This window comes from Lactuca sativa, chromosome 7 (genome assembly GCF_002870075.4).
Source record: "Lactuca sativa cultivar Salinas chromosome 7, Lsat_Salinas_v11, whole genome shotgun sequence".
Taxonomy (NCBI): domain Eukaryota; kingdom Viridiplantae; phylum Streptophyta; class Magnoliopsida; order Asterales; family Asteraceae; genus Lactuca; species Lactuca sativa.
In genome coordinates, this window is record NC_056629.2 from 87,790,728 (window position 1) to 87,862,816 (window position 72,089).

The window sequence follows — 72,089 nt, forward strand, 5'->3', positions numbered from 1 at the left end:
CAGTGCACACACCTTAGTCAGTTAGCCTGGGAATGTTTTACTCTGATAATAAGATTATGTTTTGAATTGATACTCAGAAACTATGTTATGACTGATGATATTGTTTTTATAAATATGGTTTTAGTAATGTTTTAAAAGAAATTTTTATTCATGATTTTGGGTCGTTTCAAGTTGGTATCAGATCCTTGGTTTGAGGGATTCGAACACACTTGAGAGTGTGTCTGGACTCAAACTAAGGGAGCGGTAAAAAGGTTTTCAAAGGACGAACATTTTTGAAAAGAATTTTGGTAAAAGGAGTTTTAGAAAAAGCGAACGTAATATTTAGAACGAAAATAACTTGAAAAGAGAAAAAGGGTGTAGTGCATGCAATCAGCTGAGCTCAAGTAAGTACTCCTAAATTACCCATACAAGTTTATGATCATCAGTTTTAGTTTCAGTTTTAGTTCCAATTTCAGTTTCAGTTTCAGTAGAACAGCATGCTAGTATAAGACTAAGGATCTAGGAGGATGCCTTATGTTCCTGCTTTATGTGTTTCAGCTTGATAAGAATTGCATGCTAGTATTGAGCAGACAGTAGTAGGATAGCCTGTGTAGGTTTTGCCTGATAGTATGAGCTTAGCATTGTATGCTAGTATAGTTTCTTGTTATAAGAATAGCTTTGCATGAGTATGTTTCCTTTATCCGAATGCTGCTTGCTTTGTGCTTTGTGGGACTCTAAGTGATGGGAGTTAGCCATTAGGTGAATACGTCACAACACATGTGATCAGGGTTGAATAATCTCATAGTGCTGGATTTGGCCCTACTGCGCAGCTCTCATTTGAGTCTAACCATTGTAGAGACAAGTCTTTTACTCAAAGGATTATCCGAGCCTCATTGCATGTGATGGTATTCAGGTGGTGGCTAATTGGCATTACAAGGAGGCCTTCCGCAGCTGAGGACTGGTTTGGGTGGAGTCAGAAGTTCCCTAGGGCAAGCCTAGGAAGGTAGTAGCAGAGATCAGTAGCAGTAGAGTGACTTGGTGGAGTTGAGGTAACTCTTGAGGAAAGTACGGATAGATGTGGAAGGTAGTATAGGCCCGTACTACTGAAAGCAGAGGATCCGTACTTGAATCAAGAGGGGACGAGACAAGACCAGGGAACTTTTAGAGTGTGTGAGAGACCCCTCAGCAGCGGTGTGTATATTGATAAGGAAGTGTTATATTTTCAGCGTGGTGACATTGCGCGAGTTACCAGTTAGCAGTTCAGGTACCGGGGAGGGATCTGGCTCGGGCTCTGGAGCCGGGCAACTTGATGATCAGATGAGGGATTTCATTTTCACAGAGATTATGCGCAACATCATTGATCAGACTCCAGCAATTTTTGGCTCAGTTAGAGAGGTCATCGTGGAGCTTATGGACAGTCATCTTGAGGCCTTTAGGGCTGGGATAGTTTCAGGACAGATTGGGGCTCGTCTAGATCCTGATTCTTATGGAGTTCAGGGATCCATAAGGGAGGGAGATCCCATTTCTAGTTTTGCCATCAGGGGACAGGAGTGAGTGGGGCACCCTATCTCCAAGAAAGACCTCTGCATGATTAGATAGTTGAGGAGGTTTCACGAGCGATTCGTGAGGATCTGCCCGACATGGTCATGAGGATCACTGATAGGTTGACGACGAAGCTCCAGGATCAGACAGTTGTTGTTCAGACATCGGATGGGGTCGACGAGGTAACGCAGGAGCGAGAGACGAGCAGGGAGTCGGAAAGGAAGAGGAAAACGAATGAGACTCAGGTAGCCACAGGTTCGGGAAAGAGGCCCAAGGGGTCGGATTTGAGATCGAGGGACTATCAGAGTCGCAGTCGATGCGGGAAGTGTGGTAGGGCGCACAAGGGTGTGTGCAGGCGTAGAAGTGGTGGCGATGCTGGATGTTTCAAGTGCGGCCGGATTGGCCATTTTAGCAGAGATTATATTGTTACCATCGCCCAGGAACTTGACCCGATATGTTTCCATTGCAGTCGGAGGGGCCACAAGAAGGCCCAATGTCCGAGTTTGTATATAGCAGAGCAGGTGATAGCTCCTGCCCCTGTGATTTCGAGTACCACCAGCGTTTACCGGGGCCGGGCAAGGGCGCCCACGGCTCGTAGCAGAGTATTCCGGATGATTTCAACAAGGATTCGTGGAGCACTGGATGTTGGGGGTACGTATCATTTACCTTCCTGTCAATTATTATTCATGATATTATTGTTATGTTGATGCATTGATATCAATAAGCATATGTGCTGGGGTATTATATTACCTGCTTGTGACGGAGTTTTATGCCATCTGCATACCTTGGAATTAGAATGACAAATTGGAGGTCGTCCCCTCTAGATCAGGTTACTTCAGATGCGGTGATTGTATCATGTATGTGTAAGAATCAGTAATGCCTCACTACTTTCAAAAGGTGTCATTCGGGATTGATCAGTTAAATCCTTAGTAGTGACAATTTAGAGCTTCTAGTGAGGTAGCTAGCGGACAGTAGAGAAGTGGGTTGGGGATGTGCACCCCAAATGCAGGTTCTCAGGATGTAGTCCCTAAAGCAAATACAGTTAAGGATTGAAGGGTGCTCAGTTAGATAGCAAGAATAGTTTGGATCTGGTAAAAGTTAGTTGGAGCGCCGACAGAGGTAAACATTGGCGGAAAACATATCGCCCTTTTAATGGAAGGAAGGTTGGGAATCCTTTTGACCAGTGAGAAGTAAGGAGTTAGCCGAATCTAAGTGGGGGAGAACCCTCTGAGTATACAAGGGTAAAAGCACGCAGTCCCAAAATGAGTACACGACCTCGGAGAAGAAAAGATAGTATTGCAGCGATTGATGGATTGAGGAGTTTAGAATTGGGAGTTTGAGGAACTTCCCAATAGTTAGTTCGTGTAATCAAGATGGTTAGTAGCTGGTTGGAAATCCAGGATTGGAGGACCGCCTGTAGGACTCTAGTAAGTCGGCATGAGGATCTTGAGAACGGTTAGCAAGAGATGCTTCCGTGTTTGTAGTTAGTAGCAGAGACAGCATGCAGAGCATGGTAGAGCGGCGAGAAGGCCGCAACATTTTTCTAGCAGTCAGATAGTAGTAGTAGTGATGTAAGTCTGCGGGGGTAGTCGTAGCCTACACGAGTAGTCAGACAATAGTAGTAGTGTTGTAAGTCTGCGGGGGTAGCCGTAGCATACACTAGCAGTCAGATAGTAGTAGTAGTGTTGTAAGTCTGCGGGGGTAGCCGTAGCCTACACTAGCAGTCAGACAGTAGTAGTAGTGTTGTAAGTTTGCGGGGGTAGCCGTAGCATACACTAGCAGTCAGATAGTAGTAGTAGTGTTATAAGTCTGTGAGGGTAGCCGTAGCATACACTAGCAGTCAGATAGTAGTAGTAGTGTTGTACGTCTGCGGGGGTAGCCGTAGCAGTCACTAGTAGCCAGATAGTATTAGGGAGTTGTAAGCCTGAGGGTGTAGCCACAACATTCGTCAGGATAATAGTCAGCATGAGCGCATTGTTTGGACGCGGGGGAAGCAGTAGTACCCACTAGTTCGGGTGCAGCAGTGAGGATATGGGAATCCACAGGTTAGATTTCGGATTTCCTAAATGGTTCAGTTATGGTTAAGCCAGCGATTCAACAGTTGGATCGTCTCCACAGTTATAAGATTAGGGAAGCAGTGGACCGCTTAGGTTCGTGTATGTCAAGGGCTACCATTAGTCTAGGAGCCATCATTGTTAGTCCTGGATTTGATGATGTCAGGATTCGACGTATGGACCCGGTCGATTGGATCGGGAGGTCATTAGGGTCACAGTGTCAGGATAACTAGTGGAAACTAGTTCCTGAGGAAGATTTCGTTCAGAAGTCGTGGGAACGACTAAGTAAGAAGTCCTTGTGTGTCACACCCCCAAACCAGAACGGCGGAATCGTTCGGGGGCGGAGGACGTCATATTCAGTATCATAACAGTTCATAGAAAGGAAAGTACACACCACCATAATATAAATATGTTTGAAAAGTTTACATGATTGTAGGTGTTACATGTTTGCAAAAGAAATCAAATATAAAATGGTGATACAAAATATGTTACTAACGCCAGTGCGTTAGTCTTCAGAAGTAGTTGCTACCTGGCTAGCGGTTTCCTGTGAATACAAGTTATTTCAAAGAAAAAGTGTCAACATTTAAGTTGGTGAGTTCATAAGTGGTGATTTTGAGAAGATGTATGCCATTCGAAAGTGTTTGCATGTTTTCCTGAAAAACCCTTATTTTCCTATAAAAGTATGAAATGCATATGAATGTTCGCGATGTAAATTGCAACTAATTGTACCGAGAAAATCCCTTATTTTCCTATTAGTTGTTTGTTTTGTATACAAGAAAAACCCTTATTTTCCTGACATAACTGACAGTCTTTAAGACCGAAAATCGCAAGCAAGCGACGTGCTCGAAGGTGTGGCATAGTTTTATATAATAAAACTATACGAAGATCGCATTTGTTAGATGAAGAATAGTTTTAATAGCTACTCTTTCATAAAAGCATAATACCATAATAATTGTATATCCGATGAGTTTTATAACCATACTAAACATAGTATGCCTGTAGCGACGTTCTTCAGGCGTCGTAGCGTTATGACAACTGTCACCCCAAAAGACGGACTGTAGCTAACAGTCAGGGCGCGGGATCATGACTTCCCGTATAGATCTATACACATTTGACACGTTCTCCGAACGGGAGACTCTGGTTATAGACAGGACTTGCAGCATTATTTTCTAATAAAGAAAGTAACGTTTGAAGATATACACGACTCATGGATTCTCAACTAAGTCCGTAATAAGGTAGTAGTTTGTATGCAAAGTTTAACCTCTTTCACAATGTTTGACAAAGCATAATCATAAGTTCTTTGAATGCATGAAATGACTTAGTAAAGAATGTTACCCTTGATATGATGTGTTTGTATGTAAACGTATAAATAAAACATATTTCTATTTATAAACATATTATATCCCCAGAGGGTAAAGCTGTGTTGTGAGGGGTTTTGTATCATAATAACTTCACAAGATAGTTAAAACAACAGTATGAAAAGTATATCAAAAGGTTAATGTTTCACACGAATTTAGTCATGTGTTAACTTGTATTCCTCCCCAAAAAGAGTATAAAACATTTAAAATGTATTTAAAGAGTGTTCAAAGGGAATATGAACTCACCTGATAGTTTGAAGATTGTGAGATGGAAAACCGAGCAGAGTTTCGTCTCGGGAAACTGATTTTTCTTGGGATTCTCGGGAATCTCGGGAGTAGAATCGGCCTTCGGGACTTGAGCCAAAAAGACCAGAGCTTCGGGTTTGAACGGACACGGAAAACGAGGAAATGCTGAGAGAGAGAGAAGAGAAATGAACCCTTTCTTTGGAAACCCTCGCATTCTATTTATAGGAAGGCAGGTCTGCCTCGGTACGCGGGGCGTACGCTCGTACGCGCTGCGTACGCGTACGTCATGCATGACCGAAGCCTTGACTGCCTCGGTTCGGATGGGACGGGTTCTTGGGTTCTCGGGTCGGATGGGACGGGTTGCTGGGGAGGTGGGTCGGATGGGACGCCGGGTCGGATGGGACGTCGGGTCGGACGGGTCGGACGGGTCGGCTTCCTCGGATATGGCGACGTGGACGATCCGAGGCCAATCCTCTCGGTTACGCGGGGCGTACAGGAGTACGCAGCGCGTACTTCGGAGAAGGACGCTGACTCCTCTTCGGATAATATCCGAATTTTGAATTAAATAAATAATTAATTTATTTAATAAACTTCAAAAATCCATATCTTCTTCATACGAACTCTGTTTTCGATGGTCTTTATATCCACGCGTAGGTGAGACTACGATCTACAACTTTCGTTTAGACTCCGTTGGCAAATTCCAAACTTATTTTTATTATTTATTTTATAACTAATCGTTTTTAAGGAATTTCTTTGAAAAATCATAACTTTCTCATGCGAAGTCAGATTTGGACGTTCTTTTTGTGTACGCTCACGGTTTAATGTTATCTATGACTTTCATTTAGATACCTAAGGCTAAATGTTATCGTATTAAAACTTTGCATTTTTCGTTTGATCGGTGTTGTCGGTTTTGACAAAAATCTTAGAATGGTCATAGCTTCTTCGCCATAACTCAGATTTTAGTGTTCTTTATTTACTTGGAATCTTTAAGACGATATCTACTACATAGCGTACTCCAAATCAGAGCTTTTGAATAATTCATTTATCGATGATATTCCCATTACATTCAAAAGGGGTTACAAGACTCGGTTTATAATGCCCGGGATAACGGGTTGTTACATCATCCCCCCGTTAAACGGAATTTCGTCCCGAAATTTAATACAAGACAAGAGTTTTAGGGGCTGAGGAAGAGATGCGGATACTTCTGTAGCATTTGGTCTTCCCGTTCCCATGTGAATTCGGGTCCTCTCTTAGCATTCCATCGGACTTTTACTATTGGAATGCGACTCTGCTTGGTCCTTTTAACTTCCCTATCCATGATCTCGACAGGTTCTTCCACAAAGTTAAGATTTTCGTTTAACGCGATTTCATCGAGTGGAATTACAAGTGTTTCGTCGGACAAACACTTTTTCAGGTTCGACACGTGGAATACTGGATGCACTTTGTTAAGCTCGATTGGAAGTTGGAGTTTGTAGGCTACTGGACCAACTCTCGAAATGATTTCGAAGGGTCCAATGTACCTGGGATTTAGCTTTCCACGCTTCCCAAAGCGTATCACGCCTTTCCAGGGTGAGACCTTCAGTAGCACACGGTCGCCAATCTGGAATTCCAAGGGTTTACGTCTCCTGTCGGCATAGCTCTTTTGCCTATCCCTCGAGGACTTCAGTCGTTCTCGTATTTGCACGATCTTTTCGGTAGTTTCTCTGATGATTTCTGGACCAGTAAGGGTGCTTTTAGTGACTAGACCTTTTGCCAATTGGGTGTCGCCCACTTCTGTCCAGCACAGGGGTGATCTGCACTTACGGCCGTAAAGGGCTTCGAACGGAGCGGTCTTGATACTAGTATGATAACTATTGTTATAAGAGAACTCGACCAAAGGCAAGTGAATATCCCATGCCTTGCCAAAGTCGATTACACATGCTCGCAACATGTCTTCCAAGGTTTGGATCGTCCTCTCACTCTGTCCGTCAGTTTGAGGGTGGTATGCTGTACTCATGTCCAACCTTGTTCCCATGGATTTTTGCAGTGATTGCCAAAATCTGGAAGTGAACCTGCTGTCTCTATCTGAGATGATGGACATTGGTACTCCATGAAGCCGTACGATCTCCCGGATGTAGGTTCTTGATAGTTTTTCCATCCTATCAGTTTCCTTGATAGGTAAGAAATGGGCTGACTTGGTTAATCTGTCGACGATTACCCAAATAGTATCTTGGCCACTCTGAGTTTTGGGCAGTTTGGTTATGAAGTCCATGGAAATCTGCTCCCATTTCCACTCAGGTATTTCAGGTTGTTGGAGTAGGCCTGAGGGTTTTTGGTGTTCTATTTTTATTTTGGCGCAAGTTAAACACTTGCCCACATACGTAGCGATCTCCGCTTTCATGTTTGGCCACCAGTAGAGTTGCTTGAGATCTAGATACATCTTGTCTGACCCTGGGTGTACGGAGTATGGGGTCCTGTGTGCCTCGCTCATAACTACCTCTCTGAATCCCCCAAACTTTGGTGTCCAGATCCGGTTCATGAGGTAGCGTGCTCCGTCACTCTTGATTTCTAAGTTCTTGTCCATTCCCCTAAGGGCCTCACCTGCCACGTTTTCGGGTTTCAAGGCCTCTAATTGAGCTTCCTTGACTTGCGTTGATAGGTGCGAATGGATCGACATAGCTAATGACTTCACTCTCCGGCCTGAGTACTCCTTTCGACTAAGGGCATCGGCTACGACGTTTACTTTTCCCGGATGATAGCGAATATCGCATTCGTAATCACTGAGTAGCTCGACCCATCGCCGTTGTCTCATGTTGAGCTCCTTCTGATCGAAAATGTGTTGTAAGCTCTTGTGGTCGGTAAAGATAGTGCTCTTCGTTCCATACAAGTAATGTCTCCAGATCTTCAGAGCAAACACTACTGCTCCTAGCTCAAGATCGTGGGTCGTGTAGTTAACCTCATGTGTTTTCAACTGTCTCGAGGCGTAGGCGATGACCTTACCTCGCTGCATCAGAACACATCCGAGTCCTTGGTTTGACGCATCGCAATAAACTACGAAGTCTTCTATTCCTTCGGGAAGGGATAGTATTGGTGCGGTGCACAAGGCTCGTTTGAGCGTTTGGAACGCTCTTTCTTGTTTCTCTTCCCAGTCAAAGGCCACACCTTTCTGGGTTAGGGTTGTAAGAGGCTTCGCTATTCGTGAGAAGTTCTGAATGAACCTGCGGTAGTAGCCAGCGAGACCTAGAAATTGGCGAATTTCTGTAGGAGTCTTCGGTGCTGACCAGTTCTCAATGGCCTTAATTTTGGATGGGTCCACATGGATTCCCTCTTCGCTTACCACGTGTCCTAAGAATTCGACTCTTCGGATCCAAAATTCACATTTCGAGAACTTCGCATAAAGTTTCTCTTTTCTTAATGTCCCTAGAACTTGTCGCAGATGATCGCCATGTTCTTTCTTACTTCGGGAGTAGATCAGGATGTCGTCAATGAAAACGATGACGAACTGATCCAAGTAAGGTCGGCATACTCTATTCATCAGATCCATGAAGACTGCGGGCGCATTGGTCAATCCGAATGGCATCACCACGAACTCGTAATGTCCGTAACGAGTTCGGAAGGCGGTCTTCGGCACATCCTCCTCTAGCACTCGTAACTGGTGATACCCGGACCTCAGATCAATCTTAGAAAAATAGTTCGCCCCTTGCAGTTGGTCGAATAGATCATCTATGCGTGGTAGGGGATAACGATTTTTGACCGTCAGTTTGTTGAGTTCTCTATAGTCGATGCACATCCTGAACGATCCATCTTTCTTTTTCACAAATAACACGGGTGCTCCCCAAGGTGAGAAGCTCGGTCTGATGAATCCTTTTCCCAGTAGTTCATTCAGTTGACTGGATAGCTCCTGCATCTCTGCCGGGGCTAATCGATAGGGTGCTTTGGCTACTGGGGTAGCTCCGGGAATCAGATCGATTCTGAATTCGACTTGTCTTACGGGTGGTATCCCTGGAAGGTCCTCGGGGAACACATCGGGAAAATCGCAAACGTCGGGCACATCCTTGATGTCCCGGACTTCGCGTTTCACGTCTACAACATGTGCAAGAAATGTGTGACACTCCTTTCGTAAGTGCTTCTGAGCTTGGATACTTGAGATGATTCTAAGAGTGGTACTAGGTTTGTCGCCCAAGACAAGGAAGGTTTCGCCGGTTGGCAGATTAAGGCGAACGGCCTTATCGTAACATAGAATGTCCGCACGATGTGAACTCAGCCAATCCATGCCAATGATGACATCGAAACTCTTAATCGAGACTGGCATGAGGTTGATTTGAAAGGGATTATCGTTTAGAGTTAGGGTGCAGTTTAAGTATATCTCTTTAGTGCCTTCAGTTTTCCCGTTGGCCATTTCTACTATGAACGGTTCACTTAATGATTGTGGTATTGGTTTTAGCATGCTTTTAAAGTCGTGACTCACAAAACTCCTTTCCGCTCCACTATCAAACAAAATGCATGCATACGAGTTATCGAGAAGAAACGTACCCGTAACAACAGTAGGGTCCGCAATGGCTTCATCTTGTCCCATTGCGAAAACTCGGCCTCTTCCGCCGGTATTCCTGTTGTTTGCCTTCGGGCAGTCCTTGCGGTAGTGCCCTGTGCTCCCGCACTCAAAGCAAGCGCGGCTTACTCCGGTATTAGCAGTGGGGGCGGATTGTTGGGTTGGCTCCTTGCAATAGCGGGCTGTATGACCCTTCTTATTGCACCTGGTGCATTGAAGGCCATGACAGAGACCGTGATGGTGGAAGTTGCACTGGTTACATTTCGGTAGCTTTCCATTGTATGAACTTGTGGGGGCAGAGTTGGTAGGTACAGTAATAGCGTGGGTTGCTATCACTTGTTGTTTCTTGGGGTTCTCCTGGAGGGTTTGTCCCCTCCTCTTGTTCCAAGGCCTACTCTGTCCCTGAGCCTCCCTAGGTGGATTTGCGGCTGTTGTGATGGTACTCTGTTTCGCTCCGTGATCGATGAGTCGTTGCGCCAGGCGTTTAGCGCTGTTGTAGGTGATAGGGTTGGAGGCTAGGACATGCTCTTGAATCTGGGGTGACAACCCCCAAATGTACCTTTCGACCTTCTTTGATTCTGGGTTGACCATGGTAGGGCACAAAGCAGCGAGATCGTTGAACCTAGCTGTGTAAGCGACTAGGTCAGACCCGACCATTTTCAAGTTCCAGAGTTCCTGCTCAAGCTTTTGCACTTCACCCCTTGGGCAGTATTCTTCCAGTAGTAGTACCTTTAGTTCTTCCCAACTCATGGCGTTAGCGACAGTGAGCGTCACTGAGTTCACATGGCTTTTCCACCAAGTGAGGGCTCGATCTATGAAGGTGCAAGCAGCGAACTTAACCTTGCTTGTTTCTTGGCACGAGCAGATCTCGAAGACCGTTTCGGTCTTTTCGAACCATTGCATTAGTGCAATGACTCCGCCACTGCCATTAAAAGTCTTTGGCTTCAAGTTGGAGAACTCCTTGTAAGTACACTCTCTAACATGGCCCTGGCCGGTGCCACTATTGGGATGATTCGTGCTGCTTCCTGTACCTCCATTGGCATTGGAGTTTATTTGAGAGAGGGCTGCTGCTACTGCTGCTGTGATAGCAGCCTGGACCATTGTCGGATCATAAGTTAGTGGTGGAGGTGGTGGTGGGGTTGCGTTGGTACGTGCTGATCTACGAGGAGGCATTGCTCTGTCAAAAGGAAAAATGAGATATTATGAGTTTTGGTGGTTGTGAGTTGAATGATATTGAGTTAACTGCCTTAAATAGATTAAGAATTTGGTTTGATCAACAATGGGTTTTGAGCTTGATTTAATAACGTTTGAATGGATGCACTTATGAGTTGAACGGAATACACATATTTAAAACCAGAAAAAGGGGGGTATGCCCTATATATATAAAACATATAGTTGTGTTACATCCGAGTTTAGACAAAACTTTTTGACCTTTCTAAAGGTCTCCGATTACAGAAAGTTTTAACGAAAAGAAAATTCTTATCCGAAGTCCTAATTTATAATAAAATTTGAAATCCTGGCAGGCACTACTTGCGACGTAGGTTGCGCTTGGAGCTTGACTCCGCATCTGATTGCTTCGATTCCATTAGGCGTCGATCAAAAGCGGCTTGTTGCTCCCTTAACTCGGCTAGGGCTGCAATTATCTGTGCCTGAAATGCCTCAGACTGGAGTTGAACATTATCTTGTATCTTGTCCAGCCTACGGATATCGGAAGTGTGAACCTGCACTTCCACGTTGATATCCCGGAGTCGGCTTGCTTGTACTCCGGACTGATAGGACTGATTGGCTAACTTACCCACCATTACCGGGAGTGCTCGATCAGCCGAACTGCCACCGCGGACATCGTAGAAGTCCCGACACATGCCATAGGGAGGGCGTATGCCTTGTTGTTGGCTCCAATGATGTAGGTGACTTCCCCAGACGGGAGTGGGTCCTTGGAAGTTCCTCACATGGACAGGAGGTTGAATGGGTGGTGGATCGATCACTTCAGGCTCTGAGTCAGTACCGGAGTCATCACCCAATTCTATGGGTTCCTCATCCTCTTCTGGATCATCTTCGATCCATCCTCCGTTGCCTTGGTTGGGAAAGTAGGGGTCATTGGGGTGGTGAAATCCAGCCATTTGACTGTACGAGAAATAGGGTCATAAGAATTGAATAAAGTCGGAACATGCAAAACATGTAAGTTAGTTTAAATAGCAATTACTCCTATAGCATTTAAATTATTGTTTGATTCTAATAACGGTTTGGTAAGTTTTTAAAATTTGTTGTCCACTGCAGACACCCCTCGGCACACGTTAGTCGGCTCTCGGACAAATATAGTTGATCAGGCTATATCCTTCCCAGTTCCGATTACGTGTCCCAAGGCGTACCTGTACTGTACAACTCATTAATAATACTTCTAATATGGTACGATGTGGAACTGTTATTTATTACTAAATGAATGCATGCTTACTTACAAAACTAAATAGATTTAATTTTAAAAGTATGACTCTTCTCAGAGTGTTTTTGCCCAGTTGAGTTTATAGTTGTATATAAAAAAAAATGGTTTTGATATACTTAATTCACTATAAACGAAGCTCTGATACCAATCTGTCACACCCCCAAACCAGAACGGCGGAATCGTTCGGGGGCGGAGGACGTCATATTCAGTATCATAACAGTTCATAGAAAGGAAAGTACACACCACCATAATATAAATATGTTTGAAAAGTTTACATGATTGTAGGTGTTACATGTTTGCAAAAGAAATCAAATATAAAATGGTGATACAAAATATGTTACTAACGCCAGTGCGTTAGTCTTCAGAAGTAGTTGCTACCTGGCTAGCGGTTTCCTGTGAATACAAGTTATTTCAAAGAAAAAGTGTCAACATTTAAGTTGGTGAGTTCATAAGTGGTGATTTTGAGAAGATGTATGCCATTCGAAAGTGTTTGCATGTTTTCCTGAAAAACCCTTATTTTCCTATAAAAGTATGAAATGCATATGAATGTTCGCGATGTAAATTGCAACTAATTGTACCGAGAAAATCCCTTATTTTCCTATTAGTTGTTTGTTTTGTATACAAGAAAAACCCTTATTTTCCTGACATAACTGACAGTCTTTAAGACCGAAAATCGCAAGCAAGCGACGTGCTCGAAGGTGTGGCATAGTTTTATATAATAAAACTATACGAAGATCGCATTTGTTAGATGAAGAATAGTTTTAATAGCTACTCTTTCATAAAAGCATAATACCATAATAATTGTATATCCGATGAGTTTTATAACCATACTAAACATAGTATGCCTGTAGCGACGTTCTTCAGGCGTCGTAGCGTTATGACAACTGTCACCCCAAAAGACGGACTGTAGCTAACAGTCAGGGCGCGGGATCATGACTTCCCGTATAGATCTATACACATTTGACACGTTCTCCGAACGGGAGACTCTGGTTATAGACAGGACTTGCAGCATTATTTTCTAATAAAGAAAGTAACGTTTGAAGATATACACGACTCATGGATTCTCAACTAAGTCCGTAATAAGGTAGTAGTTTGTATGCAAAGTTTAACCTCTTTCACAATGTTTGACAAAGCATAATCATAAGTTCTTTGAATGCATGAAATGACTTAGTAAAGAATGTTACCCTTGATATGATGTGTTTGTATGTAAACGTATAAATAAAACATATTTCTATTTATAAACATATTATATCCCCAGAGGGTAAAGCTGTGTTGTGAGGGGTTTTGTATCATAATAACTTCACAAGATAGTTAAAACAACAGTATGAAAAGTATATCAAAAGGTTAATGTTTCACACGAATTTAGTCATGTGTTAACTTGTATTCCTCCCCAAAAAGAGTATAAAACATTTAAAATGTATTTAAAGAGTGTTCAAAGGGAATATGAACTCACCTGATAGTTTGAAGATTGTGAGATGGAAAACCGAGCAGAGTTTCGTCTCGGGAAACTGATTTTTCTTGGGATTCTCGGGAATCTCGGGAGTAGAATCGGCCTTCGGGACTTGAGCCAAAAAGACCAGAGCTTCGGGTTTGAACGGACACGGAAAACGAGGAAATGCTGAGAGAGAGAGAAGAGAAATGAACCCTTTCTTTGGAAACCCTCGCATTCTATTTATAGGAAGGCAGGTCTGCCTCGGTACGCGGGGCGTACGCTCGTACGCGCTGCGTACGCGTACATCATGCATGACCGAAGCCTCGACTGCCTCGGTTCGGATGGGACGGGTTCTTGGGTTCTCGGGTCGGATGGGACGGGTTGCTGGGGAGGTGGGTCGGATGGGACGCCGGGTCGGATGGGACGTCGGGTCGGACGGGTCGGACGGGTCGGCTTCCTCGGATATGGCGACGTGGACGATCCGAGGCCAATCCTCTCGGTTACGCGGGGCGTACAGGAGTACGCAGCGCGTACTTCGGAGAAGGACGCTGACTCCTCTTCGGATAATATCCGAATTTTGAATTAAATAAATAATTAATTTATTTAATAAACTTCAAAAATCCATATCTTCTTCATACGAACTCCGTTTTCGATGGTCTTTATATCCACGCGTAGGTGAGACTACGATCTACAACTTTCGTTTAGACTCCGTTGGCAAATTCCAAACTTATTTTTATTATTTATTTTATAACTAATCGTTTTTAAGGAATTTCTTTGAAAAATCATAACTTTCTCATGCGAAGTCAGATTTGGACGTTCTTTTTGTGTACGCTCACGGTTTAATGTTATCTATGACTTTCATTTAGATACCTAAGGCTAAATGTTATCGTATTAAAACTTTGCATTTTTCGTTTGATCGGTGTTGTCGGTTTTGACAGAAATCTTAGAATGGTCATAGCTTCTTCGCCATAACTCAGATTTTAGTGTTCTTTATTTACTTGGAATCTTTAAGACGATATCTACTACATAGCGTACTCCAAATCAGAGCTTTTGAATAATTCATTTATCGATGATATTCCCATTACATTCAAAAGGGGTTACAAGACTCGGTTTATAATGCCCGGGATAACGGGTTATTACATTGTGCTCCACAGTTGAGTTGGAACTCGATGTTGCAGATAACTGGCGAATGATTGGAGACCAGGAAGGTCTTGAGATATTTTAGGAAGCAGCCATATAGCAATTCAGTGCTTCAGTCAGTTTAGTGTTTCAGGCAGTTCAGTATTTTGTGCAGATCAGTGTTTCAGCCAGTTCAGTGCTTCAGCCAGATCAGTGTTTCAGCTAGTTCAGTGCTTCAGCCAGTTCAATGTTTCATCCAGTTCAGTGCTTCAGTCAGTTTAGTGTTTCAGTCAGTTCAGTGTTACAGGCAGTTCAGTGTTTCGGGTAGTTGCAGTGTGATGGCCAATATTAGTATTCGTGTTGGAATGCAAGTGCTGACAGTGTAGTTGGTTGATTTGGAAATGGCAAGTCTCTCACAGTAGGATCAGTTGAATCATCTGCCAAGTATAAGTGATCCGCAAGGATAATTAGGCAGGTAGCCTTTCTTTCAGGATGGAAGGCTCGAGTTATTGGAAGTTGAGTAGTCAGATGAGAGATAAGCAGGCTGGTTCCAGCAACATCGATGCAGTATGAATGGCAGAGTGGATAGAACAGTTATAGATAGTCGGAGTATCTTCAGAAGTCGCTAGAAGCGACTAGGAGATTACGATGGGGTGTAGTGATCGGTGGGAGTCCGGTAACCCAGATATCGGCAGATTAGTTGGAACAGGGTGGTCTCAGTGCATCCGGTAGGTGGATGAGAGGCAACAGAATATTCAGTCAGATGCAGCAAGTTGACAGAGGGTGCTACGCCTCTTGCAACAGAGTTGGATAATCTCATAGGGGAGGGTTTGACCTTGTTGCGCAGCTCTCGTATGAGTCTTAACCGTTGCAGGGATGAATCTTTCACTCGAAGGATTGTCTGATCCATTCGCTGGGACGGGTGCTCAGCACTAAGTTAGGGAAATAAGAAGCATTTAGTATGTTCCAGCATTGAGAGTGGCTGGAGTGATGGACAAAAGGGTTAGAGTCACTAGGCAGGGTGTAGGAGACGGATTGCAGGTCAGTTGACCATAGCGGACTTCGAGGAAGAAGTCTAGTTTAAGTGGGGGAGAGTTGTAACATCTTGTTCTAAAATATTCGTTTATGGAATTTCAGAGGCCAAGGCCAGGGGCGTTTTAGTCCTTTATTAATTTGGAGTTATTATTCGAGAAGTTTTCGGGTCGGGTTATGTTGTTAGAAGCGTAGGATTTCTCGCCACCTTTCTGTGGATATAAAAGTTCATCAGAAACGGATCTAGAATGAAAGAGTTATGACACTTTGAAGATTTGGTGAGAATGGCCCTTATAGAGAAAAGTTTGCATGGAAGGCCCTGCTTGCATGCTTGAAACATGCGTGGGTTACGCCCACCGTAACGTGGCAGCTTGGTCGCGGATGTCCAAGGCATACGCCCGGCGTACGCTAAAAGTTATGAAACCCTAATTTCGGATTGAGCACTATATAAAGGACATTATGGTTCCAACCCTAGCCCCCATATGAGCCTCCCCAACCTCAGAAGAAACCCTAGAATGTCCCTACCTTCATTTTATGAGATCTTGACCTTGGAGAACCCATTTTGGTGGATTAAAGATTGGAAGCAAAGAGAAGAAGGTTGGCAAGGAGGAACCTTTGAAGCTAGAGCTTGTAGATCTGGGATAAGTGCTTCATTTCGGACCTTTTCAAGGTAAAAAGTCTTGAGCTTGATGAGTAACCTCTTAGATCTCCTTAGTACAAGTTTATGGACCTTTTGGTCCCAAAATCGGGACTTTATGACTTAAACTCGTTTCTAAGACCAGGGTTGCCTCCCTTAGAGTCATATGAGTCCCAGAAGCAGTAAAGTTCCAACCTTTGTGGTCCTATTAAGTCCATGCATGAGATCTAGTCTCCTTTATGGAAGTAGAAGAGTGTTTTGAGAGGTTGGGTTGGTTTGGGCCATATAAAGTCACCAAGTCGGTGACTTTATGGCTTAATGCATGGAATAAGACTTGGATTTGAGTTTGTAGCTTCTGAATCAGGGTATTAAGAACTTATTAGAAAGTTGACTTAATGAGGCTGTACGCTGGGCGTACAAGGAGGTACGCACGACATACAAGCCATCAGCCAGTACGCTCAACGTAACTAGGAGTACGCCCCGTGTACGTTGCCAGATTTGGGCCTTGAGCAGTTGGGCCTCGGTGTGGGCTGTGTTTTGGACTATAGGTCTTTGGGCCTTAGTGGGCCATCAGGAGTTAGTGTTTATGGGCCAAGTATATGTTTTGGGCTTAAGTTAAGGCTCAGTAATGGGGTTGGGCCCAATGTAGCAAACTAGGCCATTAGTGGGCCTATAGTGGGGCCATGGATGGACTTGGAAGGAATTGAGGGTTTAGGCTATATTGTGACCCATGCCATAGCAGGGGTAAAATGGTCATATTACCCATCAAAAGATTCTCCTTTTGATTTAGTGTTTGACTTGTCATGATAGCCGGAGAGCAGCCGGGACAGCAGTCGGGGATCTTTCACTCGAGTTTTCAACAGTCAGCATTTCGAGGTGAGTTTCCTTCCAGTAGGAACGGGTCTAAGGCCACAATGTCGGCCCGTCTAGCTAGTAGTAGTTTCCGGACTTCGGCCCAATGCAGTAGTTAGTATGTTTGATGCCTTCGTGGCTCAAGCCGGATTTATGTGTTATGTGTTCTGGGCTATGGCCCGATGCAGTATGTAGTTTATGTGTTCATGCTAGTGGATATGTTTATGCTATGCTATGTTCAGTCAGTTTCTGGACTTCAGTCTGATGCAGGGGGCAAGGCCCCAGTTAGTCCGGACTTCGGTCCGATGCAGGGGACAAGGTCCCATTCAGTTTTCGGACTTCGGTCCGATGCAGGGGCGAGGCCCCAGTTAGTCCGGACTTCAGTCCGATGCAGGGGACAAGATCCCAGTCAGTTTCCGGACTTTGGTCTGATGCAGGGGGCAAGGCCCTAGTTAGTCCGGACCTCGGTCCGATGTAATGGGCAAGGCCCAGTATGTGCTTTATATGTTTGTATGGTATGTGGTAGTTTGGAGGAAGCTCACTAAGCTTCGTGCTTACGGTTTTCAGTTTTTGGTTTTAGGTACTCAGTTTTCAAAAGAGGAGCTCGGAGAGGTTGCAGTGCACACACCATAGTCAGTTAGTCTGGGAATGTTTTACTCTGATAATAAGATTATGTTTTGAATTGATACTCAGAAACTATGTTATGACTTATGATACAGTTTTTATAAATATGATTTTAGTAATGTTTTAAAAGAAATTTTTAGTCGTGATTTTGGGTCGTTTCAAACATACTTCAATTACATTTACGAGCATACCTCAGTTACATTTGGTAGTGTTTGTTTTGTTAATTAGTGCTTACTTTTGTCAAACTTAGTATTAGTTAATCAGACAATGGAATGAAATGTGTTAAACTTAGTATTAGGGACGAATGTGAATTGAATGTGGTATTTGACAAAAAATGGAATGGATTAGTGCTTACTTTTTTATATGGTATTTGGGACAAATGTGAATTGAATGTGGTATTTGACAAAAAATTGGAAACTTTTAATTTTTTTTAAATAAAACGAAATCAGCTACGGAATAGCTACGGATTTCCGTAGCTATTAAGGTCTGTAGCTATTCCGTAACTATTTAGTTCCGTAGCTATTCCGTAGCAATTCGTTTCCGTAGCTATTATACCTACGAAAAATTCTGTAGCTATTATGTAACTAGTCCGTACCAATTCCGTAGGTAAAAATTTCCCACGAGCATTTATGCTACATGACATTTTCTGTAGCAAATCCGTAGGTATCGACTTATACCTACTGAATAGCTACGGATTGTGCCATAGCTGTTGCCCTATTTTTCTAGTAGTGGGTATAAGCTAAAAAATATGTTTGGATAAGAATAACTTATTGAGATACCATACGGTAAATAAGTCAAAATGACAAAATCTATAAGTAGATTATAAGCCATGTTTTAAAAAATGCTTAAGAAAGGTGATAGGCTTAGGGCGTGTTTGGCAAAACTAGCTGTTAGCTGAAAGCAGTTAGCGGTTAGTGGGTAGCTGGTAGCGGGAAGTTGTAGCTTTTATTTGTTATATGAGTGTTTGACATAAGTAACTGGAAGCTTTTGAAATATATAAAATTATATAAAAGGACAACTGATTAAAAATAAATAAATATATAAATATATTTTTAAGGTTAATTATGTAAATTGATTCAAAAGCTCAGTAGCATTTTTTTAAACGCTATATAAAATTACATAAAAGTTAAACGCTCGTATTACCAAATGAAGTTTTTTATTTAAATTAGAACCTTTTATCAAAAGCTAAAGCTAAAAGCACCCAAACGCTTAAAAAGCTCCAACCCAAACATGCTCAGCCCATAAATACCATAAATAGCATAAATAGTATCTATATTCTCATGGGCATTTGGATGGTGGCGTTGATTCTGGAAGTCGCCACTCTGAAGCCACATATATGTTTCATTCCTACGTATACGATATTCCACTATCCTCAAACTGGTTTGCCAACAGAAAAAACAATTTATATACTTCCAATCGTTCTCTAGTGAGAAGCAAATATTAAATAAAAAAAATGAAGATTACTACCGCTACGTTTGTAAGCAAAATCCTAGAACGCTTAACGTCATTCCACCATATGCTGAGATGTTTGTGCCACTGGTCTCGAGCCATACTATCTTCTTTTCTTCGGGCTCTTCTCCTTCGACTGGACCCTTTTTGGCGGCAACTCTGTTACTTTGTTTCCCTATTCATGTTAGGGTACTTCGTTTTGTCCATTTTGGAGCCACGGAATCCTATGAATCGCCCAAAAAGCTATGATCTTCTTTTCACCGCTGTCTCAGCAGTGACTGTATCTAGCATGGCCACAGTTGAGATGGAGGTTTTCTCGAATACCCAACTCTTTTCCTTGGCAATTCTCATGCTATTGGGAGGAGAAGTTTTCACCTCAATGCTTGAACTTCAAATCCAGAAAGTTAAGTTGTCAGAGAAGATGAAGAACAGATCCAACACTTCAAATACCGATATACACTTAAAGTACAACTCAATGAAGTTTTTAGGGGTTATCGTGGTAAGTTACTTCGTTGCTTTTCAAATAAGTGGATTTCTTCTCGTTTCTTTGTATGTAGGCCTTGTTACATCTGCAAAAGAAGTGCTCGTAAAAAAGAATCTTAATATACAAGTATTCTCAATTGTTACAACCATCTCTACTTTCTCCAACTGCGGATATCTTCCAACAAATGAAAGCATGATGGTTTTCAAGAAAAACTTAGGCCTGCTTGTGATTCTAATCCCACTAAGTCTTCTTGGAAACACATTGTACCCTGTGTTCCTCAGACTTTTACTATTGTTTTTCGGGAAAATAAATAGTAGAGAGGAACTGAAGTATGTTTTAGATAATGAAGCCGAGTTGGGGTATTACCATTTGTTATCAGGGGTGCATTGCTGGTATCTTGCTCTAACATCTATTGGGTTCATAGTGATTCAGTTTGTGCTTTTAATCTCTATTGGCTGGAAATCTCAAGCCATGGATGGATTGAATCCTTCCGAAAAAGTAATAGGCTCTTTGTTTCAAGTTGTGAATACCAGGCACGCAGGCGAATCGGTGTTTGATCTTTCCCTCATCTCTCCAGCAATCATTGTTCTAATTATCACGATGATGTAAGTATTATATCTCCCCTCTCAACATTTGCTATAATATACTTTACGTGCTTAGTTACCTTCATTTACATAGGTAACTTTAATGTTACATGATGACAAATTAGATTTACTATTCCAATCGAACACAGAATTTCAATTCTACACGATTAGAATTGCTAGTGATCCATATGCAATAATAATACATACAGGGTCAACAAAACATGATTTAAGTTGTGAACGTAAATACATGTGGGACGGATTTTAAACGTGAAATGATACTCAATATTGATTACAACGTATTTATTGTAAGGTTTGTTTTTTTTTAATCAGTTTAGACAAAAGGTCCCACCATATGCGCTTGGCAGGTAGGCAACGGTGTGGTCCGAATGAATTGAATGTTAGACACCGCACTTAGAACCACATATATTTCATACAACGCTTTTCACCACTCTCTATTGGATGTTCGAACTTAAGTTATGCTGCTGGCATATCAGATCTTATCTCAAATACGTACTTTATATACATATATTCTACACTAATGCTTAATAAAGTATATTTAGCAATACCTTTTCTTCGGAACGTACAAATCCTTTCTAATGAATATTTGTTACTTTTTGTCAACTAGCTAGATATGGATTTTTATGGGTAGAATATAAGGACATATTTTAGAATGTTATATGCTTTAATTTCACTAGTCACTACAACTATTTCATAATTTTTTTATCTAACGTTCATATAATTTTAGTATTTCGTTACACCAAGTATATCCTGATACGGAAACACCAAATTTCTATCAGACAACACATGAAGAGATAGAACATGTAACAACTATACAACTACAAAGTATTTTATTTAAATTTTGAACAGCAAGCACGTACGTATATTACGACTATGGGTGTGCTAGCTAGGGAAAAATAAAAGATTGCAAGATCATCCTCAAACGGTTTAAACACCACGTTATATCCAAGAAAAAACCTTCCCAAAATTTGATCTAAAGTTCACCAAAAAATACAACTACAAACTATATATTATAAAGCTTACACAAGTAGAAGAATTTCTAAAGAACATAAAAGAATACTAGTCTTACTTAGAGCATTGATTGGTGTTCTCTATAGGATGTTCTTTATTTGGCCATTACGATTCCCTCAGGTTGTCAACTTCGACATGTCACATGGTTTCTATAACTCATTTGTGTTTTCATCTCTCGGCTTCGATGTATCGCTTTGCAAGACAGCAAGGTGATGGTACCCCACCCTTTCGTTGTGAGCTATCACAAAATATATATAAGTGCTATTGTTGTTTTAATATATATATATATATATATATATATATATATATATATATATATATATATATATATATATATATATATATATATATATATATATATATATATATATATATATATAGTAGGTGCGACACCTATGTATTAAATGAGTTTATTTAAAAAAAATTAAATATGAAATTTTAACATTTTGAGAGTTTGAATTTATAAAAAAATGAGAAAAAAATTTAAATTATTAAAATTAATGAGACCTTAATACATTGAATACATTACATATATAAATTCTTTCTAATAAATACATTATATATTACCTTACATATTAAATGTGGAATTTTAATTTAATAAAATGAAAATTACAAAAAAATTTGAAGTGGAAAATAAAAAATTCAAAAATCTAAAAAATGTTATGTGTCCAAATAAAAGAGAACAGGACATCTGCCAAAAGAAAAAAACTTTCATTTATTAAAGAGGATATATATATATATATATATATATATATATATATATATATATATATATATATATATATATATATATATATATATATATATATATATATATGTTCAGGTTCATTTGAGAGCATTCTAATTTTGTGAGAATGTGAGACCAAATCTAAAAACAATTTTAAAATGCAAAATAAATGGAAAAATCCAAAAATTCTTTTTTTTAAATATTATTTTCGGAACATGAATTAACTAAAAAAAATTAAAAAAAATTAAAAAAATTAAAAAAAAATCCGTTTTTTTTAAATACGTAAAATATTCTAATAGAATATTACACTGACATATTCTAAAAAATAATTTTAAAATGCAGAATAAATGAAAAAATCTAAAAATTCTTTTTTTAAATATTATTTTCGGAACTTGAATTTACTAAAAAAATAAAAAAATAAAAATAAATAAAAATAAATTCCATTTTTTTTGAAAAATAAATGAAATATTCTAATAGAATATTACACTGTACATAATATAAAAAATAATTTTAAAATGCAAAATAAATGGAAAAATACAAAAATTCGATTTTTAAATATTATTTTCGGAACTTGAATTAACTAAAAAAAAAAATACGTCTCATGGTCTTACAAAATTAGGCCCTCACTCACACACACACACACACACACACACACACACACACACACACACACATATATATATATATATATATATATATATATATATATATATATATATATATATATATATATAAGAGGTATGCTCTAATGTTATAAATTCAAAAGACTTCAATGTGTAAAATAAAAATTACCAAACTTCATATTGTGTACTTATAAGTCTACTAGGTGTGAGACCCATGTATTACATGGGTTCAATTAAAAAAAATAAATATAAAATTTTAATAATTTGAAAAGTTTGAATTTATAAGAAAAATGAGAAAAATTTTAATTATTAAAATTAATGAGACTTTAATGTATTGAATACATTACATATATAAACTCTTTCTAATAAATACTTTACATATATATTACCTTACACATTAAATGTGGAATTTTAATTTAATAAAATAAAAAATACAATAAAATGACAAGTGGAAAATAGAAATTTTAAAAATTTTAGAAAATGTCATGTGTCCAAATGAATAAGAAGAGGACATGTGGCAAAAAAACCTTCATTTATTATAGTAGATGAGGAAGGTTGGTTTGATTTTTTGGACCAAATCGTGGTTAAAAGGAATGAAACTGTAGTATTTTTTACTATATATATGCGAATCTATACCCAATCCATAAAATTATAAAAGGCAACATAATAAAAAATATATTTTGTTAATAATAATATCTAATTAAGTCATTATTTAGTTACTATGAATTAATAAATTTATACACTAAATTAAACGATGTGTATAAAGCTTTGTTATTATCATGAATTATATATATCAAAAAACATACATTTACTAGAAGTTGAAGTAGAAAAATTGTAATATGTATAATGGTTGATAATACTTTATAAATCTATGTATTTGTTATTTCAAACTTATAATATGTTATTTTCTTCATATTAAAAATAAATGATAAAATGTGTCTAGTAATTACGATGTTTTAATAACATTCATTTTTGAGAGTTAATAAATTAACATTTAAAAGTATAATAAAAATAATTATTTATCTTGGATGATATTACTCTAAAAGCCTCTTTTAAGTGAATATAGATTTAACAGCTACACAAACAAAATAAAATAATATGAATGGTTTTTGTAGTGATTAATTTAATATACCGATAAATATCCGATAATAAAATAAACGGATAATGGTCCAAATAAGAAAACCAACCTATGTTAAATTATTCTTATGAAAATATTTTCTTTTAAATTTATTGCAAATGAAGTATATCAAAAGACAACCCTGCTAAAAAATCAATACATAAATTGAAAGAAACCAATTCCATACCATAATGTAAAGTAAAACAAAAAAGGTATAATATACGTAAATATGCAAAGTTCTGAATAATATAAGATGTGATTTAACGATAATATTATTGTAAAGTTTCAAGTTTTTTTGAAATATGACGGGATATGTCATTTATAAGACATGACTTAAGACGTTAATTTTGTATATAATTAATAATTTTTATATTTTTTCTACTAATATTTCTTTTTATATAAATATATGACTTAAGTTGGTATTTTGTTAAACCTTAACGGTTAATATAAGCCTTGAAGTCATGATGCATCGTAACACCAGCTTTTTAATACCATGATAATATGATTAGTACATGTCCATGTGAAAATTGTTCTTTTTTATATTTATAAATAACCATTTAACATAACTAAAACGTGGGTTAATCGCATAAATTATTGTTTTAATATAATAACGGTTGAACTTTTTGATTATTACTTTAACCACTATAAAATACATAACTTAAAAATTGTTTAATGACATTTTTGTTAACTATTATTCCATCCGTCTCAAAATTATAATTCATCTTTCCTTTTTGGTTTGTCCCAAAATAATAGTCTATTTCTAAATATAAATAATATTTTTTATTAAAATACCTTTTTTTATTACTTAACCAAATAAGTATTTAATTGAACATTAAATGTAAAGTGAGAACAAAACTGTCATTTTATTATATAAAATTAATGGTAATTAATGTTTTTTTTTAATTTGTGTGTTTTTTGTCTGGACAATAATATTAGGACGGATGGAGTATAATTTTCAAAAATTCTAATAAAATTATTAAACAACTATAACAATAAAAAAAATTGATTAATTGCACTAAAACAATTTTAGTATTAAAAACTCGAAGTACAACTTATCTAACATCATACTATTATAACTCAAAAAACTATTCTAGCTTATCATACTTAATTGATACTTATAAAACTTGTTATTTGTGTATACTTTAAACATTATGTTTTAATCTATCGAAAAAATAATTTGGTTTGTAAAACTAATCAGAGTGGTTAGGCAAAAATATAAACAAACATTAATGTTTAGGAAGTTGATTTGGTTAATTATTTCTAACTTAGTACTTTTAGTTTAAAATTTGAAATAATATGAACGAATTTTCTCGTAATAATTTCGTGTTCTAATATATAAACAATAATACAATTTATTAAGTAGTTGTAAAAATAAAGCAACGAACACAAAGTCGAATTAATAGTTGTCTTATGAAAAAATTTTAGGCTTATTATCAATGAATTATTATTTTAACATTTCAATTATTATTTTAACATTTCTACTAGAAAAACGCACATTAGTACAAAGCAAAAATCTTTCTTAACCAACTTTTTTTTACTAACTTTTTGTTGCACAACATAATTCTAAATCATTAATCGGTCATATATCTGCTCATGCACCGTCTCTCACGTGCAAACACACACACATATATATATATATATATATATATATATATATATATATATATATATATATATATATATATATATATATATATATATATATATATATATATATATATACTAAGTGTAAGACTCATATATTATGTGAGTTAATTAAAAAAATAAATATAAAGGTTTAAGTATTTAAGAACTTTGAATTAATAACGAAAATAAGAAAAATAATAAATTATTAATATTGATTTTTTTATCTTTTAAATTTAAATAAATAAACAAAATAAACAAATGAGTTTTAATTTGGTTATTTTGAAATAAGAAGGTAATCCATTAATGAAATTGATATTCATTTATTACTATATTAGGTGTAAAACCCGTGTATTACGTGGGTTGATTAAAAAAATATATTAAAATGTAAATAATAAGTATTTTTGAAAATAAAATTTTGAAATAAGGAATGAAGAACATATTAATTGCAATTTATTATAATATTTATTACATTTGACATATGAGTATAAGATTATATGGCTTTTTAATTTTAAAAATTGAATAAAACCATAAATTGACATGTGGATATTATTTATTTAAAAAATATCAGAAAATGACAAGTGTCAAAACTCATTAGAGATTGACATGTAGCAAAAAAAAACTTTCATTTATTAGAGAGGATTTATTGTAATTATTATATTAAAGTATTATGTGAAATTTGTTAACATAGAAAAACATATAAAATGACAAGTGGAGAAGAAATTAATTCAAAATAACCACAAAATGACATTTGACAAATTTAAAGAGAGTGTTACATGTGGCAAAAAAGACATTCATTTATTAGAGTGTGTGTGTGTGTATATATATATATATATATATATATACACACACACACACACACACTCTAATAAATGAAAGTTTTTTTTGCCCCATATCACACTCCCATTCAATTTGTCAAATGTCATTTTATGGTTATTTTGAATTAATTTATGTGAAATTAAAAATCCTCCTAGATTTTATTCTTACTATCCTCCTACGCACATTAAATGGTGACAAGTGGACTAAAATATTATCAGTTTCATTAAATGTGTCATTAAATATGACACATGTCAACATTTGATAGACTAGGAAGATAAGTAGGAATAAAATATAGAAGGATATTTAATTTCTCTTAATTTATTTTCCACATGTCGTTTTATGGGTTTTCCTATTTTAATAAATTTCATATAATATTTTAGTGTAATAATTACAATAAATGTAGTAATAAATAAGTATCAGTTTCATTAATTGACTTACTTTCTTATTTCAAAATTCCTAAATTAAAGCTCATTTTCTTCATTTATTTAAATTTAATAGATAAAAAAATCAATTTTAATACTTCATTATTTTTGTTATTCTCTTATAAATCCAAAGTTCTTAAATATTTAGACATTTATATTTTTTATAATTCACTCATGTAATACATGGGTCTTACACATAGTGTATATGTGTGTGTGTGTGTGTGTATATATATATATATATATATATATATATATATATATATATATATATATATATCATGATATGTTGTGAACCTCAAAATGAGTGGACTATTTAATTTTTTATGTGACGAATGTAAACAAAGATTTGTACCTATATATAGGAAAACATATGGATATGTGAATGCTAATGGGCCATGGTCATCCATAATTCGTTGATAGATGGAAATAGCCAAAAAAAAGGTAGCTATACAACTACTTTTAGAATCTTCAATGTTGAGGAGTGTGCATGCATACTTTTCATGCACTTTAGCACATTCAAAAGTTTCCTAAAGATACATACCAGCACATTTTCAGCTCCAGCAACACATTGTCAACTCCAGCAGCGCATTCTCCGGCTGTCAGAGCGTATTCAACAACAAAGCATCACATGTATATGACCCCAACACATTTACTAGTTAACATGGTCGTATTCAAAAAGATGGAGCTCATTATGATTAAGGTGGATTGCATTCAGCTACGACAACACATTGGTGTGTTAGATCGTATTTGGATATTAAAAAGGATTTTGATACTTCCAACACATTCTCTAAATGTCATAGGTTTTTCTGCAAATGTCCAGAAAGTTTGAGGAGTTAATATATTTCCATTAAGAGGGCATTATGTGACCAAGGGAGCACCTTCTCTAACCAAGAGCATATTTGCTCGTAATGAGTATATTTGTTCAATGAAAGCACATTTATCCTCTAAGAGCACCTTTACTCATCAATAGCAACTTTCCTTTTCTTACCAATATCACATTTACTCTATAAGAGTAGCTTTTCCCACCAAGAGCACATTTGCTCACCAATAACACATTTTTATCAAGACTTCACACCACAATAATATCCTACTTAAAGGCTTGAACAACTTAGTCATTATCGGTCATTCAAATCTTCAATATTCCTCTCTCTCTCTCTCTCTCTAACCATTTCTATTAAACACTTGGAAGTGAAGTTGAAGTCATGAAAAACTTCAACTTCTCTATGATAAAAACCTTGGTGCATTTATATATTGAGTTCTCTATACTAACGACTTTCTTCGGCTTAGTAAATCCTACTTTCATCATCTTAAGCTCTTTAGACAACTATATATTATGCTCATTGATCTTCTACATGTCATAACTAACAATAAACATGTTTTTACCTTTAAGCTACATGTCATAACTTCTTTGACGTTTGATTCATTCCATATAAACTTGGGTTTTTAGAACTGTTGCACAACAATGTTTGGCGAACTTATAGATTTAGTCACTCAAATATTTTTTATGCTCAATTGGTCCTTAACGTTAGGAAATATCAGGTAATTAAGGGTTTGAGGGGAATTGTATCCAGTTTATAGGTGACATGTTGATGTGGCTTCACATATGTGCGTTTGTTTTTGGTACTGTAGAGCAACAATGTTCGGCGAATTTACACATTTAGTCACTCAAGTAACGGGTTGTTCCTGTATCAGGTCATATAATGGTGTAATTGATAGGTAATTAAACTTCTTTTTTAATGGTCTATTAGACACAAAATATACTTGAGTGACTAAATATGTAAATTCATCAAACTTTGTTGTGCTATAGTGCTAAAAACGCGATAAACTTTCCTTCTTCTTGTACACTTGATTTTTCAACTATGAGAAAACTCTTTATATGTGCCCTGTAGAGTTGATCTTTCCGGTCATCATGGAGAAAAGCTTTATTCATATTTAGTCAAAGATCTTTATAGGCTACTATATTCATGTTTGATCTAGTTGCAGTCATCTTTTCAACTAAGGAATCAACATCTCCCTTCTATTGGAATCCCTTGGCCACCAATCTAGCCTTGCATGTCTTCATGTCATCTATCCCATCTTTAACTCAAAATATTTGTGTTATGTAGTGTGCTAAATTCGTCTTCATATCCTTTTCTCACTTTATGGAGTCTTTCTTGCTCCTTCACTCTAGATCTGACTCATGTATACAGTTCTCACACAACAAGTGATTAGCTGATAGAGAGTACATAAATAGAGTATGTCGTTCTCTTATGGATCTCTAGATAATGGGAGGTCCAGTCTTTACATCATCTACAACTTTTGCCTCTACACTACTTTCACATATGATCCTAGTATTTGTAGGTTTATTGAAGCTCCCATTCCTTGCATGAAACAAAGCTTAAACATTACAAAAAATGATAGTAAACTCAAGTTGTATTTTAACAAGACTTTATTATTTAGGAGATAATAGGGCATCCCCATGATCTTCATAATATCAACTATAAACAATAAAAAAAATCATTAAACCTACAAGCTACTTAAAAGACCTTTGAACACACTAGGCCAAAAACGAAGAATAGGGCATAAGAGTAGCCTGTAAAAAAAGTCAAATATTCCTTTACATAACTCCATATGGTAAAGGTATCCAAAGCTAAAATTGCATGCTTTCCAAGCATATATGATACATGAGTTTTATACTTCTAAATTGTTGAAGGTAATACGTTGATGCTAGACTAGAAATAGGTGTTGAACCCCAAAAGAAGTTTTTTGTTGGCTAGTTCCTTTGTCACGATTGAGATTAAAATTCTCCATGGGCTGGTTTTAGGTCAGTTTCATTATACTTTACGGTTTTCTCCTTATGGGTTTCATCATAATATATATATATATATATATATATATATATATATATATATATATATATATATATATATATATATCTTGAATTTGTGTAGGTAAGCAATCAACAGTATCAATGTTGATGAAAAGATAGACTCTCAAGTATACGAGTTAGTGCAAGTAACAAAGTCATAAGACCAGATAGCAACAAGGATTCGTAGAATATGTGGTGGAGATCTAAGATGCTTAGGCAATCTATATAAAATCTGTTAATTCCTTTTAGATTTTTGAATTTCATAAGAAGAAGTCCAACTCCCACCAAAACCCATAGATTAGGCGGTAGCGAACCTGTGTGACACACTGGTTGCACTTTCATTAATAATAAGTAAAATGAAAACCGTCAATTCCAATGCAAAACATGAGGTGTTATATTTTGGATTTCATGAAAAGAAGACCAACTCCCACCAACCTGTAGAATAGGTGGAGGTATCCTAATAAACATAAACGAACATGTTTAAAAAAATTAAAGAGCTCTCATTACCTTTAATAACTTTGGACTTCACACAAGGAAGTCTAACTCTCATCATCTTATAGAATAATATAAGGAACCTACGCAAGACATGTCAAAAACCCAAATGAACAATAGCTAAGATATAAACATGGACATTTTAGATCTATTACATTGATTAACATAAATTTATTTTTTTAAGCTTAAAAAATTATGTATATTGTAAAATCTGGGCACAAAAATAAGCTTTTTGATCCATTTATCGATCAAAAGACGAGCACTAAACAATCTCTCTCTCTCTCTCTTTTTCTTGTGTTCGTCCGTTAACATTGTCGATCACTCTGCTCTTGTGAACCACGATAAATATTTTGTTCTTGTTTTTCATTTGCATTTTTACTCTTAGTGTGAAATTGTTTGAATCGTTTATGTAAGTGCTTAAATCCTAACTATGGGTATTTCTTTGTTAAGCTTTACGTAATTGATCACTTTGCCCGTATGAACCACAATAAATATTGAGTTCTTATTTTTCATTTGCATTTATACTCTTGGTGTGAAACCGTTGAAACGTTTATATAAGTGTTTAAACCCTAGGGTATTTCTTTATTAAGGTTTTTGTAATTATGGCTTAGTCCTTGTCGTCCTTGTGTAAGGAATTAGGCTTATTTTCTTGAAATTATATGTGGCTTGCTTTCTTAATAGCAATGTATAATATAAAATGAAATTCTAGTGTATCATTTAGTAACAAAGATTGTGTTTATTTTGTCCCAGGTACCTTCCAGCATATACATATTTCTTACCAAGAGAAGATAAACACAATTTACCCATAACTGCCGTTAATCACATTAAGGAACATAAGAAGAGTTCAATTGGCTTCTTGCTACTCTCACCACTTCCGATTTTAGTAATTATTATTATGCTTATCTGCATTACAGAAAGCGATAATATGCAGAAAGACCCTTTGAATTTCAGTGTACTGAACATCATTTTCGAAGTCATTAGGTTAGCTTTCCTTCGGCTAAACTTTTCAATATACGGACTAACTTATAGCTGGTTCTTCCATCAAATCAATAAATATGTTCTTCGTTTTTAACTTATATGTTATCAATTTTTAATAAGTTATTATTTTTTATGCATAGTGCTTATGGAAATGTGGGGTTCTCATTGGGCTATAGTTGCAAAAGACAACTTCAACCTCGTGGAGACTGCATAGATTCATGGTACGGGTTTTCTGGAAGATGGAGTAATATTAGCAAACTAATTCTTATTTTGGCAATGATTTTTGGAAGACTTAGAAAGTTTTACAAAAGAGGAGGTAAAGTATGGAAGCTATCTCAACGTTAGTATTAATAAAGTTTGTTGAAATCCGTTGTGGATGGAACTAGTGTATTTTCTGTTTTAATGTTTTGTTATGTCATAAGTCCGTTGAAATGTAGTTCTACACCTGAGTATTTCCACCCATTAATGTGAAAAGAAAAGTAAATGTATTTTTCAAGTGTCACTTTACACTAGCTACGACGGAAAGCACATACACTAAAGGTGAACTCTAAAGGTGGAAAAGTTGTAGCTAACGTTATAGCTGTGACGTTTTTCACTACAGATTTCCTGGTTATGGTTCCTTTGCAGCAACATCACTGTTGTTGTAAACTATCGTTGCAATAATTTATAGTGACCTTTGTCTCAAGTAGATATTTTAAGGGAAAATGACTCTAGAGCTAACTATTTAGTTTGTTTTCATTTGGTTGGTTTTCTATTTTTTATATAAAATATACCATCGAACATGTTGTTTGTGCTCACCATAACCCTTTTGACCGACTTTTGACCGTTTATCACCTGTGATAGCCAGTCAAAGGGTTATGGTGAACATAAACAACAAGTTTGACGGTATATTGGATACAAAAATAAAAAATAAAAAATTGACCAAATAAGAACAAACTCAACAGTTTGTTACCCTCCTAAGTCATTTTCCATTTACTCGTTTAGACATTTACATAAAATCTCACTTCATCTCTTGCTCTTATTAATGGCTTTATGAGAATCATTCTTACTTCTCTTCAAAACATAACTCACGAAAGGACATTATTCATACATGTACAACTTTATAATGGACTTGAATATTTATTAGGGAAATCTTGATTTAGCAAGTGTGTTTCATGACTACATTTACATTTCTAATCAAATGATTTATCGTATCATGGATTTTGGACAAGTCTACAAATGAATAGAATCACAAGTGCTGTGATTTTTTAGTTTTACTTGGTTTTAAGATCGAATTCATGTGATAAGATACAACATTAACATGTACAAGATCATGCAGCTTTTGCAAACACATCACTATAATATACATTTAGGTAAACGTTTATGCTGATAAATATACCTCTTATACACAGTCATATCCTTTTATAGAGAGTTGTTGACAGCTAACCACAGTAAACATAACAAAAACCATGTTTATGAAGTTACCCCTCCAAAACGCTCTTCATGTATGTTATGGTCTAAGAAGGTTGCAGTCTTTGATACTTTTGCAGCTTTAATTCCATTTAAGTTTTTGGGGAAAATGACTAAGGAGGGTAACCAACTATTGAGTTTGTTCTTATTTGGTCCCTTTTTTATACTCAATATACCATCGAACTTATTGTTTGTTCTCACCATCATCCTTTGACCAGATATCACATGTGATAGACGGTCAAAAGTCAGTCAAAAGGGTTATGGTGAACACAAACAACAAGTTTGATGATATATTGGGTAAAAAAAATAAGCCAAATGAGAAAAAATTCAACTGTAAGTTACCATCGAGAGTCATTTTCCCATATTATAATTAAGAGAATCAAAAATTACCTTTATTGGATACATTTTGTCACATAATGTAATTCAAAAATTAAATAAGTAATTACTTTTAAGCTTAATGAAGTGAGGCACATCGGAGACCTCGCCAAGGCGCGCTAGAAGCGTTGCACAGAGGCGGTTAGCATTTGACTTTTTTATTTAATCTCCCTGATCATATTTTTTTTATAAAAAATATTCCATGTTTTGAGCAAATATAGCCGCTTTTTGATATAAAATTCAAATTTATAACATCTTTTCCAACCATTATAAATAATCACTTAAGTCTTGTTTTTAAGTATTAAGTCATGTTTCTCTATATTAAGTCGTAATTTAAATTATTAAGTCGAGTTTCTAGGTATTTTAAGTTTTAGTTTATTATAATTTTTTTATATAATATTAAATTTTTTGTTTTAAAAAATATAATTTATTTAATATAAAATGTTTGTGTTTTAAAAATATATATAAATTATTTAAATTAGAAAAAGAAAATTAAAAACAATTTAAGGAGTGCTAAGGGTGCTACCATTCCATATGAAATACTAAGGAAAAAATATTAGCAAGGTGATAGAAAAAAAATACATATATATCAGCAAAAAAAATGATGTCGTGGTGTGCTAGGAATGCTACCACTCACTTGATAACCTTATGCACGACATTTCTTCATACTTGATACTTTAGAAATTAATTATATTAACGATAGTTAATGATATTGTATGGTACTTTAGAAAAATAAAATTTTCACAAAGTACGTGGAAAATAATTATAAAACAAGAAAACCATTAGAAATTTGAGAATCCATAAATAATATATGAAATACTAAAATTTATAACAAAATATACAGAGAATCTAGATCAAAATAAGAAGGAAACTTTTGTTAGAAATGTAAGAAATTTTTTATATACATAATTTTATGTATAACCAAAAAAAATGAATCATTATATGAATCAAAAGTATGATGATTCACAAGAAAAAAAAAATTATCAACAAACAAAATCCTTCATTATTCATTTTTTAGAAAATCGAGCACAAAATAATTTTTATGACAATTTTAGCGAACATCAATAAAATAATCGCAAAACTTAATCATCACCATGTTTTCTTCAAAAAAAAATTTGTGAATTATATTTCTTTATTCGTTAAATGATTCATTATTTTTTCTAGCCAAAAAAATATAGAAAAATAAAAAACATCTTGCCTTCCTACCAAAAAATTTCTTATTAGCAAATCTATTTCCAATATATAAAATAAGAGACTAAATACAAAAATGCCATTAAGGATGGCTTTGCAAACAATTCATATATCAAGGGGATAAAAGATAAATACCTGGAAAATTTCCAGGTATTTATCTTTTATCCCCTTGATATATGAATTGTTTGCAAAGCCATCCATAATGGCATTTTTGTGTTTATAGGGGTTGTATGGTACACTACGCGTACATGCTGGTATGTTAGGCGTACTTGGACTCGCTTGAGTATGTTGGGCTCACACCGGTACGTTGGGCGTACGTGGCTTGTACCAAACTCTAATATTTAGGGTTTGTGCACTACTTAAACACTCTTATAGCCTAAAACCTTTCCTCTTATCAGCCTCCACCCCTCATATCGCCCCCCTTGAAAACCCTAACACATTTTAAAGCATATTTGAGTTTTTTAGTGAGTTATGTGCATTTTTATTTGTGAATGAAGATCATCAAAGAATTGGTTTTGCTCTCAAGTCCTTGGATCCAACATTCTCTCTCCATTGTGCAAATTTTGGAGGTATAAAGCTCCAACTTTGATGCATGTCTTTCTAGATCTTGGTTAAGCTTAGATTTTAACCATTTTTGTGCCAAAACCTAGATCTTTGTGAGTAAGAAATCCTTCAAAGATTTTAAGTTGTCCTGTCAGATGTTTTAGGGTATTTTATGTCATAAAAATGCAAGCTTGGATCTCGGTTTGCTTCCATAAAAGAGTTATGAAGTGGTGAATGGTTTAATGAAATTGATTTTTTATTTTGGGCTTCTTGTAGCCATGCATTGGCATAAAGGTTGCAACTTTATAGCCTTTGGCAATTATTAAGCTCAGATCTGAAGTTTGGACGTTAGGTCTTAAGGAGCTCTTTGGGCGATATTATAGCATAGCGCATTTCCTCATGATTAGGGTGATGTGGTTGTTCCATCGGTTTTCTTTATGGAGGGATCTCTTATTCAATATATTCTTGAAAGGTGGATTGACAAGTGCGACGAGGAAATGGAGATTCCAGAAAATTTTACAAATAAGTAAGCGACGGCTTGGCTTACGTGCTCAGCTCTAGCAAGAAGAAGCTATAAAGTCAAGCCTATTGAATGGTGGCAGAATTAAGGCCTTAATAGAAGATCTTGAACCTCGGTGCACATGATGGGCGTAGTTTGGGGTATGTTGTGCGTACTACACCTCGACCCCATCCCTCTTTCCGTATGAGGTGCTTCTATGCAGGGCGTATGGATTAATTTCAACATTTAGGTTGTTTTTTGGGCTTTGGACCATTAGTAGTTGGGCTTTTAGGTTCGACCAAATGGGAAGGGATAAATGGTGTTTTTTCCCTTAATTAGGATACTGTAATATTTGGATTGTTTATTATGGAGTAGAACCCTGATAACTAATTATGGTTATTTTTAGAATAAGATTAGCGTGAGGAGCCGTGTTAGCAACAGCTCAAGTGTGCAGTTTTGTTATCTTCTTTTGGAGGTGAGTCTTCTTACCACACTAGTGAGTCGAAGGCACCAAATTTGGCTCACTGATTTATATATGTTGGATGTATCTGAATATGTTTGATATGATTGAATGACACATATATACATATATATATATATATATATGTATATATATATATATGTGTGTGTGTGTGTGTATATATATATATATATATATATATATATATATATATATATATATATATATATATATATATAGCCAATCTAGGCTCGGAATCATTATGGATTCGAGGGTTGATACGGACTCGACACAACTACATGTTGTCATATGTGTTGATACAGACCCAGGGCTTGATACAGACCGGACACAGCTACATGTTGTCATTTTGGGTTGATACGGACCTGACACTACCACGTGTTATTATATGTATATGTTTATTGTATGTGGTATTTTAGGAAAACTCACTAAGCTTTGTGGTTACAGTTATGGTTATGGTTTTAGGTACTTTCGGTATAAAATCGAAGGGCCCAGCATGATTGCAGGGCATCCACCCATGTTCCATATTTTTTTATGATTTGGTTTTGTACTCTAATGATTAATCTTATTTTACATACTTTGTTTGGAATTCTTATAAATACTTGATGGTTTTTTATTATTGTTGGTTTTTGAAATGTGAATTATTTGGGATTTACGCTTCAAGGAAGTTGAAGCCTCATGAGGTTAACTATCTGGTACATGATTTGGAGTTGGGGGTCGTGGTTTTCGCCCTCAAGATTTGGTGGCATTATGTTTATGGGGTCTGTTGTACTATTTACACGGATCTTAAGAGTCTGAGGTATTTGATGGATCAGTTGAATCTGTATATGAGGCAACATCGATGGTTGGATGTGGTGAAGGATTATGTTTGTGTGATCCTTTATCACCCGTGGAAGGCAATTGTGGTGGCTAACGCTCTCAGTCACAAGGCGACCATGGATCTGATCAGAGACATATGTTTGAGTATGAATGTGATTAATCCATTGTTGGAGCAGATTAGTGAGGCTCAGGTTGAGCCTATGAAGGAAGGGCACCAAAAAAGCGAGTGTATTGTAGTTCAGGTAGCTTCCTTCGATTATGATAGTTATGGATTGTTTACTTTACCTCGACAAGTTTGGGTTCCGTATTGGGGCGGAGTCCATCAGATTATGATGGAAGAGGACAAAGATGTATATGAATATTCATCTTGATTATTAGTGGCCATGCATGAAGTGGGATGTAGATGAGGAGCAATGCTTGACTTTCAGGAAAGTCAAGCTCGAGCATCAGCCACCTCACGGCAAGATGCAGTTGTTGGAGATTACCGTATGGAAATGGAAAGATATTACTATGGATTTTATCATGAAGCTAACCCGAACTACGTGTGGAGTATATTCGATTTGGGTCATTATGGATCATTTGACCAAGGGAAAGCATTTCATCCCGATCCAGAAGAGTATTTCTGCAGAGAAGTTGGCAGAGATATATAATAGGGAGGTTGGGGCATGTTATGGGGTCCCTATATCGATGGTTTCTGACTGATATGTCCGGTTTACTTCTAGGTTCTGGAAGAGGCTCCATGACGAGTTGGGCACTCATCTCCATTTCAGTACAACATCCATCCATAGACCGATGGTCAGGGCGAGCCGATAATTCAAACCCTATAGGATATGTTGCGAGCGTGTGTATTGGATTTCAGTGGGAGTTGGGATACGTATATTTCGTTAGCATAATTTTCATATAACAACAGTTACCACGTCATCATTGATTGACCTCCTTTCTATATTCTCTACAGGAGGAAGTGTAGGACCCCAATTTGTTGGGGTGAGGTTGGTCAGTGGGTTATGGGGAGTACTGAAGTGGTACTCAAGACCACTAAACTGATTCAGCAGGTTCAGAGTAGGCTCTAGACCGCTTAGAGTCAGTAGAAGAGTTATGCCGACAGGCGCCGGTCAGACTTAGAGTTCTAGGTGAGAGATATGGTTCTCCCGAAGGTGTCACCTTGGAAAGGTGTCATCCGGTTCAGGAAGTAGGGCAAGCTAGGCCCCAAGTATATTGGTCATTTTTGGGTTTTAGCTCAGGTGGTTTGGGTTGCTTATCGTTTAGATCTCTCGGAGGAGCTCAGTCAGATTCATAGCACATTCCATGTCTCTCAACAGTGGAAGTGCTTAGTGAATGATGCCACAGTTGTCCCGTTAAAGGATATTTAGTTGGACGATCGCCTGAATTATATTGAGAGGCCGGTGGTGATTTTGTATCGAAAGACGAAAAACTTGAGGAAGAAATTAGTCGAGTTGGTGAAGGTGCAATGACAGCATCGGAAGGGTTTGGAGTGGACTTGGGATCCCAAAGATGAGATGAGGGAGCATTATCCGGAGTTATTTGGGGTCGCAGACTTCAAGGAATAAGTTTGATTTAAGTGGGGGATAATTGTAACACTTGGAGTTTTGGTATGTTCCTTAATGCCCTTTTATTTTGAAAATGTTGCATTTTGGTCCTTGGAGTAGTACGCGGGACGTACCACATAGTACGCTTAGTGTACTAGCTAAAAAGCTAGTACACGGGGCATAACACATGGTACGCTTAATGTACTAAGGAGAAGTGGTCGGGATTGTGAGGCCTCGTACGCTGGGCGTACAAGGGTTACGCTTAGCGTACTCAGTGTTTATGAAACCCTAATTTTAGGGTCTTGTATCCTATTTAAAGACCTTAAGTCCCTAGGGTTAGCCTCTTTACTATCCCCCAAACCTACTAAAACCCTAAATCGACCCTTAATCCTTCTTTGTGGTGTTCTTGAGCTCATGAGAAGAGTTTGGTGGGTATTTTTATCTTTGTAAAGGAAGTAAATAAGATTGAAGATGCTTTGCTTGGTGAGGAGTTCATAGATCCAGAATCATCACCCTTTCTGCAAGACTTTAGATGTATCAAGTTCCTAGCTTTTTTTTTTCAGATGCTTAGACCTCTTTATGACTTGATTTGTTATGCTTTTGGTTCCTCTTTGGGTTGGTTGTTGAGTTAAGACATTTGAAGGACTTATTCTTCAGATATGAGCTTATTAGGAGTTCCTTAAGCTTAAAGGTGCCAACTTTATAGATTATTGGGTCTCATGCATGCATTAAGTCATCTATTAAGTCCTTTTAAGTCTTAAGAGTTTCATTTAACCATGCATGAATGTAAAGTTAGCAACTTTACATGATAATCAATCTCAAGGAAGTCAGATCTATGTTTTGGAGCAATGTCTTAACGGATTAAGGGTTAAAATTGAGTTCTGGCTGAATGGGTGAGTACGATGGGTGTACAAACAGGTATGCTAAGGGTAAAACCTCCAAAAGCGAGTATATTGCATGTACGTGCTAGGTATGCCCTACGTACTTAGTTTGATTGGCTTTTCATTTTGGGCTTCGAATTTGGGCCATTATTTTAGACTTGGATGCTTCTAGCCTTATTGGGCCATCTGAGTGCAAGTGTTTTGGACTAGGATTATTGATGGGCCTTGGTGTAAGGCCCATGTAAAGGTTTGGTCCCAATTTAAAAGATTGGGACATGTATCGGCCTTAGATGATTATTTGGTTTTGGGGCTTTAGATTATAGATTTAGGCCTTAGTCTTGACCAAACTATGTAATGGGTAAAATGGTATTTTTACCCTGTGTGAGGACTGATGGTTATAGATTCGAATCCAATTGTTAATTGGATGTTATTGTTGGATTAGTGTCTAAGGCTGTAACTATATTTGGTAAGTACTTGACCCGGTTATGCATGGTCCTTTTGGGTTGCCTTCACCATAGCAACTTGACAGGATGATTTGTTAAGAGAGTAGAGATATTATTGTTAATATATTATGAGAATAATATATTAAAGGAATAATAATGTTATTTGATTAATATAAGTCATATATTAATTAAGAATTAATTTGGTGACTTAAAGAGGTTAATTGAATAAAGGGGCATAAACTGTCAAATGTGTGATAGTTGTGTTTTGGGCTATGTATCCTTATGGATATAAGGGTGGATGGATTTTAGGGTTAGGAGACCATAAAATCGTCCAAGCCTAGTATCTAGGAGGATCTTGGATTGCTTAGGGCTTAAGTTATTCAATTAGGGTTAAAGGTGAAACCCTAGTAGCTCATAGTATAAATAGATCCCTTGGGTGAGGGAAATCGGCACTCATGCAAGGCAAGGAACCCTAGAGCCGATTTCTCACCCTCCTCCCTCTTTCTCAAGATCATTCTCTTACTAGTTGGTGTTTGTAAGCCATTAGAGGAGTGACAATTGTAACTCTAAGCTCCAAGAAGAAGAAGTATCAAGGAAGTAATCCAAGGTATTCTTCTAGATCCTAATTCATATGACTAGATTCAATTGTTTACATTAGATCTAGTATTGTAAGTCTTGGATACAATGCATGTTCAATTAGAGAAACCTAGATCCAAGCATTAGGGTTTGTATGTGCACATAGGAAAGTTCTTATGGCTCAAACCCATCATTGGTATCAGAGCTTTGATTGATTTCTATTGAATTGATGCATTGGTTGATTGCTTGTTGCTTGAAAAGTTCGATTTTTGTGATTCTGCCTGATGAACTCGGCGAGTTCCACTGTGGAATCGGCGAGTAGCTCCAACTCAGCGAGTCCATAGTGGGAACTCGGCGAGTTCAAGCGTCAGAAGGAGGTAGTTTCGGGATTTCTTGCTATTTTTCTTGAGGATACTTGCCTTAACTGTTTTGGGTCATTAAAATCCGATTTTAATCAAATATATGAGTATATTCTTGACCAAACAAAAATAATTACCAATTAGTTGAATAATAATTTCCATATTATAATAATTGATTATTTGAATTGAATTGGTGGATTGTCTTGCAAGTAATTTTGAATAAGATCAAATTGAGATAATCTAATTAGTTGATTTATATCATTTGCTATTTGATCCTTATGTTTTGAAAAGTTTAAAACTTGTCCTCAAGTTTTGAAATTTAAGTTTTGTGATTAAAAGTTTAATTTGAATAATTTAAATTTCAAACCCTAGAATTTTACAAGTTTAAAATTCAACACTATACTAATATATTATTACAAGCTTAATATATATATATATATATATATATATATATATATATATATATATATATATATATATGTAAGATTAAAAATGCTAGTCTTATCGTTAGTAGGCCTCATTCACGAAGTCGGTCTATAAGGTGAGTATAAGGTTGCTGCCTATAAAATGGTGCTTAATGGGTGTACACTCACACCCACCGCTTGCTTGACTGGTGGAGGGTCATTAGCCGAACGGGTAGGATAGGGCAAACCTCTTCTCATTAATAAGTATAATGAATCTATATAAAGTAACTAAACGTGTTTCATAAAAATTCCCAATCTTAGTTACTTTAGGAAAAGTGAATTGATGCAATCCCATGAAATTACACTTTGCACCCTTGCTGAGAAGTTAGTGGAGCGTGTGTGGTTAACCGGCACACTAATTGGTTCTAAGCAAAGGTGGAAAAGGGTGATTCATTGTTTGTCATAGTTCGATGGAGCGTGTGTGGTTTACCGGCACATCGAATAGGTGATTGTAACAATGAAGGCACCATGTAGATTTGCATGGTTATTCACACCCGCTTTGTGATCCTCGGTATCCCAGTCACAAACTAGAGGGGCATATCGAGATTTAAACATGCCATTGAAAGGTTCAATGAATCTGAAAGAAAACTAGGAATTCTCAATACATTTAAAACTTAAGGTTGTGTTTTTCATGGTGAAGAATTAGTGAATCGTCATTCACTTACCTCCAAATTATTTGCATGTTGGATCACGACATCCCTATTCTAATGTGTAAATAATTCTGTTGGGTCCTAGCTCTAAATTTTCATTTTGGGTGTTAGTTAGGGACTTAATTCTAATCAACTTTGTTCCTTTCAATTTGTAGATGTCTAACGCAAACAACGCTGCTGCTAGCTCATTCACGCTAATGAGCCTTTGTTAAAAAGTGACTTTCGATGGATCGAACTTTAGCGAATGGATAAGATACATTCGCACGATCGCGCGTTACAAGGACAAGGAGTATGTTCTCGATGAGAAGCTCGAGAAGATCAATCCAGTAACTGCTACTCCCGAAGAAATGGTTGTCTTTGAGACACATGAACGTGATGCAACGAAATTCCATTGCATCATGATAGCCACAATGAACTCCGAATTCCAAAAGTCCTATGAGGACATGTATCCTTATGAGATGCATCTAGACTTGATGGAGAGATATCATCAAAGCACGAGGCAAGAGCACTATGAGATCATAACGAATATGATCACTACTAAAATGGGAAGTGGGGAGTCTCTAACCGTGCACTTGCAAAAGATGTAAAGGTATGTCGATCGTCTTCGCAAGTTGAATGTCAACTTTGGGGAAGATTTGGCTATCGACATTGTTCTTCAATCCTTGCCCTCATGCTACAACCAATTTAGGATGACCTATCACATGAAAAAGGAAGAGGTCATCCTAAGTAAACTCCAAGGGCTCCTAAGGACTAGTGAGAGCAACCTAAAGGACAAGTCTGTTGCACCAACTCCAAATCCATCCGCTACTTTTGTTTTGGCTATTAAGCAGGGAAGGGGCAAGAAGAGGAAGGCTTCTTCGAAGAACCACTTCAAGGGAAAGTCCCAAGATGGTTCCTCTTCTAGTGGGACCAAGGTTGATCCTGCTAAGCCCAACCCAAACCCAAAGGAGTCAGGGTGCCATCATTGCCACAAAATAGGGCATTGGATGAGAAGCTTCCCAGAATATCTGCAAGCTATCAAGGATAAGAAGATCAAGCCATATTTCGCAGGTATTTACACAATTAAATCTAATGATTCATCTCATGCTATTTCTTGGGTTCTTGATACAGGGTGTGGTTACCACATTTGTTCTGATTTGCAGGGACTAGGAAGAAATAGGGATGTGGAGCTTGGAAGAATAAATCTAATCATGGGGGATAGAAGATCGTCGCATGTTACCAATATTGGAGTGTATTCTTTAGTGCTTAGAAATGGATTGAATTTGGATTTAAATAATTTTTGCTACTCACCAGATATGGCAAGAAACATCATTTCATTTCACGGTTTGTTTAGACAAGGATTTAGATATTCGCTTAATAATGAGAGTGGTTCTATTTATGCTTATCTAAATGGTGTTTTATACTTTGAAGCAATGCCTTGTAATGGAATTTATGAAACTTTTATGATTGTAGATAACCTAGGAAATGATGTGTTGTGTATGGATTCTTCCAATAGTATGGATAAAGCATCCTTGTGGCATTGCCGTCTTAGACATGTCAACAAGAAGCGCATAGCCCAACTCCAAAAGGATGGAGTGTTAGAGTCATTCGACCTTAGGGAAGATGACACATGCGAATCTTGTTTACTTGGAAAGATGACCAAGTCACCCTTCACTGGAACTTGTGAAAGGGGTGAGGGTTTATTGGATCTCATACACACCGACATGTGTGGGCCCTTTAGATCCACCACAAAGGATGGGAAGCGCTTCTACATGACTTTCACCGGTGATTATAATAGATATGGGTATATCTACTTAATCAAGCACAAGTCAGAAACGTTTGAAAAGTTCAAAGAGTTCAAGCATGAAGTGGAGAATCAATTGGGCAGGAAAATCAAGATGCTTCGATCCGATCGAGGAGGAGAGTACCTAAGTCTTGAATTCCACGACTATCTCAAGGAATGCGGAATAGTTTCGCAATTGACGCCACCTAGGACACCGCAGTTGAATGGTGTGGCAGAAAGGCGTAATCGAACCCTGTTAGATATGGTTCGTTCTATGATGAGTCGTGCTTCACTACCTATCTCATTCTGGGGGTATGCCTTAGAGACTGCTGCCCATATCCTTAACCAAGTCCCTACAAAGAAGGTTGCCAAAACACCTCACGAGATGTGGATAGGGAAAGCTCCCTCGTTGGCACATATCAAGGTTTGGGGCTGTGAAGTTTTCGTAAGACGAGAAACTCACGACAAGCTCGAACCTCGTAGTGAGCGGTGTATTTTTATCGGCTAGCCACATAAATCCTTTAGATATCTCTTCTATAGACCGAGTGAAAATGTTGTCTTCGTTGCGAGGAGAGAGGTTTTCCGAGAGCGAGAACTCATAAGCCAAGGAGACAGTGGGAGGCAAATCGATCTTGAAGAGATTTAAGAATCGAGCGATGAAGGAACCTCTAACGTTGGCACTCAACCCGAGGAGGAAACTCCGGTTGAACCGATCGATGAGTCCTTACCTCTTAGACGTTCCGAAAGAGTTAGAGTTCAATACCAGTTTTATGGTTTTCATATTACTACCGAAGGGGATACGTATATTAGTGATGGTACACTAATAAATCTTGATGAAACTAATAGCTATAAGGAAGCCATGGCATGCCCAGAGTTTGTAAAATGGAAATAGGTAACGGACAGCGTGATTCAGTCCATGTATGACAACCAAGTTTCGAATTTGGTTGACAATGTGCCCAGACGTAAGACGGTTGGGTGCAAATGGATCTTCAAGAAGAAGACCAACGTGGATGGGAATGTGCACACATATAAGGCACGATTGGTGGCGAAGGGCTTTACTCAAACTCCCGGAGTTGACTATGATGAGACCCTCTTACCAGTTGCTAAGATAAAATCTATTAGGGTGATGCTAGCCATTGCTGCATTTCATGATTATGAGATATGGAAGATGGATGTCAATGCCGCTTTCCTTAATGGGAAGTTGGCTGAGGATGTTTACATGGCTCAGCTAGAGGGTTTTATCGATCTGAAGCATCTTAATAGAGTGTGCAAGCTTGAGAAGTCCATTTATGGACTTAAGCAAGCATCTCACAGATGGAATCTTTTCTTCGATGAGAAAGTCAAAGAGTTTGGGTTTGTACGAAGTGAAGATGAATCATGTGTATGCGTCAAGGCCAGTGGGAGTATAGTTAGCTTCCTTGTTTTGTATTTTGATGACATACTGCTCATAGGAAACGACGTCCCAACTTTGCAGGAGGTTAAGTCCTGGCTCGGGAAGTGCTTCGCTATGAAGGACCTCGGAGAGGCTTCCTATATTTTGGGAATAAGGATAGTGAGAGAACGAAGTAAGAGACTAATAGGACTTAGTCAGAATACTTACTTGGATAAAGTACTAAAACATTTTAGTATGGAAAAATCGAAGAAGGGAGAACTACAGATAAAGAGTAATGCCAAATTGAGTAAGACTCAAAGTCCGAGTACAGAAGCCGAGATAGCTGAGATGAGCCAAGTACCTTACGCTTCCGCAGTTGGCTCAATCATGTATGCTATGACTTGTACTCGCCCTGATGTGGCCTTTGCTTTGAGCATGGTCAGTAGATATCAAGGGAACCCAGGCAAAGCTCATTGGATTGCGGTCAAGAATATACTTAAGTACCTTCAGAGGACCAAGGAATGGTTCTTAGTCCTCGGAGGGAGTGATGACTTAAAGGTACGAGGGTATAGTGATGCAAGCTTCCAGATCGACAGGGACAACTACCGTTCGTAGTCGGGCTGGGTCTTTACCCTTAATGGAGGAGCAGTGACTTGGAAAAGTTCCAAACAAGAAACCGTAGCTGATTCAACGTGCGAATCAGAGTACATTGCAGAAAGCGAAGCGTCAAAGGAGGCGATGTGGTTGAAGAACTTCATTGGTGATCTTGGAGTTGTGTCTACCATAAAAGAGCCTATGGAAATTTTCTGTGATAATGAAGGAGCGGTTTCCTTGACCAAGGAACCAAGGGATCATGGTAGATCTCGACATATCGACAGAAAACATCACTTTATTAGACATCGAGTAGAAGAAGGACACCTCGTAGTAAAGAGGGTGTCGTCAGAGGATAACCCAACAGATCTGCTTACGAAGGGACTGAGCAGGGTTAAGCATTTGCAGCACGCTATGAGCATTGGGCTAAAAGACAATATTAGTTTAGATTAGATAGTTTTTGAAACATGTAATAGATAAATGTAATTGACATTTGATGATTAAATAAAGGAGTATTACTTATATGTAAAGCTGTTGTCTTATGTTAATTGTTTAACTATTATTTCACATTGCATGTTTTGACTTCCTGAATAATTGAGTTATTAAGAATAATCGAATTATTCGAATGGTCCACAATCATTCATATATTGGAAGTAGGTATGAATGAAGATTGTCATGAATTGGTGTGTAGATTGTCTAAAAAGTATTAGACATAGAAAAAGTTTGCTACAACGTTCATGAGTGCTTAAGTTTTGAGCATTGGAATAAACCCGCGCTTTCTGGAATCACTTTATGGAATAAGATACAAGTGATCGCAAGACGATAATATCATATGGTATTAAAACCAAGATATATGGTTTATTGTTTATTAATTGGTTGTGCATTGATAATGCGAAACCGCATCAGTAAATTGATGTCATAAAACGCATTGTTGTGTATGATTGATTAGTAAATAATAAATGCATATAAGTCGAATTTTATCTGTTACTTTTATCCTAAGAGGGTAAAAGCGATATCAGGGCCCCTAGATGATTTAATTTGACTTATGTGTCGGTGCCGGTTAGGACTGAATTGATGTGTTCAATTAAGTTCTATGTCAAATGAATCTGAGATCGAGAAACCTACTGCTAGACAATAAGTTCCATGAGATTGTCGACATAATATCTAAACAGAGGACTGTATGATCCCTTATCTAAAGGACAAGATACTGATAAGATCAGATTTTGACAGCGTCTTTGAGAGCTACAATTGATAATTGGATTATGTTTGCATATATAGTTACTAGACTTATCCAAGTGGGAGACTGTTGGATTAGTGTCTAAGGTTGTATCTATATTTGGTAAGTACTTGACCCGGTTATGCATGGTCCTTTTGGGTTGCCTTCACCATAGCAACTTGATAGGATGATTTGTTAAGAGAGTAGAGATATTATTGTTAATATATTATGAGAATAATATATTAAAGGAATAATAATGTTATTTGATTAATATAAGTCATATATTAATTAAGAATTAATTTGGTGACTTAAAGAGAATAATTGAATAAAGGGGCATAAACTGTCAAATGTGTGATAGTTGTGTTTTGGGCTATGCATCCTTATAGATATAAGGGTGGACAGATTTTAGGGTTAGGAGACCATAAAATCGTCCAAGCCTAGTATCTAGGAGGATCTTGGATTGCTTAGGGCTTAAGTTATTCAATTAGGGTTAAAGGTGAAACCCTAGTAGCTCATAGTATAAATAGATCCCTTGGGTGAGGGAAATCGGCACTCATGCAAGGCAAGGAACCCTAGAGTCGATTTCTCACCCTTCTCCCTCTCTCTCAAGATCATTCTCTTGCTAGTTGGTGTTTGTAAGCCATTAGAGGAGTGACAATTGTGACTCTAAGCTCCAAGAAGAAAAAGTATCAAGCAAGTAATCAAAGGTATTGTTCTAGATCCTAATTCATATGATTAGATTCAATTGTTTACATTAGATCTAGTATTGTAAGTCTTGGATACAATGCATGTTCAACTAGAGAAACCTAGATCCAAGCATTAGGGTTTGTATGTGCACATAGGAAAGTTCTTATGGCTCAAACCCATCAGTTATTGATAATGATATCTCGGGGATTATCAGACCAGAAGATTTATCAGTGTGATTCAGTAGTGCGAGGTGAGTTTCCTCACCATGTTAGAGATGGGTTATGAGCATAACAACATTCCTATGTGATCATGCAACCCTAACTACTTTGGATCAAAGTTTTTCACTAATTGAACATGTAAATTGAACACCAAAGCAATAACCCTAGATCTAGCATACAGTTTTCAAAATTCACAAAGAAATAGGGTGAGAAGATTACCTCACTTGTTATATTGTAATAACAAGACAATCCTTGAAGATCCTTGACTCTTGAAAGCATAGTGCTCCAAGTGTTGCACCTCTAATGGATTAACAAACACCCAATGCAAAGGATGAGTTGGAGAGACAAGATTTTTGGCCAGGCTAAGTATCATATGCTTAGATCCAAAAATTCTAGGGTTTGAGGGCTTATATAAGGCTAGGCTGCTTAGTCTTGAAGCTGGACTTGAATAAGGAAAACTTAATTCTTATCTTTAGCCCAAAGTAACCCATGGATCTCCTCCTAAATCCCTTTGATGAAATCTTATGGGGTTACCCAAAAAATTTATCCACTCCACTTACAAGGAGTCCTAAGCCCAGTTTCATAACTATCAATGATTTGCAAAACAACCCCTCCATTATTAATCAGTTCCTTTAATCCAAAAATTAATATCTGATTAAATATCAATTAATAATATGATTTCCAAATAATATGTTAATCTTATAATATATTAATAAAATCATTTTGAGTACCAATTTATTATCTCAAATAATTAATTCTACTCTCTCTCCACTAGTCATCATGTCGAGTTGAATGAGTGAAGGTAACCCAAAAGGACCATGCTACCATTAAATTAAGTACATACCAATTATAGTTATGGTCTTAGACACTTAATCCAATAGTCTCCCACTTGGATAAGTCTAATAACTATGATTGCAAGTATGGCTTCAAAATTTGACTAGCAATTGTAGCTTTCAAAAGTCGTTGTCAAACTCTTATCTAATCAATGATGCATCCTTTAGACAAATGATTCAATATCCCACCGTTCTACAAGATATCGAATGGACATAAGACATGGATTATAATCATTCTCTCTATCCAAGGTTGGTTTTCCGACTTACGATTTATGATTACTGACTAAGACTACAATTGAAAAAATCAACTTAGTCCAGGCTTGGCCAAGGGCTTAGGATGTCATCATTAAAACATCGAGGGACCCACAAATATCGCTTTTATCCCATTTAGGGTAAAAGGAATGGATAAAATTCGAGTCATATGCTTGTACTATTTACTCATCAAATAATACACAACAATACATTTTATAACATCTAGTTACTAATGTGTTTATGTATTATCAATGCACAACCGACTTGTAAACAACAGCTCATATGTCTCCGTTTCAAGAATATAAGATATTATCGTCTCAAAATTACTCGTGATAAAATCCATGAAGTAATTCTTGAGCATGGGTTTATCCAATACTCAAATTCTTATTTCAGGAGTACTCATGAACATTGCATCAAATATTTGTTGTGTCTAAGCACTTAGACAATCTACAGTTGGATTCATGATAGTCTTACTTCACTACTTACTTCCAAAACGATGATCGACAGTGGATTTTTGAATAGTCTTATTATTCGGGAAGTAAAACATGCGAAGTGAAACACAATAATAACCTAATCCAATATGGTCTCAAAACTTTTAACTATAAATAAAACACTTATTATTTAATCACCATATTAATTAGACCTTCTTCATTGTATAATGTTTCGGAAAATCAACTTAAGACTTGAATTTATACATTAGTCATGCCATGCATAAAACATGCACACTATGTTTATCTATGGTCCTTTCTTTGTGAAACATATCAATTGAGCACATTTTCAATGATTCTCATTTCACAACTCCAAATCCATAATATTAGTGTAAGAATGCAAAATTCTTAATAGAATTTGTTTAGAGTCTAAACCTACATGCAAAGATCCTTTTGTAATGTCAAGTCACCAAAGTCACAAAGACTTTTCCAATGATAATATGAAACATTCAATTGGAGATTTGTTACAAAACAATTCCATGGAAGTGAAGTCTCACATTAAAGGAGAATTCCTTGAACATCCTTCTTGCATTAAAGTTTCTAACTCGCACATATATCTTAATATCCAACTCCCATAATGGAAACATTTCCATATTTCCATATGACTATCAATTCTGAACAAGAGTTACCTCTATTATGCTCCATCCAAATTAATATCATACTTCCAACTGCCCACAATCAACCTATCTTTGGTAAATCTCAAATTGTCCTTGACAGTTGTCAATAACTTTAGTCATATCCAGTTCTAGTCCTTTTTCCCTCTTAATGTGCTAGGCATTTGGAAAAATCAGAATAGGTGAATATTATAGCATATGCAATCTATACTATACCCGAAGCATATGGGATACGATTCATAATGTCTTATATAAAGACATGATTCTTGACCAGTCTCTTGATAAAATGTTACCATATATAGAATTTCCTATGTTGAAACATTTCAACATGACATTCATATTAGTTCATGACTAAGTTCTATTAAAGTTTCAATCTAAACTTTTAGATTCAAAATGAAGTATAAATGTCCTCTCTCCTATAACTTCCTGTAGCGAAACAATTTCCAAATTCTACAACTTTGCAAATTTATAACCTTTGTTTCCTACAATTAGCATTACTAACTTGCAACACTTAACAAAATAATCACGCTCCCACTAGCATAACAATTATGTTCTTACCAAGATAACAATTATGATCCGACTAGCTTTTACATGTATTAAAAAATCACTTGGACTTCTACATATCAATACCTACTGACTTTCTTACCAAAGTTCAGATTTTTGATACGTGATGCTTCGGTAAGTCTTTATCTAGATTTCTCAAGCTCATACACCTTTCATTAGATAGCTTATGTATGTATCTAAACCCTTTCAGAACTTATAACAATAAGTCTCAAATGTTCAAACTATTTTCCATTTCTCACAATTTGAACTATGAAAAGGGATGTCGTAATCATAGTTGAATTTGAGAACGCAATTATCACAACTACTAACTCTAATGATATTAACCAATCCTTTAAAATCTACTAGTGAAAGCGTTTCCTCACAATCATTTTCATGAAGCAGAGAGAAACCTCTTGCCACTTAGATTTTATAGTATATATGTTCCTATACCTATGAATTTGTCATTTCCAACCACTATCATAAGACAAGGTTTATTGACAAATTCAACCTCTTATGGATTGGACCTGCTTAATCTTAATTTCTTGCCATCCGGTAGCATAACGGCCTATCAGTGCTTCCAAGTTATTGAGCAACTTACCTATACTAATCAATGTACTTTCACTAATCAAGGTGCTTTGCCTTATGCAATAAAATGAGGACTCATAGAACTCATACGCATAGTCAACTTAATTTGAATGGGCACAGAAACAAGAATATGTCAACATGATAGGTTATCAACCTTAGGTTGTATGCTAGTGATTACTAATAGGCTTATTCTCGATTGTTATCATGAAACTTTTAAAGATCATTAAGACCCCACGGACCTATTGACATATAAGATTCTCTATAAAGGAACATTCCTTGACAAACAAATATTCAAGAGTTAGTGCGAATTTTACCAAGACAACACTTCATATAATTGGTCTTAGTTGGTCTTTGTTTTAGCCAGAACATCATACCTACCAATTCGAAATGTGCAAAAGTAACAAAACATTTCTACTCCACATTTCATGAGGTGTTATAAACCTACTTAGAAGATGTTACTTAAGGCACAACTTGGAGTAACCAAGGTATAATCCTAAAACTCGATTTTGGAACGAAGTATGACTATCTTCTTGATTTAACAATTTCAACAATTCCTGATTCCTCTTCTTAGTTATATAAATGCACTAAGGTGCCCTTAGAGGATCAATTGTGACATGATTACATAATCATTAGGATGATCATAAAACACGATACTAAAGTACTCTCCTTTCCTTTCAGATTGGAGACATCTTTATCTTTCTGCCTAATTGATTCTTCTTATTCGTTCTGCTATACTTTGAAACTTTTCATGGTATGAAAATTATACTTAATCTTATAAGCATAACCATATTTACTGAACCATTAGTAAATCATGATGAATAGACTTATCTTTCTTTATGTCGGATCTGACCGGTCGACATCAATGTGTACTAGATCCTTTAGTCCTTCACTTGACTCACATAACATATGAACACGAAATTAGTCCCAATTTACCAAGGATCAAGATTTTCATACATCACACATTTCAAATCGCATGATTCCAAGTTTCTATCCAATTAAAAGTTGGATGATGAGAATCCTTCCACATTTGGTAAATTATGACAATTCCACAAGCGATATAACTAAGAATCAAATCCATTTTTAACATTGCTAACAATAGAAATATAAAACCAATTTCATAAATGCCATTGCAAGGAAATGTAAAATAAGATAAAATCAAAAATATATTTTATTGATAAAATGCGGAAAAACTTGCCCTTACAACACAATTATAAATGAAAACTATTTTTCTAAATACTTATAAGCAATCTATCATAACTCCTAAGCAGCAGCTCAAAAGTCTAATCATTGAACCATGCGACCGAAATCCATCTCTTCACGATCAGACTCAACTTACTCTTCTTTTAAGCTTCCTTTTTTCTCTTCGATCCTATAAAACATCAAAATGTGATTAACACATCATGTAATAAGAATCTATAATTAGGAACTTAATAGAGTTAGATAATGGATGTACCTAAAGTAGAGTCATACAATTTGACTTTACCATCTCTTAGATCTCTCAGGTAGTCTTGGCAGCTTTGCTTCTAATGCCCCTTCAAGAGGCAATATAGACAGATGGACTCTTCAGGAGTGACACGTGAAACTATCTTGGCCTTTCTCTTGCGGTCAAACTTTTCGACCTTGGCCAGTTTCCCTCCCTTGGGAATTGGAACCATTTCTAGACTATCAACGTTGCCATTACTAACGTCCATGGAAATTTGGGAGGTAGACCTTTCAAACGAATTTGCTTGACCAGTACACCAAATCATTGCTGCTTCATCAGCAATTAGCAAATATATTAGATCTATGAGGGTCACATCGTTATCTGTCATATAGTAATCCTTAACGAATTGACTATACAACTCGGGAAGCGATTGAAGAACTAAGTCAACGGTCATCTCCTTTGGCAAAACGACACCCAACATTCCCAATCTGTCAATGTTCAACTTCATGTTTAGAACATGTGCACACACAGAGTTTCCATCTAAGTGTTTGCATGCCAACAGGGCTTGAGTAACCTTGAAATTTTCAAGTTGACGAAATTGTGATTTAGGGAGAATCACTGGAGGGGTGGAGGAAGAGAAGTATGATTTCCAATTCCACCAATGCATGAAGAAGGGAATGATCTTTCACCTTGAGCCACATGTGGAAGATCATCTTCAGACAAAAAGCTTTTTCCAAAAGGATGAGGAAGACCATGGTTGTCATAACTAGACATCTACAAAAGGGAGAAAATTCAAGTGAGTTGATTTAGATCCTTAATATAACACCCAAATGAAATATCAAGGCTAGAACCCAACACAATAATTCACAATTCGCAAGAGGGATACGGTAATCCAATTGTAAATTATTTGAAGGTAGGTAAATGACGATTTTCCAATTCCACCACGAAAAATGAAATTTTAAATGAATTAGGTTTTAGATGAAATTCCTAGATCTTTTGAGATTTATTCAGCTTTTCAATGGCATGTTTAATCTCGATTATGCCCTTAAAATTTGTGATTGGGATACCAAGGATCACAAACAATATGTGAATAACCATGCAAATTAGCTTCATACTCTCGATGTCATTTATCACCAAATCAATGTGTTGGTTAACCACATACACTCCATTGATCAATGATATTTTATGAGCTACCCATTGCCATCCTTCATTAGTCCCAAATTATTGTTCCAGTTAACCACACACATTCCACTAATGACCAATAATGTGCAATGTTCCATTTCATGGGTTAGCATCAAATTCACATTTTCCTAAAGTAACTAAGAATGGGAATTTTATAAAAGTGTTTAGTTACTTTATAATTCATTATACTTTTAATGAGAGTTTAGTGTCCTATCCTACCCGTTCGGCTAACGACCATCCGCTAGTCAAGAGTGTGGTGGGTAAGAGTGGATACCCAATGAAAGTCATTTTATAGGTCGTTTCCTTAATCACCCCTTATAGATCAACTTCTTGAATGAGGCCTACTAATGGTAAGACTGATTTTTCTTATACATATATAATACATTAGACTTTTAATTTTATATAGTATAAGGGTGTATTTTAAACTTGTAAAATACTAGGTGGTTTAATCTTTTAATAAATTAAACTTTTAAATTAATTAAATTTAAACCATATTATGGATTTATTAATTCTCATTTTTAATTAAATACTTAATTAAATTTATTAATAAAATCCATTACAGTGTATTTTTAAACTATTAAAAAATACTACGGTTTAAACATTTAAGTATCTAAAATCAAAACCTTCTAATTTCATATTTAAACTATAAAACCAAATTGGTGTATTTTAAACCTTTTCAAAAATGCTAGGTCAAATTTCAAATCAAAATAATCTTTATTATCCAAATTTAACCAAATCCTTTAATTTTGATAAGTATATCACATTACCATTCAAAAAAATTGATTTTAGACAATAAAAATGAAATAAGGCAACAATCCTAATCAAAATATCATCTGAAAATCGAAAAATTAGGCAACAGACAAGTCAACTCGTCGAGTTGGGCACTGAACTCGCTAGTTCACCCAACTCATCGAGTTCTACATGAACTCATCGTGTTCCAGGCATTGAACAGCAAAAATCGATTTTCTTCAACCTTGGACAGTCCACTCTTGTATCAATTCAATTGAAAAACATACTAGGCTCTAATACCACTATGGGTTATGAGCATAATAACATTCCTATGTGATTATGCAACCCTAATTGCTTTGGATCTAAGTTTTTCACTAATTGAACACCAAAGCAATAACCCTAGATCTAGCATACAATTTTCAAAATTCATAATGAAATAGGGTTAGAAGATTACCTCACTTGTTATATTATAATGAAAAGACAATCCTTGAAAATCCTTAACAGTTGAAAGCTTAGTGCTCCAAGTGTTGCACCTCTAATAGAGTCACAAACACCCAATGCAAAGGATGAGTTGCAGAGACAAGGATTTCCGGCCAGGGTAAGTATCATATGTTTAGATCCAAAAATCCTAGGGTTCGAAGGCTTATATATGGCTAGGTTGCTTAGTCTTGAAGTTGGACTTGAATAAGGAAATCCTAATTCTTATCTTTAGCCCAAAGCAACCCATGGACCTCCTCTTAAATCCCTTGGACGAAATCTTATGGGGTTACCGATAAATTTCATCCACTCTACTTTTGCAGAGTCCTAAGCCCAGTTTCACAATTATCAATGATTTGCAAAACAGCCCCTTCATTATTAACCGATACCTTTAATCCAAAAATTAATATGTAATTAATTTCTTATTAAATACCAATTAATAATATGATTTCCAAATAATATATTAATCTTATAATATATTAATAAAATCATTTTTAGTACCAATTTATTATTTCAAATAATAAATTCTACTCTCTCTCTCTCTCTCTCTCCACTAGTCATCTTGTCAAGTTGCATGAGTAAAGGTAACCCAAAAGGATCATGCTATATGAAATCAAGTACATACCAATTATAGCTATGGGCTTAGACACAATATGTTATTAATTGTTATGCTTATATGAATTGTATGTGGGAGGGGCGTGTTATGCAAGTTAGGGCGGGACCCGTTATACTTATTGGGCGGGAGCCGTTATGTGTTATATATATATATATATATATATATATATATATATATATATATATATATATATATATATATATATATATATATACTACCTCGTTCCGCTTTTTGTGATTTACTCTAATTTGAGATGATGTTTGATACACTTATTTTATTGGGATTGTATTGTTGACGTTTTAAGAATACTGATTTTATCAAATTAAAAATGAAATTTTTGGGGTCTTATTTTGGTACATTACACTTTCTGCTAAGAGGATAAAGCATTCATATCTTGTGGTGCTAATCGATACAACACCTTAGGAATCAGTGATACACCAGGGACCAGATCAATCATGAACTCCACTTGTCTCGCGAGAGGCAAATCAGGTAATTCCTCCAGAAATACATCTAGAAACTCTTTGACTACAGATACATCTAAAACCGAAAACCCTTCTTTACCAGAGTGTCAACCACATATGTGAGATAACCCATACACCCATATTGTAGATACTGTCTATCCCTATAAGCAGAACAAAAGGCTGATCCAACCCTGGTACTCTCTCCATAAATAGTTTGTTCTCCAACACTTCAGGTTCGAACCACCACCTGCTACCCCTCATAATCTATCATGGTACCAAAATGACTCAACCAGTCTATCCCCATTATCACGCATACATCCCCCATAGGGATAGTGATCAAATCAATCGGGTAAGACACCCTAAAAATCTCCAAGGTACAAGCCCAAAAAAACGATTGATGCAGAAACCTAATTCTCATTGGCGATGGAACTCGCAACAGGAACTCCAAATCTCCAAGAGACATATAAACACTCCTACTAAAGGACTGAGACACAAAGGACCAACTCGCACCCGATTCAAAATGCACAAGAGCGGGAACGGAGTTCACTAAGAAGGTACTTAACAAAAATACAATGATGAACATACAATAAAATAACTTGACAGAAGTATAAATGAAAACATTCCAGTAATGACGTCTGGCACAGCCTTGGCCTCCTCCGTCGTGAGTTGAAAGGCACCAATCCATTCCTTCATGACCTCATCTCTCCCATATCGTCTATATGTAATCCTCAAGTGCGGTACCTCTATCCTCCAGATCATGAAATAGCGGGCTTGAACCGCTTTGTTGTAGGTTGTGGCTGCACCGGAGCCTTCCTTTCCTCCCTCCTCTGGATCTCAATCTCAATTGCCAACCTCCGAGCGGCATCTTGAAGCTCAAAAAGGGTACCGTAATGTTGGGTAGACACAAACTGCCGAATCTCAGTCTTGAGCATGCTGAAGTACTCCTCCATCTAGGTCGGCTCCAAGGCAGAATACTCACGATAGAAAAGTGCTCTCTCAGTAAGCATCTTGGTGATATCAGTCACTGACTCTGACGTTTTCCTCAATGCCAAATACTCCTGAGCCAAACTATGTCTCTCTCTCTCTCTCTGTCTTTCACTCTCTACCAAGGGAACATACTATGTGAAAAACATCACCTAAAACTACCACCCAATAATAGCAACCCTCTGCTCCAGAGTATAGAACCAGTGACCAGGTTCCACTATTCCTTCATGCCCAGACGAAGAAGGTTCAAGGTGTACCTGACCTTCCAATCCTCCAGATAGGAACAAGTGAAAAAGAAGCCCTCCACATCAAAAATCCATGTCATAGTCATGATCAGGTCCTTGACCCTATTGAATTCCAAGGGCTTCGTGTTGTTGAACTCCCAATACTAGAATGAACCTCTCGCCTGAACCCCTACAGCAGCAACAGTTGTGGTAGCTGCAACAACTACAACTTCAGACAAAATGAAGTAGCCCTCATTAAACAGCTCAATCATCGCGGTCTTAATAGACCCAAAAACCTCCGGGATAGCGCACCGAACAACCACAACTACCTTTGTAGTGATCAAGTCACGAATATCATCATCTGTCAAACTTGGTCTTTCTAAGCTGCCAACTCCTGAATCAGAACCTCTCGTGAAACCATACTAAAAATAAACCAACATATATCAGAATTGCCACAAATCATGAATATCATCATCCGTCAAACCTCGGGGTTTGTGACTTCCTTGCTCACATACAAGTCATGTGCTTCTAATAGTATGATCCGATACTAACTTCCACACCTACCTGTATTTGTCTCAATGGATTGTCACAGACCACCCGAATACAAAACCCTATGACTAGGATACACATACATCTTATACTCACTCTCTTAAGAGTGACTAATCATCCTTCAAGTTGCCCTGCTACCACAACACTCATTCATGAAACTTCCACCTTCCCTATAGATGCTTGTGCATGTGAGTCATAAATAACGTTGGATTCCACAGATAGTCGAATACTTAATTCTACCCTAAGGGGGTGTTTGGTATAGGAAATAAAAGTAGAGAAAATGAATTAATTCCTTCTCTCGTGTTTGTTAATAAAAAAAATAAGGAATTGGGAAATAAATCAATTCCTTTTCCATCCAAATAATTCTCTATTTTTAAAGGAGAAAATGGGAAAAAAGGAAGTTGTACGTGGGTGGAGAATAAAAAAAAGCGGAGAATTCATAGCACCCCTATTCTATCCCCAGTATGTTCAATTTCTAATTTTTTTCAAACAACTCCTACCGGATATCATGGAATCGGCCCACGATCACAAGAAATTCTTGGTTACCCTACATATGCCTTACTCCTCTATGTTGTTCGTAACTTGGAAGTCACGAGTTCATTGTTCTTTGTAGAATCATTTTATTCGATTTTGACATCAACGATCCGCTTCTAGTTGAAGGTATGACTTCATGTTTCTTTTTGATTCTCCTTGTTGGTCGATTCTGTTCTAATTTTCTATGGAATTTGTTTTTAATATCCAATTCAAGAATATGCTAATCTTGCTATGAATTGATTCTTTTTGCATGTTTGAATCTTCCTATGTTGAAATCGTTATTGGTGGTTGAATCATGTAGATAAGTGTTCAATGATGATCAATTCCTATTTGTTCATTGTTTATGCTTGAGTTGAATGAACAAAAGCAATTTTTTTTACAATTTTATATTTTTTTCTCCAATTTGAACAATAATAAAAGCTTTATACAAGCTCAGAATGATGTGATTTTTTTTTCAAAATGTACTCCTCTGTCTTGTCTATGTTTTAGAATAAAAAATAGCTTAATTGGTTAAGTTTTGGTTGAGTTATACAGCCACATACAGGAGCTGTTATAATTGCTGCATAATATTTCAGCACTTTTTATAAATTTTGTCTAACTTTGAACCACCATAAAAGCTTCATACAAGCTCAGAATGATGCAATTATTTTTCAAATTGTACTCCTCTGTCTTGTCTACGTTTTAGAATAAAAAACAACTTAATTGGTTAAGTTTTGGTGGAGTTATACAGCCATAAACATGATTAGGTTATTTTAAGTTATGTTTTTTTTTAGTTTTTACGAATATTGATGTTGACTTTTTGCACATTCTGTATTAGACATAGTTATGTTTTTTTGTTGTTAGAAATATTGAATTATACTTTTTGCATATATCTTACATTGGACATAGTTTTTGAATAGTATGATCTGCATATTTCTTTAAAATCTATTTGTAAGTTATTCTTTTATATTAGAAATATGTTTTCCAATACAAGATGTATAAAAAATAATATTAATTGATTAGAAAATAAATTATTTAGTAACAATTAATATTAAAATAAAATAAATTATAAACATAAAAGATGCATATTTTAACTAATTAAGATGTACATCATAATGCATTTTTTATAAAAAAAATGTTGTTTGAAAATGAATAAACAATGTAAAAAAACTCATTTCCAATCATTGATAAATACAACCAAACAAGAGAAATGATTCTCAAAAACATTTCTCTAGTGATTCTCAGTTCTACCAAACAGGGGAGTCAATTCTCTTTCTCCAACTTAATTCTATTTCTCTGCATTTCCATTCTCTGCAACAATTCAATTTCTATGTACCAAACACACCCTAAGCTGACAACCACACATGGAGCAGGAAATAAGGCTAAATCAAACATTTTCGGGCAATAAAATCATTGTTATGTAAAACTATTATGAACACAATAAGATACTACAGTAATGATGTCAATTCCATCTAACATAAAATAAATTCTCCTAGGCTATTAGGCATCATACAATAATAAATTCTATCATGCAATTCTAGGAGATCCCTAGTCTGCTACTAGCATGTTGTTCTATCATAATCATCATAAACAAATAATAATGTGGGTATCTTGGGGTATACTTTCTTTCTATGGTTGATCGTACACATCTAATCCTTCCTTGGTTACTTTTGAGAACAATTTTGAAAACAATTTGAAAACTTTTACAGATCCTTAGTTTGAGTTTGGATTTACACAAATGCTCAACAAATTCTTACAAACCAGGGATCTGATACCAATTGGTAACATCCCAAAAATCACAACAAAACCTCATCTAGTACGCCAAGCATACACTATGGTAAGCCCCACATACTTAAAAAAAAGGACCAAACTTCCATGGTTTTTAATATAAAGGGCTTAACATGAAACTTACAAATCCAAGTGTTACAAAGCCAATGCACCAAACTTCAAATCTAGGTAAAATGGGACCTCTTGTAACATCCCGAACCTTGCAGGTATATTTTGAATCGATCTTCTTTTATTAGTTGCCACTTGTAGTCCTTGAAGTTGGTTGAGTTGGGTCACAAGAAGTATAAGGACTAAAGTTGCAAATTTGAGTCATGAAGGAGTATGTTGAGCGTACACAAGGGTACGCTGAGCGTACTAGGCGCGCCCTAGTACGCTGGGCGTACTCATGTCAGGTAAAAACCCTAATATTTAAAGTTTGGGGACTATATAAACACCCTTATAGCTCATCCCTCTGATTATCTTCAGCTTCCATAACCCAGAAAACGTCCTAAACCCTAAATTTGTGTGTAAGTGTGAGTTAGTGTGCATTTTGGATCTTTCAAGCTAAAATCATTGCACCAAGGAGTTAGAGAAGGAGATCAAGGCTATAGATCTAAAGTTGTGTTCTGCTCTAGAAGCTCCAGAAGGTAAAAAGCTTGGAACTTTATGCTTGTTTACTATAGATCTAGTCATTTTAACTTTATGGAAGCATTCTCATCCCAAAGGTCCCAAAGTGGTGCATGTGATGACTTGGACGAAATAAGTTTTCCTTTCAGACCTTGCGAGCAGATTCAGAGCATGTGCGTTGCATGGATAGCGGTTATGCTATAAGGGAGTGCTGTAGCATCGGGCGAGCACCGTGGCACTTGTTGCAGTGACAAGGCGGCCAAGTGGATTTCCTTGGTAACGAAAGAAAGAGAAATGTAGCTCCGAGAGGGAGTGTAAATTCACGGAACTGAAAGCGGCAGTGCAGAGTTATGCTTGGAGTGATCCAATTAGGGTCTTTGAGCAGCATGATTGCGGCAGTGGTATGGAATCACATCCGGATGGGATGTCTGCTGAGGTTGCGGAAGGATTTTCGTGAGGGTAGAGCCAAGAGGCTCGGAAAGGATGCAGGGATGGAGTCTTGGATTCCCAGATTGATTCTAATCGAGGAATTGTGTATGTAGTGGTGATTCATCCTGGGGGATGTTTGGAGGTGTCGTTAGTGTGGCGGGTTTTCCCATTCCGAGGGTACTAGAGCTAGTTCAGCATGTGCATGTGATTGCTAGAGGAGAACTCATGGGAGTTGCTCTGAGGCTGAAGAATGTGTCATTCTGTCAGCATAGAGTGGATAGAGTTGGACTTGGATCGGGAACCCGGTGGTTCAGGGTTATATCTAGCTCGTAAGAGTCAAGTGATTGTTGTGATCAGGATCGAGAAAATTGCCATGGAGTGGTACTCGGTTGGTAAGTGTGGGATCTGATAGGTGTGTTTATTAGAGGGTAAAGCCGGTGGTCGGCTTGACGCGGTGGTCACGACACCGCAAGAGAGGAGAAGGTGAGTTTCAGGTTTTGATGGTTGTGTCTTGAGGAACCTGGTATGGTGAATGCCAGGTGGTGCGTTGCGGGAGAAGTTCTGGAGTCAGGCTTCGAGGGCGAAGCCTAATTTAAGTGGGGGAGAATTGTAACGCCCCGTACCTAAAAGTACTTAATTGTGAGTCCCTGGGATTTAAGAGGAAGGGTATTTTGGTCCTTTTGTGGGAAAAGTGGAAGAGGAGGGCCAAATGTGAAATTTGGGGATACGCCGAGTACGACCAGCGTAAGCTAAGATTAAGCCCAGCGTAATTTAGTAAGTGACGCGGGTGCAAGGTTGAGTACGCCCAGCGTACTAGAGGTACGCCCAGCGTACTCTCAGAGTTCTAAAACCCTAAAATTAGGGTCAGCCACTATATAAGGAACATCTTGGTTCATACCCTAGCCTCCATAAGCTCTCTCTTAACCTTAGAAACCCTAGATAGCCGTTCCACCTCCATTGTTGGGTGTGTTTGGCCTTTGAAAGCTTATTTTGGCAAAGGAGAGGCTAGAAGAAGAAAGAGGAAGTTGTCAAAGAAGGAGTTAAGTGGATGGAACTTATAGATCTGGAAAGATATCATCCTTTGGAGCCTATTTGAGATATAAAGCTTCTTGCTTGTCATTTATATTGCATTGGTCTATATGTTGTGAAGTTTTGGCATCATTCTTGTCCCAAAAGTTCTCATCTTGATGCATGTTTTGAGTTGGTCGAGATTATCTGTCCTTTCAGACCTTTGGAGAGGTCTTGAGTGAGAAAAATGAGGTCCCAAGGGCTGTGGTTGTTCCATGTGTGAGATATGTAGGTCTTAATGGATTAAGAGCTTTATGGACGTCCCAAGTGATAAAGTTTGAGACTTTATGAATCTTAGGCATATTTGGCCTAAGCATCTGAAGTTTGGGCTTAAGAGCTTAAGTCATTAAGAAGTTATGTGGACTTAATGAGCAGCGAGGTTACGCCCCGCGTAACATAGGAGTACGCCCCGCGTAGTGGGTCAGTGCCCCGATCTCCAGTTGCGAATCAGCGTGTACGCCCCGCTTACCAAGGAGGGTACGCCCAGCGTACTCCCTCTGTTGGGTTTTTCATTTTGGGCCTTAGGGATTGGGCTGTTATTGCGCTGCTGAATTTTACGCCATGACTAGACATTATGGATAGAGTATTGTGGACCCATTAGTTGTTGTGGACCATGGGTCTAGGCCCATTTGGTGAGGTGGGCCCAATTTAGTAAATTGGGCCAATAGTGGGCTTTACTTCAGACTTTTGGACTTTGGGCCATTAGTGGGCTTGAGAGCTTATCCGGTGCTTGGCCGGAATGGGTTAAGGGTAAATTGGTCAATTTACCCTTGGAAGGGTATTGTGCTTAGCCTAATGATTATCTGTGCTATGATGGCTAGTTCGGGATTTTTGGTGAGGTGGTGATTCGGGAATCTGCTTCTTCAGTTCAGAGTTTCGGCAGTGCGAGGTGAGTTATCCTCACTATATCAACAGGGTCTAAGGCACCAAGGTCGGCCGTTTATCGGATTGAGATCTGGGTATTTGTTGTTATGTTATTGCTTTGATATGTTTGCATCCTGGTAGCTAGGATGGTATATGTTAGAGACCTGGTTAAGGTCGGTATCCTGCTATGTAGAGTGGTGCTATGCTAGTGACTGGTTAGGTCGGTATCCTGGTTAGGATGATGATATGTTATGTGATCTGCTAGATCGGCTTGTTGACTGTGAATTGTTATATGATTGTATGTTTATGTGCACATGGTTATTGGACTGGTGTTGGGTTGAGGCGGGTCCTGCTTTGTTCTGTAGGCCAAGATACCCAGGGTGGACCGGTTGTCCCGAAGGCCCAACGAGCAGTCCGGATATACTGTAGGCCCCAAGAGGGCGGACCAGACGTGACGAGGCTCTGAGAGTGGACCAGGCCGACTGAAGGCCCGGTGCGGGCGGACCAGTCATACTGTAGACTCTAAGAGTGGACCAGGTGGATTGAAGGCCCGGAGCGGGCGGACCAATCACACTGCAGACTCGATGTATATGGCTAGACTCAGAGGGTAGACTAGGTGGACTGTTGGTCGGTACGGCGGACCAGTCATACAGTAGACCCTAAGTGCATGGCTATTCTGTGATCGGATATGATATGGCATGTTATGCGTGTATGGTATTTGTGGTTGGTATTTTGGGGATATCTCACTAAGCTTTCGGGCTTACAGTTGTGGTTTAATGTTTTTCAGGTTCTTCAGGAGACCGTGGCAAGGCAAAGGCGTGATCGTACCGCTCCTCATGTTTATGTTGTGGTGTGATTCTGGGAATACTCTAAATCATTTGTATTGAAAACCTTTTTGTAATAATTTAATGAAATCGGATTGTTTTTGGAAAGTTAAAATTGGTTGCATTTTTATGGTCGTTACAAGTTGGTATCAGAGCCTTGGTTTGAGTGAATTGGAGGAACACTCGTGTGACTCCAGTCTCAAATCAAGGAGGGTTTTCAAAAGAGAATTTAAAATGGTTTTCAAAATTGGTAAAGGAGGACGCGGAGGTACGATCAGCCGGAGCCAGTAAGTAACCCCAAAATACCATACATGATATTTGTTTTTGAGCTTTGATAGAACATCATGCTAGTGTTAGGCTAGGGATCTTCAGGATTTCATGATAATGTTGCCTGATTTATGATGCCTTTTAGCCTAGGGTTTCCTTGTGGGAGATTTCCAGTGTTCCTCTAGTACTGAGGGTTGAGCGCTTGTTTTGTATGTTTTCACTAGGGTGTTGTGGCAGTACTTCATACAAATATGGGTAGGTGTGAAAGGTAGTATGGGCCCGTACTACTGAAAGCCCAGGACCCATACGCGTATCAGGGAAACCATGACCTCTAGGGTTGGATTGAGAGTTGGTTCACGGGATAGTGGGAAGAATCTGAGATCTTGTGGTGTTTTTCAGTATGGAGATTCCGAGGCATGCTGGGAGTGGATCCGGGTTAGGATCGGGAGCTGGAGAGGGAGTTTCAGGAGGGTCAGTACCGCCCGAGGTTGTGGGTCAGATGAGCACAGGCGAGTTGGATGCTAGGATTCGTGAGATCCTGCATGATGAGGTTGCTGCGTTGTTCCGGGCCGAGTTGCCGGAACTGTATGGGTCGATCAAGACCGCCATGGTTGAGTATTTTGATGAGCGCTATGCAGCTCTCACAAAGACGGCTGCCGTTGCGGCTACAGCGGCTGTAGCAGCGGCAAGGGGGAGGAGTTGGTCGGGGTTTTCAGTATCGGGACTTCGATAATACGAAGCCTCCTACCTTTGATGGAGTTTAGGACCCGATTGTTTCTATAAGGTGGTTGTCGGACGTGGAGGGGTGTTTCTTCACGTGTTCATGCCCTGCTGATCAGAGGGTGAGGTGTGCTCTGAACCTGTTGAGGCTCGGGGTGAAGGATTGGTGGAGATTGACCACGGGGTCATATTTAGATGCGCAGAGGGCTGCGGTTTCATGGGATCAGTTCAGAGAAATGTTCAGCACTCGTTATGTTCCGCGGGTTGAGAGAGAGAGAGATTGGATCAGGAGTTCCTGGAGCTAAAGCAGGGTTCGGAGTCGGTGACTGAGATCACCAGGATGTTCACTGAGAGGGCGATGCTTTACCCTGAGTTCGCTTCGGAGCAGGCTCAGATGTCCCGATATCTGAGTATGCTCAAGAGAGATATCAGACAGTTTGTATCTACGCAGAGGTGCGAGACTTTGTTGGAGTTGCAGGAGGCTGCCAGGCGGCGTGAGTTGGAGATTAAGGTGAAGTTGTGTGAGCTAAGGCAGGCTCCGATGCAGTCGCAGCCGGCGCCGAAACGGTCCAAGACCATTGATTCTAGATTGGGAGATCAGAGCAGCCACACTTGTGGGAAGTGTGGGAAGGGTCACACCGTAGTTTGTAGGTCCGGTGGTGCATGTCGCAAGTGCAGAAAAGAGGGGCACTATGCGAGAGATTGTCGGCAGTCAGCGCCGGTTCGGGATTTGAGGATTTGTTATCATTGTCATCAGGTTGGACATTTGAGGGTCAATTGTCCACAGCTTGCTGCAGGACCGGTGCAGGCTCCAACACCGGCCACTTTGAGGATCACGGGTGGAGGTCAGGGTGGAGCGGAGCCCCTAAGGGCTCAAGGTCGTGCTTTTCAGCTTACAGCAGAGGAGGTCAGAGCAGTGCCAGATGCAGCTGCGGGTATGTTTCTTTCTTGATGTCTTGTTATCTTGTGATTATTTTGGAGTATTGTATATCTTCTAGTTTTGTTGTGTGATTTTTGGTATTATGTTCGTTGTTCCTTGCGGGTTATGGAGTGGTTAAGGGTTTGGTGTTGAGAATTTCATTGGTTATCGTTCATGAGGGTTCTAGTGGGAATTTGGCTTTTAGTCCGAATGTCGGGTATTATCTGCAATCTGAGGGGTGGTTATCTGAAGATTGAGTTTCTTTTGAGCTCGGGATGATCAGTGTTGATATGTGATATTGTGAAGGTTGCTCGTGCTTGCGGGACGCAGTTCGCGTGTAAGTGTTTGTGTTGTGTAGGGTGTTGAGGGAGGTCGGTGATGGCGACCGGTGGTTGCTAGTCAGTGCTATAAGTGGGGGGGAATTGGAAAATTCTCCGGAAGATCGATGAGCATTGGAGGTTGTTTAGCTTCTTGGGATTCAGCAGTATTTTTGTCAGCCAAGAGGGTAGGCTGGTATGAGTAAGTGGCAGGCATGCGGGGCGGGATATAGACCTAGGGCATTTGATTGTGGAGGGCCTGGGATCAGGCCGGGATTGAGTATGTATGATGGAGATAGAGTTCAGAACTCCTAGAGGGCTAGAACAATATGCATGGGAGGATTTCCCGGAGAGATAACTCGGAAGGATGAATGCTAGTTGAGCGGTCTGGGTAGACTGAAGGCCGGCAGGCGTACCAGTCAGGCCGAAGGCTCGGAGAACGGTCCAGCCAGGCTGAAGGCCCTGGAGGGTGGTCCAGATTGGCTGAAGGTTCTGAGAGTGGTCCAGATTGGCTGAAGGCCTGGTAAGGCGGTCCAGTCATGCTGAAGACTCTGCATGTATTGTTAGATCGGTTCGAGGAAATGGATTGAGTATGTCGCGATGTGTTAGCATTAGAAGGTCTGGCCCCGGGTATTGAACTCGATTAGTGGAGATGGTGCACGGACTCGAGAGTTCTTGCGAGCAGATTCAGAGCATGTGTGTTGCATGGATAGCGGTTATGCTATAAGGGAGTGGTGTAGCATCGGGCGAGCACCGTGGCACTTGTCGCAGTGACAAGGCGGCCAAGTGGATTTCCTTGGTAACAAAAGAGAGAGAAATGTAGCTCTGAGAGGGAGTGTAAATTCACGGAACTGAAAGCGGCAATGCAGAGTTATGATTGGAGTGATCCAATTAGGGTCTTTGAGCAGCATGATTGCGGCAGTGGTATGGAATCACATCCGATTGGGATGTCTGCTGAGGTTGCAGAAGGATTTCCGCTAGGGTAGAGCCAAGAGGCTCGGAAAGGATGCAGGGATGGAGTCTTGGATTCCCAGATTGATTCTGATCGAGGAATTGTGTATGTAGTGGTGATTCATCCTGGGGGATGTTTGGAGGTGTCGTTAGTGTGGCGGGTTTTCCCATTCCGAGGGTACTAGAGCTAGTTCAGCATGTGCATGTGATTGCTAGAGGAGAACTCGTGGGAGTTGCTCTGAGGCTGAAGAATGTGTCATTCTGTCAACATGGAGTGGATAGAGTTGGACTTGGATTGGGAACCCGGTGGTTCAGGGTTATATCTAGCTCGTAAGAGTCAAGTGATTGTTGTGATCAGGATCGAGAAAAGTGCCATGGAGTGGTACTCGGTTGGTAAGTGTGGGATCTGATAGGTGTGTTTATCAGAGGGTGAAGCTGGTGGCCGGCTTGAGGCGGTGGTCAGGACACCGGGAGAGAGGAGAAGGTGAGTTTCGGGTTTCGATGGTTGTGTCTTGAGGAACCTGGTATGGTGAATGCCAGGTGGTGCGTTGCGGGAGAAGTTCTGGAGTCAGGCTTCGAGGGCGAAGCCTAATTTAAGTGGGGGAGAATTGTAACGCCTCGTTCCTAAAAGTACTTAATTGTGAGTCCTCGAGATTTAAAAGGAAGGGTATTTTGGTCCTTTTGTGGGAAAAGTGGAAGAGGAGGGCCAAATGTGAAATTTGGGGATACGCCGAGTACGACCAGCGTAAGCTAAGATTAAGCCCAGCATAATTTAGTAAGTGACGCGGGTGCAAGGTTGAGTACGCCCAGTGTACTAGAGGTACGCCCATCGTACTCTCAGAGTTCTAAAACCCTAAAATTAAGGTCAGCCACTATATAAGGAACATCTTGGTTCATACCCTAGCCTCCATAAGCTCTCTCTTAACCTTAGAAACCCTAGATAGCCGTTCCACCTCCATTGTTGGGTGTGTTTGGCCTTGGAAAGCTTATTTTGGCAAAGGAGAGGCTAGAAGAAGAAAGAGGAAGTTGTCAAAGAAGGAGTTGAGTGGTTGGAACTTATAGATCTGGAAAGATATCATCCTTTGGAGCCTATTTGAGGTATAAAGCTTCTTGCTTGTCATTTATATTGCATTGGTCTATATGTTGTGAAGTTTTGGCATCATTCTTGTCCCAAAAGTTCTCATGTTGATGCATGTTTTGAGTTGGTCGAGATTATCTGTCCTTCCAGACCTTTGGAGAGGTCTTGAGTGAGAAAAATGAGGTCCCAAGGGCTGTGGTTGTTCCATGTGTGAGATATGTAGGTCTTAATGGATTAAGAGCTTTATGGACATCCCAAGTGATAAAGTTTGAGACTTTATGAATCTTAGGCATATTTGGCCTAAGGATCTGAAGTTTGGGCTTAAGAGCTTAAGCCATTAAGAAGTTATGTGGAGTTAATGAGCAGCGAGGTTACGCCCCGCGTAACATAGGAGTACGCCCCGCGTAGCGGGTCAGGGCCCCGATCCCCAGTTGCGAATCAGCGTGTACGCCCCGCGTACCAAGGAGGGTACGCCCAGCGTACTCCCTCTGTTGGGTTTTTCATTTTGGGCCTTAGGGATTGTGTTGTTATTGGGCTGTTGGATTTTGGGCCATGACTGAACATTATGGATAGAGTATTGTGGACCTATTAGTTGTTGTGGACCATGGGTCTAGGCCCATTTGGTGAGGTGGGCCCAATTTAGTAAATTGGGCCAATAGTGGGCTTTGCTTCGGACTTTAGGACTTCGGGCCATTAGTGGGCTTGAGAGCTTATCCAGTGTTGGGCCGGAATGGGTTAAGGGTAAATTGATCAATTTACCCTTGGAAGGGTATTGTGCTTAGCCTAATGATTATCTGTGCTATGATGGCTAGTTCGGGATTTTCGGTGAGGCGGTGATTCGGGAATTTGCTTCTTCAGTTCAGAGTTTCGGCAGTGCGATGTGAGTTATCCTCACTATATCAACAGGGTCTAAGGCACCAAGGCCGGCCCTTTATCGGATTGAGATCCGGGTATCTGTTGTTATGTTATTGCTTTGATATGTTTGCATCCTGGTAGCTAGGATGGTATATGTTAGAGACCTGGTTAAGGTTGGTATCCTGCTATGTAGAGTGGTGCTATGCTAGTGACCGGTTAAGTCGGTATCCTGGTTAGGATGATGATATGTTATGTGATCTGCTAGATCAGCTTGTTGACTGTGAATTGTTATATGACTGTATGTTTATGTGCACATGGTTATTGGACTGGGGTTGGGTTGAGGCGGGTCCTGCTTTGTGCTGTAGAACAAGATACCCAGGGCGGACCGGTTGTCTCGAAGGCCCAGCGAGCGGTCCGGATATACTGTAGGCCCCAAGAGGGCGGACGAGACGTGCCGAGGCTCGGAGAGTGGACCAGGCCGACTGAAGGCCCTGTGCGGGCGGACCATTCATATTGTAGACTCTAAGAGTGGACCAGGTGGATTGAAGGCCCGGAGCGGGCGGACCAATCACACTACAGACTCGATGTATATGGCTAGCTCGGAGGGTAGACTAGGTGGACTGTTGGCCGGTACGGCGGACCAGTCACACAGTAGACCCGAAGTGCATGACTATTCTGTGATCGAATATGATATGGCATGTTATGTGTGTATGGTATTTGTGGTTGGTATTTTGGGGATATCTCACTAAGCTTTCGGGCTTACAGTTGTGGTTTAATGTTTTTCAGGTTCTTCAGGAGACCGTGGCAAGGCAAAGGCGTGATCGTACCGCTCCTCATGTTTATGTTGTGGAGTGATTCTGGGAATACTCTAAATCATTTGTATTGAAAACCTTTTTGTAATAATTTAATGAAATCAGGTTGTTTTTGAAAAGTTAAAATTGGTTGCATTTTTATGGTCGTTACACGGTCCAATCAGACTGATGGCTCATTATGCATGCTGTTCTGTCGATGTTTGCCTATATGTTTGTATGATATGGTTATATTTATATGGCGTTGGTAATTTAGGGAAACTCACTAAGCTTTAGGCTTACATTTGTTGATTTTGTTTCAGGTACTTCTAGTGATCGCAGGAAGGCGAAGGCATAATCGTACCGCTCCTCCTGCTATTATGATCTTATGACTTGATACTGGGATACTCTGATAATTATTATTTTGAAAACAATATTTGTAATATTAAATGGTTTGATATGTTTTGAAAAAGTTTAAATTTGGCCTGAATTTTATGGATGTTACAAGTTAGTATCAGAGCCTTGGTTTGAGTGAATTAGAGGAACATTCGTGTGAATCCAATCTTAAATCAAGAAAAGGTTTTCAAAAATGATTTCTAAAATGGTTTTCAAAATAAGTAAAGGAGGATGCAAGGTGTACGATCAGCTGGAGCCAGTAAGTTGACCCCAAAATACTATACAGTTATTTGATTATGTGATATGTCAGAACAACATGCTAGTGCTAGGCTAGGGATCTTCAGGAATTGCATGGTAGAATTGTCTGATTACATGATGCCTGCTAGCCTAGGGTGTCCTTTACATGAGATTGACATCATTACTGTAGTTGCTTAGTGTATGCATCACAGTTATACATAACTAAGATCTTATAGCATGAGAATGTTTGATTTGGCCTTATGTTCTGTTCTTGTTTGATTGGGAGCTTAGGGTAGGATTGGATATTCAAACTCCTATAGGGTCCCGCGTTATGTATAGCTAGAATACATTAGTGATGCTGGGTTGGTGGAAGTTTCATGGAGTTGTGAGTTGTTGGGATGAGTCTGCCGAATGTGAGATAGTTAGCCTTCCTCTAGGGGTGAGGACTAAGCACTATCCCATGCATACTTACAGTTAGGGCGTTGTGATGATACTTGAGAAAAATATGGGTAGGTCTGGAAGGTAGTATGGGCACGTACTACTGAAAACACAGGACCCATACGTGTAGCAAGGAAGTCACAACCCCTAGGGTTTTGGTTAGGGAATTGATTCCCGGATTATTAAATGGAATACCTGATATCTATTTGGTTTGATTGCAGCATGGTGGTTACGTGATGATTCGTGACTAGATCCGGGTCAGGATCATGAGAGGGCGGACAGGAGGTGTCGTCAGCGCCTGAGAATTTCGGACAAATTAGGCCAGATGAGATGGACGACAGGATCCGGGAGATCCTGCAGGACAGGGTTGCTGCTATGTTTCGGGCTCACATATTGGAGATGTTTGGGTCTATTAATACCACTATGATGGAGTACTTTGATGAGCAATATGCAGCCCTCACTGAAGCAGCTTCCACAGCAGCCATTGCAGCTGTATTCGCGACAGGGTTGGGAGCTGGACGGGTTGTTCAGTACAGGGATTTCGATAACACGAAACCCCTACTTTTGATGGGATTCAGGATCCCATCAAGGCTATGAGATGGTTGTCTAATGTGGAGGGGTGTTTCTTCATATGTTCCTGTCCTGCTGACCAGAAGGTCAGATGTACCCTGAACTTATTACGGACTGGGGAAAAGGACTGGTGGAGATTGGTGACAGGGTCATATACGGATGACCTAAGAGCTACGGTGGCTTGGGAGCAGTTTAGGGATATGTTTCGCGCTCGCTACATTTATCGTGTTGAGCACGAACGATTGGCGCAGGAGTTCTTAGATCTGAGATATGATGGTGAGTCGGTGACAGAGATCATCCATTTGTTCACTGAGAGGGTGATGTTTTGCCCGAAGTTTGCTTCTGAGCAGGCTCAGATGACGCGATATATGGGCATGCTCAAGACTAACATCTGTCAGTTCGTTTCTACTCAGCGGTGTGATACCCTGCTAGAGCTTCAGGAGGTTGCCATACGGCATGAGTTGGAGATTGAGTTGCAGTTGAGGGAGCAGTGGCGGGCCCCGACGCAGCTGCATCTGGCACCAAAGTGGTCTAAGACCGCTGATTATAGAGGAGGGGGACAGCAGGGTTGTGACAACCCAAAATTTTCATTCGTACAAACTTTATGGTCAAGTACTTCAAATAAAAGTCAAATACATTTTTGCCAATTTTTAGCCGGTTTAAAGTCCGTTTGAGTGTTTTTTTGATTACTCTTGAAACGAACGAATAAAAGGAAGTATTCTCTAGGGTCTTGGATTAGCAAACGCACACGTAACACCTTAATAAGGAGTTCACGGCCAAACTTATGGATTTTGGGCTGTAAACTCCCTTAGGGCCGCAAACTCATGCATATAGCATGAGTTTACTCTTCATTCTTTCATTCTCCAACTTCCAACCTCAAGAACTCCCACCATTCTCTCTCAAGTATCAGAACCCCTTTCATCCAATCTTCTGAAAACATAAGTGTTTCTTCGCTTGATTTGTTGTTACAACCTTACATCTAGTTGTTATACATCATTTCATCCATGAATTCTTCATTTTCACTTAGATCTTCAAGTGTTCTTCAAAACACCAAGAACACACACAAGTGTTCTTGGGCCTTAAACACCCAAAAAAGCTTATATCTTGTTATCTACTTGAATGAACTTGTTTACACCTAGAAAAACCAAGAAAACATGATCAAAACGGAGTTTACGGTCAAGGAACCTCCATGGGCCGTCAACTCTATTTAAGTGGTTCAAATGAACCCTAGTCCCTTCCTAAGCCTTGGATACTAGTCTAGATCACTTCCATGAAGTGTTTAGGACCTTAAACATCAAAAGGATCAAGAACACATAGAGTTTACGGCCGTAAACTCATATAGA

General features: G+C 38.2%; 1 protein-coding gene across 1 annotated transcript; it reads left to right on the forward strand.

The window, feature by feature from the left end:
* Nucleotides 1–19,117: 19,117 nt before the first annotated feature.
* LOC111888545 (cation transporter HKT1;3) lies at nt 19,118–31,526 on the forward strand. The gene is made up of 3 exons (XM_023884696.3): nt 19,118–20,381; nt 30,811–31,041; nt 31,179–31,526. Exons 1-3 carry the CDS (start codon nt 19,297–19,299, stop codon nt 31,381–31,383), a joined length of 1,521 nt encoding a protein of 506 aa, XP_023740464.1. The 5' UTR covers nt 19,118–19,296; the 3' UTR covers nt 31,384–31,526.
* Nucleotides 31,527–72,089: the final 40,563 nt, after the last annotated feature.

Bases quoted from the DNA above. Each gene is read 5' to 3' on its own strand.
- LOC111888545 (XM_023884696.3), top strand. From the start codon at position 19,297: ATGAAGATTACTACCGCTACGTTTGTAAGCAAAATCCTAGAACGCTTA. The intron at 20,382-30,810 runs GTAAGTATTATA...ATTTTGTCCCAG, and splicing joins GTTCTAATTATCACGATGAT to GTACCTTCCAGCATATACAT. The intron at 31,042-31,178 runs GTTAGCTTTCCT...TTTTATGCATAG, and splicing joins ATCATTTTCGAAGTCATTAG to TGCTTATGGAAATGTGGGGT.